Raw genomic sequence first — 72089 nt, 5'->3', positions numbered from 1 at the left:
ATTTCAATGGGGGATTTCAACCCCTGGTAACCCGCCATTCAATTCAATGGGGGATTTCAACCCCTGGTAACCTGCCATTCATTCCTATGATGGATTTCGACCCCTGGGAGCCCACCATTCATTTAAATGGGGGATTTCGACCCCTGGTAGCCCGCCATTCATTTCATTGGGGGATTTTGACCCCTGGGAGCCCGCCATTCATTCCTATGGGGGAATCTCGATCCCTGGTAGACCGCCATTCATTTCAATGGGGGATTTCAACCCCTGGTAACCTGCCATTCATTCCTATGATGGATTTCGACCCTTGGGAGCCCACCATTCATTTAAATGGGGGATTTCGACCCCTGGTAGCCCGCCATTCATTTCATTGGGGGATTTTGACCCCTGGGAGCCCTCCATTCATTTCAATGGGGGATTATCGACCACTGGGAGCCAGCCATTCATTTCAATGGGGGATTTCTACCCCTTGGAGCCCGTCATTCATTTCTATGGGGGATTTCGACCCCTGGGAGCCCACCATTCATTTAAATGGGGGAATTCGACCCCTGGTAGCCCGCCATTCATTTCAATGGGGGATTTCGACCACTGGTAGCCCGCAATTCATTTCAATGGGGGATTTTGATTCCTTGGCGCCCGCCATTTATTTCAATAGTGGAATTCGACCCCTGGTAACCCGCCAACATTTCAATGGGGGATTTCCACCCCTGGTAGCCCGCCATTCATTTCAATGAGGGATTTCGACCCCTGGGAGCCCTCCATTCATTTCAATGGGGGATTTCGACCACTGGGAGCCAGCCATTCATTTCAATGGGGGATTTCTCCCCTTTGGAGCCCGTCATTCATTTCAATGGGGGATTTCGACCACTCGGAGCAAGCCATTCATTTCAATGGTGGATTTCGACACCTAGGTGCCCGCATTTCATTTCATTGGGAGATTTCGACCCCTAGGCGCCCGCCATTCATTTCAATGGGGGATTTCAACCCCTGGTAACCTGCCATTCATTTCAATGGGGGATTTCAACCCCTGGTAACCTGCCATTCATTCCTATGATGGATTTCGACCCCTGGGAGCCCACCATTCATTTAAATGGGGGAATTCGACCCCTGGGAGCCCGCCATTCATTTCAATGGGGGATTTTGATTCCTGAGAGCCCGCCATTCATTTCAATAGGGGAATTCAACCCCTGGTTGCCTGCCATTCATTTCAATGGGGGATTTCGACCCCTAGGCGCCCCCGCCATTCATTTCAATGGGGGATTTCGACCCCTGGTAGCCCGCCATTCATTTCATTGGGGGATTTTGATTCCTCGGCGCCCGTCATTCATTTCAATGGGGGATTTCGATCCCTGGGCGCCCGCCATTCATTTCAATGGGGGATTTTGATTCCTGGGCGCCCGCCATTCATTTCAATGAGGGAATTCGACCCCTGGTAGCCCGCCATTCATTTCAATGGGGGATTTCAACCCCTGGTAACCCGCCATTCATTCCTATGGGTGATTTTGACCCCTGGGAGCCCACCATTCATTTAAATGGGGGAATTCGACCCCTGGTAGCCCGCCATTCATTTCAATGGGGGAATCTCGATCCCTGGTAGCCCGCCATTCATTTATATGGGGGATTTCAACCCCTGGCAACCTGCCATTCATTCCTATGATGGATTTCGACCCCTGGGAGCCCACCATTCTTTTAAATGGGGGAAATTGACCCCTGGGAGCCCACCATTCATTTCTATAGGGGAATCTCGATCCCTGGTAGCCCGCCATTCATTTCAATGGGGGATTTCGTCCCCTGGTAGCCCGCCATTCATTTCAATGGGGGATTTCGAACCCGGGCAGCACGGTGGCTGACTGGTTAGCACGTCCGCCTCCCAGTGAAGAGGACGTGAGATCGAGTCCGGGCTTCGGCCTTCCTGGGTGGAGTTTGCATGTTCTCCCCGTGCTTGCGTGGGTTTTCACCGGGTACTCCGGTTTCCTCCCACATTCCAAAAACATGCATGGCAGGTTAATTGAACATTCCAAATTGTCCCTAGGTGTGAATGTGAGTATGGTTGTTTGTCTCTGTGTGCCCTGTGATTGGCTGGCAACCAGTTCAGGGTGTACCCCGCCTACTGCCCGAAGCCAGCTGGGATAGGCTCCAGCACCCCCGCGACCCTTGTGAGGAAAAAGCGGCCAAGAAAATGGATGGATGGATGGATGGATGGATTTCGAACCCTAGGTATCTGCATTTCATTTCATTGGGTGATTTCAACCCCTGGTAACCTGCCATTCATTCCTATGATGGATTTCGACCCCTGGGAGCCCACCATTCATTTAAATGGGGGAATTCGACCCCTTGTAGCCCGCCATTCATTTCAATGGGGGATTTCGACCACTGGGAGCCAGCCATTCATTTCAATGGGGGATTTCGACCCCTAGGTGCCCGCATTTCATTTCATTGGGGGATTTCGACCCCTAGGCGCACGCCATTCATTTCAATGGGGGATTTCAACCCCTGGTAACCCTCCATTCATTTCAATGGGGGATTTCAACCCCTGGTAACCTGCCATTCATTCCTATGATGGATTTCGACCCCTGGGAGCCCACCATTCATTTAAATGGGGGAATTCGACCCCTGGTAGCCCGCCATTCATTTCAATGGGGGAGTTCGACCACTGGGAGCCCACCATTCATTTCTGTGGGGGAATCTCGATCCCTGGTAGCCCGCCATTCATTTCAATGGGGGATTTCGACCCCTGGTAGCCCGCCATTCATTTCAATGGGGGATTTTGATTCCTGGGCGCCCGCCATTAATTTCAATAGGGGAATTCGACCCCTGGTTGCCTGCCATTCATTTCAATGGGGGATTTCGACCCCTAGGCGCCTCCGCCATTCATTTCAATGGGGGATTTCGACCCCTGGTAGCCCGCCATTCATTTCAATGGGCGATTTTGATTCCTCGGCGCCCGTCATTCATTTCAATGGGGGATTTCGATCCCTGGGCGCCCGCCATTCATTTCAATGGGGGATTTTGATTCCTGGGCGCCCGCCATTCATTTCAATGAGGGAATTCGACCCCTGGTAGCCCGCCATTCATTTCAATGGGGGATTTTAACCCCTGGTAACCCGCCATTCATTCCTATGGGTGATTTTGACCCCTGAGAGCCCACCATTCATTTAAATGGGGGAATTCGACTCCTGGTAGCCCGCCATTCATTTCAATGGGGGATTTCGACATCTGGGAGCCCACCATTCATTTCTATGGGGGAATCTCGATCCCTGGTAGCCCGCTATTCATTTCAATGGGGGAATTCAACCACTGGGAGCCAGCCATTCATTTCAATGGGGGATTTCGACCCCTAGGCGCCCGCCATTCATTTCAATGGGGGAATTCGACCCCTGGGAGCCCGCCATTCATTTCAATGGGGGATTTCGACCACTGGGAGCCAGCCATTCATTTCAATGGGGGATTTCGACCCCTAGGCGCACCCGCCATTCATTTCAATGGGGGATTTTGACTCCTGGTCTCCCGCCATTCATTTCAATGGGGGAATTCCACCCCTGGGAGCCCGCCGTTCATTTCAATGGGGGATTTCGACCACTGGGAGCCAGCCATTCATTTCAATGGGGGATTTCGACCCCTAGGCTCCCCCGCCATTCATTCCTATGGGGGAATCTCGATCCCTGGTGGACCGCCATTCATTACAATGGGGGATTTCAACCCCTGGTAACCTGCCATTCATTCCTATGATGGATTTCGACCCCTGGGAGCCCACCATTCATTTAAATGGGGGAATTCGACCCCTGGTAGCCCGCCATTCATTTCAATGGGGGATTTCGACCACTGGGAGCCCACCATTCATTTCTATGGGGGAATCTCGATCCCTGGTAGCCCGCCATTCATTTCAATGGGGGATTTCAACCCCTGGTAACCTGCCATTCATTCCTATGATGGATTTCAACCCCTGGTAGCCCTCCATTCATTTCAATGGGGGATTTTGATTCCTTGGCGCCCGCCATTCATTTCAATAGGAAATTTCGACCCCTGGTTGCCCCGCTATTCATTTCAATGGGGGATTTCGACCACTGGGAGCCAGCCATTCATTTCAATGAGGGATTTCGACCCCTAGGCGCCCGCCATTCTTTTCAATGGGGGATTTTGACTCCTGGTCGCCCGCCATTCATTTCAATGGGGTAATTCAACCCCTGGGAGCCCGCCATTCATTTCAATGGGGGATTTCGACTCCTAGGCGCCCCCGCCATACATTCCTATGGGGGAATCTCGATCCCTGGTAGCCCGCCATTCATTTCAATGGGGGATTTCAACCACTGGTATCCCGCCATTCATTCCTATGGGGGATTTCAACCCCTGGGAGCCCACCATTCATTTAAATGGGGGAATTCGACCCCTGGGTGCCCGCCATACATTTCAATGGGGGATTTCGACCCCTGGTAGCCCGCCATTCATTTCTTTGGGGGATTTTGACCCCTGGGCGCCCGCAATTTATTTCAATAGTGCAATTCGACCCCTGGTAACCCACCAAACATTTCAATGGGGGATTTCCACCCCTGGTAGCCCGCCATTCATTTCAATGAGGGATTTCGACCACTGGGAGCCAGCCATTCATTTCAATGGGGGATTTCTACCCTTTGGAGCCCGTCATTCATTTCAATGGGGGATTTCGACCACTTGGAGCCAGCCATTCATTTCAATGGGGGATTTCGACCCCTAGGTGCCCGCATTTCATTTCATTGGGAGATTTCGACACCTAGGCGCCCGCCATTCATTTCAATGGGGGATTTCAACCCCTGGTAACCGCCATTCATTCCTATGGGTGATTTTGACCCTTGGGAGCCCACCATTCATTTAAATGGGGGAATTCGACCCCTGGTAGCCCGCCATTCATTTCAATGGGGGATTTCGACCACTGGGAGCCCACCATTCATTTCTATGGGGGAATCTCGATCCCTGGTAGCCCGCCATTCATTTCAATGGGGGATTTCAACCCCTGGGAACCTGCCATTCATTCCTATGATGGATTTCGACCCCTGGTAGCCCGTAATTCATTTCAATGGGGGATTTCGAACCCTAGGTGCCCGCATTTCATTTCATTGGGAGATTTCGACACCTAGGCGCCCGCCATTCATTTCAATGGGGGATTTCAACCCCTGGTAGCCCGCCATTCATTTCAATGGGGGATTTCAACCCCTGGTAACCGCCATTTATTCCTATAGGTGATTTTGACCCCTGGGAGCCCACCATTAATTTAAATGGGGGAATTCGACCCCTGGTAGCCCGCCATTCATTTCAATGGGGGATTTCAACCCCTGGTAACCTGCCATTCATTCCTATGATGGATTTCGACTCCTGGGAGCCCACCATTCATTTAAATGGGGGAATTCGACCCCTGGTAACCCGCCATTCATTTCAATGGGGGATTTCGACCACTTGGATCCCACCATTCATTTCTATGGGGGAATCTCGATCCATGGTAGCCCGTCATTCATTTCAATGGGGGATTTCGACCACTGGGAGTCAGCCATTCATTTCAATGGGGGATTTTGATTCCTGGGCGCCCGCCATTCATTTCAATAGGGGAATTCGACCCCTGGTTGCCCGCCATTCATTTCATTGGGGGATTTCGACCCCTAGGCGCCCGCCATTTATTTCAATGGGGGATTTCAACCCCTGGTAACCCGCCATTTATTTCAATGGGTGATTTCAACACCTGGTAACCTGCCATTCATTCCTATGATGGATTTCGACCCCTGGGAGCCCACCATTCATTTAAATGGGGGAATTCGTCCCCTGGTAGACCGCCATTCATTTCAATGGGGGATTTCGACCACTGGGAGCCCACCATTCATTTCTATGGGGGAATCTTGATCCCTGGTAGCCAGCCATTCATTTCAATGGGGGATTTCGACCCCTGGTAGCCCGCCATTCATTTCAATGGGGGATTTTGATTCCTGGGCGCCCGCCATTCATTTCAATAGGGGAATTCGACCCCTGGTTGCCCGCCATTCATTTCAATTGGGGATTTCGACCCCTAGGCGCCCCCGCCATTCATTTCAATGGGGGATTTCGACCCCTGGTAGCCCGCCATTCAATTCATTGGGGGATTTTGATTCCTCGGCGCCCGTCATTCATTTCAATGGGGGATTTCGATCCCTCTTTGCCCGCCATTCATTTCAATGGGGGATTTCGACCCCTGGGCGCCCGCCATTCATTTCAATGGGGGATTTTGATTCCTGGGCGCCCGCCATTCATTTCAATGAGGGAATTCGACCCCTTGTAGCCCGCCATTCATTTCAATGGGGGATTTCAACCCCTGGTAACCCGCCATTCATTCCTATGGGTGATTTTGACCCCTGGGAGCCCACCATTCATTTAAATGGGGGAATTCGACCCCTGGTAGCCCGCCATTCATTTCAATGGGGGAATCTCGATCCCTGGTAGCCCGCCATTCATTTATATGGGGGATTTCAACCCCTGGCAACCTGCCATTCATTCCTATGATGGATTTCAACCCCTGGGAGCCCACCATTCATTTAAATGGGGGAATTCGACCCCTGGGAGCCCACCATTCATTTCTATAGGGGAATCTCGATCCCTGGTAGCCCGCCATTCATTTCAATGGGGGATTTCGTCCCCTGGTAGCCCGCCATTCATTTCAATGGGGGATTTCGAACCCTAGGTATCTGCATTTCATTTCATTGGGTGATTTCAACCCCTGGTAACCTGCCATTCATTCCTATGATGGATTTCGACCCCTGGGAGCCCACCATTCATTTAAATGGGGGAATTCGACCCCTGGTAGCCCGCCATTCATTTCAATTGGGGATTTCGACCACTGGGAGCCCACCATTCATTTCTATGGGGGAATCTCGATCTCTGGTAGCCCGCCATTCATTTCAATGGGGGATTTCGACCACTGGGAGCCAGCCATTCATTTCAATGGGGGATTTCGACCCCTAGGTGCCCGCATTTCATTTCATTGGGGGATTTCGACCCCTAGGCGCACGCCATTCATTTCAATGGGGGATTTCAACCCCTGGTAACCTGCCATTCATTTCAATGGGGGATTTCAACCCCTGGTAACCTGCCATTCATTCCTATGATGGATTTCGACCCCTGGGAGCCCACCATTCATTTAAATGGGGGAATTCGACCCCTGGTAGCCCGCCATTCATTTCTATGGGGGAATCTCGATCCCTGGTAGCCCGCCATTCATTTCAATGGGGGATTTCGACCCCTGGTAGCCCGTCATTCATTTCAATGGGGGATTTTGATTCCTGTGCGCCCGCCATTCATTTCAATAGGGGAATTCGACCCCTGGTTGCCTGCCATTCATTTCAATGGGGGATTTCGACCCCTAGGCGCCTACGCCATTCATTTCAATGGGGGATTTCGACCCCTGGTAGCCCGCCATTCATTTCATTGGGCGATTTTGATTCCTCGGCGCCCGTCATTCATTTCAATGGGAGATTTCGATCCCTGGGCGCCCGCCATTCATTTCAATGGGGGATTTTGATTCCTGGGCGCCCGCCATTCATTTCAATGAGGGAATTCGACCCCTGGTAGCCCGCCATTCATTTCAATGAGGGATTTCGACCCCTGGGAGCCCTCCATTCATTTCAATGGGGGATTTCGACCACTGGGAGCCAGCCATTCATTTCAATGGGGGATTTCTACCCTTTGGAGCCCGTCATTCATTTCAATGGGGGATTTCGACCACTGGGAGCCAGCCATTCATTTCAATGGGGGATTTCGACCCCTAGGTGCCCGCATTTCATTTCATTTGGAGATTTCGACACCTAGGCGCCCGCCATTCATTTCAATGGGGGATTTCAACCCCTGGTAACCGCCATTCATTCCTATGGGTGATTTTGACCCCTGGGAGCCCACCATTCATTTAAATGGGGGAATTCGACCCCTGGTAGCCCGCCATTCATTTCAATGAGGGATTTCGACCACTGGGAGCCCACCATTCATTTCTATGGGGGAATCTCGATCCCTGGTAGCCCGCCATTCATTTCAATGGGGGATTTCAACCCCTGGTAACCTGCCATTCATTCCTATGATGGATTTCGACCCCTGGTAGCCCGCCATTCATTTCAATGGGGGATTTCGAACCCTAGGTGCCCGCATTTCATTTCATTTGGAGATTTCGACACCTAGGCGCCCGCCATTCATTTCAATGGGGGATTTCAACCCCTGGTAGCCCGCCATTCATTTCAATGGGGGATTTCAACCCCTGGTAACAGCCATTTATTCCTATAGGTGATTTTGACCCCTGGGAGCCCACCATTAATTTAAATGGGGGAATTCGACCCCTGGTAGCCCGCCATTCATTTCAATGGGGGATTTCAACCCCTGGTAACCTGCCATTCATTCCTATGATGGATTTCGACTCCTGGGAGCCCACCATTCATTTAAATGGGGGAATTCGACCCCTGGTAACCCGCCATTCATTTCAATGGGGGATTTCGACCACTTGGATCCCACCATTCATTTCTATGGGGGAATCTCGATCCCTGTTAGCCCGTCATTCATTTCAATGGGGGATTTCGACCACTGGGAGTCAGCCATTCATTTCAATGGGGGATTTTGATTCCTGGGCGCCCGCCATTCATTTCAATAGGGGAATTCGACCCCTGGTTGCCCGCCATTCATTTCATTGGGGGATTTCGACCCCTAGGCGCCCGCCATTTATTTCAATGGGGGATTTCAACCCCTGGTAACCCGCCATTTATTTCAATGGGTGATTTCAACACCTGGTAACCTGCCATTCATTCCTATGATGGATTTCGACCCCTGGGAGCCCACCATTCATTTAAATGGGGGAATTCGACCCCTGGTAGAACGCCATTCATTTCAATGGGGGATTTCGACCACTGGGAGCCCACCATTCATTTCTATGGGGGAATCTTGATCCCTGGTAGCCCGCCATTCATTTCAATGGGGGATTTCGACCCCTGGTAGCCCGCCATTCATTTCAATGGGGGATTTTGATTCCTGGGCGCCCGCCATTCATTTCAATAGGGGAATTCGACCCCTGGTTGCCCGCCATTCATTTCAATTGGGGATTTCGACCCCTAGACGCCCCCGCCATTCATTTCAATGGGGGATTTCGACCCCTGGTAGCCCGCCATTCAATTCATTGGGGGATTTTGATTCCTCGGCGCCCGTCATTCATTTCAATGGGGGATTTCGATCCCTCTTTGCCCGCCATTCATTTCAATGGGGGATTTTGATTCCTGGGCGCCCGCCATTCATTTCAATGAGGGAATTCGACCCCTGGTAGCCCGCCATTCATTTCAATGAGGGATTTCGACCCCTGGGAGCCCTCCATTCATTTCAATGGGGGATTTCGACCACTGGGAGCCAGCCATTCATTTCAATGGGGGATTTCTACCCTTTGGAGCCCGTCATTCATTTCAATGGGGGATTTCGACCACTGGGAGCCAGCCATTCATTTCAATGGGGGATTTCGACCCCTAGGTGCCCGCATTTCATTTCATTGGGAGATTTCGACACCTAGGCGCCCGCCATTCATTTCAATGGGGGATTTCAACCCCTGGTAACCGCCATTCATTCCTATGGGTGATTTTGACCCCTGGGAGCCCACCATTCATTTAAATGGGGGAATTCGACCCCTGGTAGCCCGCCATTCATTTCAATGAGGGATTTCGACCACTGGGAGCCCACCATTCATTTCTATGGGGGAATCTCGATCCCTGGTAGCCCGCCATTCATTTCAATGGGGGATTTCAACCCCTGGTAACCTGCCATTCATTCCTATGATGGATTTCGACCCCTGGTAGCCCGCCATTCATTTCAATGGGGGATTTCGAACCCTAGGTGCCCGCATTTCATTTCATTGGGAGATTTCGACACCTAGGCGCCCGCCATTCATTTCAATGGGGGATTTCAACCCCTGGTAGCCCGCCATTCATTTCAATGGGGGATTTCAACCCCTGGTAACCGCCATTTATTCCTATAGGTGATTTTGACCCCTGGTAGCCCGCCATTCATTTCAATGGGGGATTTCAACCCCTGGTAACCTGCCATTCATTCCTATGATGGATTTCGACTCCTGGGAGCCCACCATTCATTTAAATGGGGGAATTCGACCCCTGGTAACCCGCCATTCATTTCAATGGGGGATTTCGACCACTTGGATCCCACCATTCATTTCTATGGGGGAATCTCGATCCCTGGTAGCCCGTCATTCATTTCAATGGGGGATTTCGACCACTGGGAGTCAGCCATTCATTTCAATGGGGGATTTTGATTCCTGGGCGCCCGCCATTCATTTCAATAGGGGAATTCGACCCCTGGTTGCCCGCCATTCATTTCATTGGGGGATTTCGACCCCTAGGCGCCCGCCATTTATTTCAATGGGGGATTTCAACCCCTGGTAACCCGCCATTTATTTCAATGGGTGATTTCAACACCTGGTAACCTGCCATTCATTCCTATGATGGATTTCGACCCCTGGGAGCCCACCATTCATTTAAATGGGGGAATTCGACCCCTGGTAGAACGCCATTCATTTCAATGGGGGATTTCGACCACTGGGAGCCCACCATTCATTTCTATGGGGGAATCTTGATCCCTGGTAGCCCGCCATTCATTTCAATGGGGGATTTCGACCCCTGGTAGCCCGCCATTCATTTCAATGGGGGATTTTGATTCCTGGGCGCCCGCCATTCATTTCAATAGGGGAATTCGACCCCTGGTTGCCCGCCATTCATTTCAATTGGGGATTTCGACCCCTAGGCGCCCCCGCCATTCATTTCAATGGGGGATTTCGACCCCTGGTAGCCCGCCATTCAATTCATTGGGGGATTTTGATTCCTCGGCGCCCGTCATTCATTTCAATGGGGGATTTCGATCCCTCTTTGCCCGCCATTCATTTCAATGGGGGATTTTGATTCCTGGGCGCCCGCCATTCATTTCAATGAGGGAATTCGACCCCTGGTAGCCCGCCATTCATTTCAATGAGGGATTTCGACCCCTGGGAGCCCTCCATTCATTTCAATGGGGGATTTCGACCACTGGGAGCCAGCCATTCATTTCAATGGGGGATTTCTACCCTTTGGAGCCCGTCATTCATTTCAATGGGGGATTTCGACCACTGGGAGCCAGCCATTCATTTCAATGGGGGATTTCGACCCCTAGGTGCCCGCATTTCATTTCATTGGGAGATTTCGACACCTAGGCGCCCGCCATTCATTTCAATGGGGGATTTCAACCCCTGGTAACCGCCATTCATTCCTATGGGTGATTTTGACCCCTGGGAGCCCACCATTCATTTAAATGGGGGAATTCGACCCCTGGTAGCCCGCCATTCATTTCAATGAGGGATTTCGACCACTGGGAGCCCACCATTCATTTCTATGGGGGAATCTCGATCCCTGGTAGCCCGCCATTCATTTCAATGGGGGATTTCAACCCCTGGTAACCTGCCATTCATTCCTATGATGGATTTCGACCCCTGGTAGCCCGCCATTCATTTCAATGGGGGATTTCGAACCCTAGGTGCCCGCATTTCATTTCATTGGGAGATTTCGACACCTAGGCGCCCGCCATTCATTTCAATGGGGGATTTCAACCCCTGGTAGCCCGCCATTCATTTCAATGGGGGATTTCAACCCCTGGTAACCGCCATTTATTCCTATAGGTGATTTTGACCCCTGGTAGCCCGCCATTCATTTCAATGGGGGATTTTAACCCCTGGTAACCTGCCATTCATTCCTATGATGGATTTCGACTCCTGGGAGCCCACCATTCATTTAAATGGGGGAATTCGACCCCTGGTAACCCGCCATTCATTTCAATGGGGGATTTCGACCACTTGGATCCCACCATTCATTTCTATGGGGGAATCTCGATCCCTGGTAGCCCGTCATTCATTTCAATGGGGGATTTCGACCACTGGGAGTCAGCCATTCATTTCAATGGGGGATTTTGATTCCTGGGCGCCCGCCATTCATTTCAATAGGGGAATTCGACCCCTGGTTGCCCGCCATTCATTTCATTGGGGGATTTCGACCCCTAGGCGCCCGCCATTTATTTCAATGGGGGATTTCAACCCCTGGTAACCCGCCATTTATTTCAATGGGTGATTTCAACACCTGGTAACCTGCCATTCATTCCTATGATGGATTTCGACCCCTGGGAGCCCACCATTCATTTAAATGGGGGAATTCGACCCCTGGTAGAACGCCATTCATTTCAATGGGGGATTTCGACCACTGGGAGCCCACCATTCATTTCTATGGGGGAATCTTGATCCCTGGTAGCCCGCCATTCATTTCAATGGGGGATTTCGACCCCTGGTAGCCCGCCATTCATTTCAATGGGGGATTTTGATTCCTGGGCGCCCGCCATTCATTTCAATAGGGGAATTCGACCCCTGGTTGCCCGCCATTCATTTCAATTGGGGATTTCGACCCCTAGGCGCCCCCGCCATTCATTTCAATGGGGGATTTCGACCCCTGGTAGCCCGCCATTTAATTCATTGGGGGATTTTGATTCCTCGGCGCCCGTCATTCATTTCAATGGGGGATTTCGATCCCTCTTTGCCCGCCATTCATTTCAATGGGGGATTTCGACCCCTGGTAGCCCGCCATTCATTTCATTGGGGGATTTTGATTCCTGGGCGCCCGCCATTCATTTCAATGAGGGAATTCGATCCCTGGTAGCCCACCATTCATTTCAATGGGGGATTTCGACCACTGGGAGCCAGCCATTCATTTCAATGGGGGATTTCGACCCCTAGGTGCCCGCATTTCATTTCATTGGGGGATTTCGACCCCTAGGCGCACGCTATTCATTTCAATGGGGGATTTCAACCCCTAGGCGCACGCCATTCATTTCAATGGGGGATTTCAACCCCTGGTAACCCGCCATACATTTCAATGGGGGATTTCAACCACTGGGAGCCAGCCATTCATTTCACTGGGGGATTTCGACCCCTAGGCGCCCGCCATTCATTTCAATGGGGGATTTTGACTCCTGGTCGCCCGCCATTCATTTCAATGGGGGAATTCGACCCCTGGGAGCCCGCCATTCATTTCAATGGGGGATTTCGACCACTGGGAGCCCACCATTCATTTCTATGGGGGAATCTCGATCCCTGGTAGCCCGCCATTCATTTCAATGGGGGATTTTGACTCCTGGTCGCCCGCCATTCATTTCAATGGGGGATTTCCACCCCTGGTAGCCCGCCATTCATTTCAATGAGGGATTTCGACCACTGGGAGCCCTCCATTCATTTCAATGGGGGATTTCGACCACTGGGAGCCAGCCATTCATTTCAATGGGGGATTTCTCCCCTTTGGAGCCCGTCATTCATTTCAATGGGGGATTTCGACCACTCGGAGCAAGCCATTCATTTCAATGGTGGATTTCGACACCTAGGTGCCCGCATTTCATTTCATTGGGAGATTTCGACCCCTAGGCGCCCGCCATTCATTTCAATGGGGGATTTCAACCCCTGGTAACCTGCCATTCATTTCAATGGGGGATTTCAACCCCTGGTAACCTGCCATTCATTCCTATGATGGATTTCGACCCCTGGGAGCCCACCATTCATTTAAATGGGGGAATTCGACCCCTGGGAGCCCGCCATTCATTTCAATGGGGGATTTTGATTCCTGGGCGCCCGCCATTCATTTCAATAGGGGAATTCAACCCCTGGTTGCCTGCCATTCATTTCAATGGGGGATTTCGACCCCTAGGCGCCCCCGCTATTCATTTCAATGGGGAATTTCGACCCCTGGTAGCCCGCCATTCATTTCATTGGGGGATTTTGATTCCTCGGCGCCCGTCATTCATTTCAATGGGGGATTTCGATCCCTGGGCGCCCGCCATTCATTTCAATGGGGGATTTTGATTCCTGGGCGCCCGCCATTCATTTCAATGAGGGAATTCGACCCCTGGTAGCCCGCCATTCATTTCAATGGGGGATTTCAACCCCTGGTAACCCGCCATTCATTCCTATGGGTGATTTTGACCCCTGGGAGCCCACCATTCATTTAAATGGGGGAATTCGACCCCTGGTAGCCCGCCATTCATTTCAATGGGGGAATCTCGATCCCTGGTAGCCCGCCATTCATTTATATGGGGGATTTCAACCCCTGGCAACCTGCCATTCATTCCTATGATGGATTTCGACCCCTGGGAGCCCACCATTCATTTAAATGGGGGAATTCGACCCCTGGGAGCCCACCATTCATTTCTATAGGGGAATCTCGATCCCTGGTAGCCCGCCATTCATTTCAATGGGGGATTTCGTCCCCTGGTAGCCCGCCATTCATTTCAATGGGGGATTTCGAACCCTAGGTATCTGCATTTCATTTCATTGGGTGATTTCAACCCCTGGTAACCTGCCATTCATTCCTATGATGGATTTCGACCCCTGGGAGCCCACCATTCATTTAAATGGGGGAATTCGACCCCTGGTAGCCCGCCATTCATTTCAATTGGGGATTTCGACCACTGGGAGCCCACCATTCATTTCTATGGGGGAATCTCGATCTCTGGTAGCCCGCCATTAATTTCAATGGGGGATTTCGACCACTGGGAGCCAGCCATTCATTTCAATGGGGGATTTCGACCCCTAGGTGCCCGCATTTCATTTCATTGGGGGATTTCGACCCCTAGGCGCACGCCATTCATTTCAATGGGGGATTTCAACCCCTGGTAACCCGCCATTCATTTCAATGGGGGATTTCAACCCCTGGTAACCTGCCATTCATTCCTATGATGGATTTCGACCCCTGGGAGCCCACCATTCATTTAAATGGGGGAATTCGACCCCTGGTAGCCCGCCATTCATTTCTATGGGGGAATCTCGATCCCTGGTAGCCCGCCATTCATTTCAATGGGGGATTTCGACCCCTGGTAGCCCGTCATTCATTTCAATGGGGGATTTTGATTCCTGTGCGCCCGCCATTCATTTCAATAGGGGAATTCGACCCCTGGTTGCCTGCCATTCATTTCAATGGGGGATTTCGACCCCTAGGCGCCTACGCCATTCATTTCAATGGGGGATTTCGACCCCTGGTAGCCCGCCATTCATTTCATTGGGCGATTTTGATTCCTCGGCGCCCGTCATTCATTTCAATGGGGGATTTCGATCCCTGGGCGCCCGCCATTCATTTCAATGGGGGATTTTGATTCCTGGGCGCCCGCCATTCATTTCAATGAGGGAATTCGACCCCTGGTAGCCCGCCATTCATTTCAATGGGGGATTTCAACCCCTGGTAACCCGCCATTCATTCCTGTGGGTGATTTTGACCCCTGGGAGCCCACCATTCATTTAAATGGGGGAATTCGACCCCTGGTAGCCCGCCATTTATTTCAATGGGGGAATCTCGATCCCTGGTAGCCCGCCATTCATTTATATGGGGGATTTCAACCCCTGGCAACCTGCCATTCATTCCTATGATGGATTTCGACCCCTGGGAGCCCACCATTCATTTAAATGGGGGAATTCGACCCCTGGGAGCCCACCATTCATTTCTATAGGGGAATCTCGATCCCTGGTAGCCCGCCATTCATTTCAATGGGGGATTTCGTCCCCTGGTAGCCCGCCATTCATTTAAATGGGGGAATTCGACCCCTGGTAGCCCGCCATTCATTTCAATTGGGGATTTCGACCACTGGGAGCCCACCATTCATTTCTATGGGGGAATCTCGATCTCTGGTAGCCCGCCATTCATTTCAATGGGGGATTTCGACCACTGGGAGCCAGCCATTCATTTCAATGGGGGATTTCGACCCCTAGGTGCCCGCATTTCATTTCATTGGGGGATTTCGACCCCTAGGCGCACGCCATTCATTTCAATGGGGGATTTCAACCCCTGGTAACCCGCCATTCATTTCAATGGGGGATTTCAACCCCTGGTAACCTGCCATTCATTCCTATGATGGATTTCGACCCCTGGGAGCCCACCATTCATTTAAATGGGGGAATTCGACCCCTGGTAGCCCGCCATTCATTTCTATGGGGGAATCTCGATCCCTGGTAGCCCGCCATTCATTTCAATGGGGGATTTCGACCCCTGGTAGCCCGTCATTCATTTCAATGGGGGATTTTGATTCCTGTGCGCCCGCCATTCATTTCAATAGGGGAATTCGACCCCTGGTTGCCTGCCATTCATTTCAATGGGGGATTTCGACCCCTAGGCGCCTACGCCATTCATTTCAATGGGGGATTTCGACCCCTGGTAGCCCGCCATTCATTTCATTGGGCGATTTTGATTCCTCGGCGCCCGTCATTCATTTCAATGGGGGATTTCGATCCCTGGGCGCCCGCCATTCATTTCAATGGGGGATTTTGATTCCTGGGCGCCCGCCATTCATTTCAATGAGGGAATTCGACCCCTGGTAGCCCGCCATTCATTTCAATGGGGGATTTCAACCCCTGGTAACCCGCCATTCATTCCTGTGGGTGATTTTGACTCCTGGGAGCCCACCATTCATTTAAATGGGGGAATTCGACCCCTGGTAGCCCGCCATTCATTTCAATGGGGGAATCTCGATCCCTGGTAGCCCGCCATTCATTTATATGGGGGATTTCAACCCCTGGCAACCTGCCATTCATTCCTATGATGGATTTCGACCCCTGGGAGCCCACCATTCATTTAAATGGGGGAATTCGACCCCTGGGAGCCCACCATTCATTTCTATAGGGGAATCTCGATCCCTGGTAGCCCGCCATTCATTTCAATGGGGGATTTCGTCCCCTGGTAGCCAGCCATTCATTTCAATGGGGGATTTCGAACCCTAGGTATCTGCATTTCATTTCATTGGGTGATTTCAACCCCTGGTAACCTGCCATTCATTCCTATGATGGATTTCGACCCCTGGGAGCCCACCATTCATTTAAATGGGGGAATTCAACCCCTGGTAGCCCGCCATTCATTTCAATTGGGGATTTCGACCACTGGGAGCCCACCATTCATTTCTATGGGGGAATCTCGATCTCTGGTAGCCCGCCATTCATTTCAATGGGGGATTTCGACCACTGGGAGCCAGCCATTCATTTCAATGGGGGATTTCGACCCCTAGGTGCCCGCATTTCATTTCATTGGGGGATTTCGACCCCTAGGCGCACGCCATTCATTTCAATGGGGGATTTCAACCCCTGGTAACCCGCCATTCATTTCAATGGGGGATTTCAACCCCTGGTAACCTGCCATTCATTCCTATGATGGATTTCGACCCCTGGGAGCCCACCATTCATTTAAATGGGGGAATTCGACCCCTGGTAGCCCGCCATTCATTTCAATGGGGGAGTTCGACCACTGGGAGCCCACCATTCATTTCTATGGGGGAATCTCGATCCCTGGTAGCCCGCCATTCATTTCAATGGGGGATTTCGACCCCTGGTAGCCCGCCATTCATTTCAATGGGGGATTTTGATTCCTGTGCGCCCGCCATTCATTTCAATAGGGGAATTCGACCCCTGGTTGCCTGCCATTCATTTCAATGGGGGATTTCGACCCCTAGGCGCCTCCGCCATTCATTTCAATGGGGGATTTCGACCCCTGGTAGCCCGCCATTCATTTCATTGGGCGATTTTGATTCCTCGGCGCCCGTCATTCATTTCAATGGGGGATTTCGATCCCTGGGCGCACGCCATTCATTTCAATGGGGGATTTTGATTCCTGGGCGCCCGCCATTCATTTCAATGAGGGAATTCGACCCCTGGTAGCCCGCCATTCATTTCAATGGGGGATTTTAACCCCTGGTAACCCGCCATTCATTCCTATGGGTGATTTTGACCCCTGAGAGCCCACCATTCATTTAAATGGGGGAATTCGACTCCTGGTAGCCCGCCATTCATTTCAATGGGGGATTTCGACATCTGGGAGCCCACCATTCATTTCTATGGGGGAATCTCGATCCCTGGTAGCCCGCTATTCATTTCAATGGGGGATTTCAACCACTGGGAGCCAGCCATTCATTTCAATGGGGGATTTCGACCCCTAGGCGCCCGCCATTCATTTCAATGGGGGATTTTGACTCCTGGTCGCCCGCCATTCATTTCAATGGGGGAATTCGACCCCTGGGAGCCCGCCATTCATTTCAATGGGGGATTTCGACCACTGGGAGCCAGCCATTCATTTCAATGGGGGATTTCGACCCCTAGGCGCACCCGCCATTCATTTCAATGGGGGATTTTGACTCCTGGTCTCCCGCCAGTCATTTCAATGGGGGAATTCGACCCCTGGGAGCCCGCCGTTCATTTCAATGGGGGATTTCGACCACTGGGAGCCAGCCATTCATTTCAATGGGGGATTTCGACCCCTAGGCTCCCCCGCCATTCATTCCTATGGGGGAATCTCGATCCCTGGTGGACCGCCATTCATTACAATGGAGGATTTCAACTCCTGGTAACCTGCCATTCATTCCTATGATGGATTTCGACCACTGGGAGCCCACCATTCATTTCTATGGGGGAATCTCGATCCCTGGTAGCCCGCCATTCATTTCAATGGGGGATTTCAACCCCTGGTAACCTGCCATTCATTCCTATGATGGATTTCGACCCCTGGTAGCCCGCTATTCATTTCAATGGGGGATTTCGAACCCTAGGTGCCCGCATTTCATTTCATTGGGAGATTTCGACACCTAGGCGCCCGCCATTCATTTCAATGGGGGATTTCAACCCCTGGTAGCCCGCCATTCATTTCAATGGGGGATTTCAACCCCTGGTAACCGCCATTTATTCCTATGGGTGATTTTGACCCCTGGGAGCCCACCATTAATTTAAATGGGGGAATTCGACCCCTGGTAGCCCGCCATTCATTTCAATGGGGGATTTCAACCCCTGGTAACCTGCCATTCATTCCTATGATGGATTTCGACTCCTGGGAGCCCACCATTCATTTAAATGGGGGAATTCGACCCCTGGTAACCCGCCATTCATTTCAATGGGGGATTTCGACCACTTGGATCCCACCATTCATTTCTATGGGGGAATCTCGATCCCTGGTAGCCCGTCATTCATTTCAATGGGGGATTTCGACCACTGGGAGTCAGCCATTCATTTCAATGGGGGATTTTGATTCCTGGGCGCCCGCCATTCATTTCAATGGGGGATTTCAACCCCTGGTAACCTGCCATTTATTTCAATGGGGGATTTCAACCCCTGGTAACCTGCCATTCATTCCTATGATGGATTTCGACCCCTGGGAGCCCACCATTCATTTAAATGGGGGAATTCGACCTCTGGGAGCCCGCATTTCATTTCATTGGGAGATTTCGACACCTAGGCGCCCGCCATTCATTTCAATGGGGGATTTCAACCCCTGGTAGCCCGCCATTCATTTCAATGGGGGATTTCAACCCCTGGTAACCGCCATTTATTCCTATAGGTGATTTTGACCCCTGGTAGCCCGCCATTCATTTCAATGGGGGATTTCAACCCCTGGTAACCTGCCATTCATTCCTATGATGGATTTCGACTCCTGGGAGCCCACCATTCATTTAAATGGGGGAATTCGACCCCTGGTAACCCGCCATTCATTTCAATGGGGGATTTCGACCACTTGGATCCCACCATTCATTTCTATGGGGGAATCTCGATCCCTGGTAGCCCGTCATTCATTTCAATGGGGGATTTCGACCACTGGGAGTCAGCCATTCATTTCAATGGGGGATTTTGATTCCTGGGCGCCCGCCATTCATTTCAATAGGGGAATTCGACCCCTGGTTGCCCGCCATTCATTTCATTGGGGGATTTCGACCCCTAGGCGCCCGCCATTTATTTCAATGGGGGATTTCAACCCCTGGTAACCCGCCATTTATTTCAATGGGTGATTTCAACACCTGGTAACCTGCCATTCATTCCTATGATGGATTTCGACCCCTGGGAGCCCACCATTCATTTAAATGGGGGAATTCGACCCCTGGTAGAACGCCATTCATTTCAATGGGGGATTTCGACCACTGGGAGCCCACCATTCATTTCTATGGGGGAATCTTGATCCCTGGTAGCCCGCCATTCATTTCAATGGGGGATTTCGACCCCTGGTAGCCCGCCATTCATTTCAATGGGGGATTTTGATTCCTGGGCGCCCGCCATTCATTTCAATAGGGGAATTCGACCCCTGGTTGCCCGCCATTCATTTCAATTGGGGATTTCGACCCCTAGGCGCCCCCGCCATTCATTTCAATGGGGGATTTCGACCCCTGGTAGCCCGCCATTCAATTCATTGGGGGATTTTGATTCCTCGGCGCCCGTCATTCATTTCAATGGGGGATTTCGATCCCTCTTTGCCCGCCATTCATTTCAATGGGGGATTTTGATTCCTGGGCGCCCGCCATTCATTTCAATGAGGGAATTCGACCCCTGGTAGCCCGCCATTCATTTCAATGAGGGATTTCGACCCCTGGGAGCCCTCCATTCATTTCAATGGGGGATTTCGACCACTGGGAGCCAGCCATTCATTTCAATGGGGGATTTCTACCCTTTGGAGCCCGTCATTCATTTCAATGGGGGATTTCGACCACTGGGAGCCAGCCATTCATTTCAATGGGGGATTTCGACCCCTAGGTGCCCGCATTTCATTTCATTGGGAGATTTCGACACCTAGGCGCCCGCCATTCATTTCAATGGGGGATTTCAACCCCTGGTAACCGCCATTCATTCCTATGGGTGATTTTGACCCCTGGGAGCCCACCATTCATTTAAATGGGGGAATTCGACCCCTGGTAGCCCGCCATTCATTTCAATGAGGGATTTCGACCACTGGGAGCCCACCATTCATTTCTATGGGGGAATCTCGATCCCTGGTAGCCCGCCATTCATTTCAATGGGGGATTTCAACCCCTGGTAACCTGCCATTCATTCCTATGATGGATTTCGACCCCTGGTAGCCCGCCATTCATTTCAATGGGGGATTTCGAACCCTAGGTGCCCGCATTTCATTTCATTGGGAGATTTCGACACCTAGGCGCCCGCCATTCATTTCAATGGGGGATTTCAACCCCTGGTAGCCCGCCATTCATTTCAATGGGGGATTTCAACCCCTGGTAACCGCCATTTATTCCTATAGGTGATTTTGACCCCTGGTAGCCCGCCATTCATTTCAATGGGGGATTTTAACCCCTGGTAACCTGCCATTCATTCCTATGATGGATTTCGACTCCTGGGAGCCCACCATTCATTTAAATGGGGGAATTCGACCCCTGGTAACCCGCCATTCATTTCAATGGGGGATTTCGACCACTTGGATCCCACCATTCATTTCTATGGGGGAATCTCGATCCCTGGTAGCCCGTCATTCATTTCAATGGGGGATTTCGACCACTGGGAGTCAGCCATTCATTTCAATGGGGGATTTTGATTCCTGGGCGCCCGCCATTCATTTCAATAGGGGAATTCGACCCCTGGTTGCCCGCCATTCATTTCATTGGGGGATTTCGACCCCTAGGCGCCCGCCATTTATTTCAATGGGGGATTTCAACCCCTGGTAACCCGCCATTTATTTCAATGGGTGATTTCAACACCTGGTAACCTGCCATTCATTCCTATGATGGATTTCGACCCCTGGGAGCCCACCATTCATTTAAATGGGGGAATTCGACCCCTGGTAGAACGCCATTCATTTCAATGGGGGATTTCGACCACTGGGAGCCCACCATTCATTTCTATGGGGGAATCTTGATCCCTGGTAGCCCGCCATTCATTTCAATGGGGGATTTCGACCCCTGGTAGCCCGCCATTCATTTCAATGGGGGATTTTGATTCCTGGGCGCCCGCCATTCATTTCAATAGGGGAATTCGACCCCTGGTTGCCCGCCATTCATTTCAATTGGGGATTTCGACCCCTAGGCGCCCCCGCCATTCATTTCAATGGGGGATTTCGACCCCTGGTAGCCCGCCATTTAATTCATTGGGGGATTTTGATTCCTCGGCGCCCGTCATTCATTTCAATGGGGGATTTCGATCCCTCTTTGCCCGCCATTCATTTCAATGGGGGATTTCGACCCCTGGTAGCCCGCCATTCATTTCATTGGGGGATTTTGATTCCTGGGCGCCCGCCATTCATTTCAATGAGGGAATTCGATCCCTGGTAGCCCACCATTCATTTCAATGGGGGATTTCGACCACTGGGAGCCAGCCATTCATTTCAATGGGGGATTTCGACCCCTAGGTGCCCGCATTTCATTTCATTGGGGGATTTCGACCCCTAGGCGCACGCTATTCATTTCAATGGGGGATTTCAACCCCTAGGCGCACGCCATTCATTTCAATGGGGGATTTCAACCCCTGGTAACCCGCCATACATTTCAATGGGGGATTTCAACCACTGGGAGCCAGCCATTCATTTCACTGGGGGATTTCGACCCCTAGGCGCCCGCCATTCATTTCAATGGGGGATTTTGACTCCTGGTCGCCCGCCATTCATTTCAATGGGGGAATTCGACCCCTGGGAGCCCGCCATTCATTTCAATGGGGGATTTCGACCACTGGGAGCCCACCATTCATTTCTATGGGGGAATCTCGATCCCTGGTAGCCCGCCATTCATTTCAATGGGGGATTTTGACTCCTGGTCGCCCGCCATTCATTTCAATGGGGGATTTCCACCCCTGGTAGCCCGCCATTCATTTCAATGAGGGATTTCGACCACTGGGAGCCCTCCATTCATTTCAATGGGGGATTTCGACCACTGGGAGCCAGCCATTCATTTCAATGGGGGATTTCTCCCCTTTGGAGCCCGTCATTCATTTCAATGGGGGATTTCGACCACTCGGAGCAAGCCATTCATTTCAATGGTGGATTTCGACACCTAGGTGCCCGCATTTCATTTCATTGGGAGATTTCGACCCCTAGGCGCCCGCCATTCATTTCAATGGGGGATTTCAACCCCTGGTAACCTGCCATTCATTTCAATGGGGGATTTCAACCCCTGGTAACCTGCCATTCATTCCTATGATGGATTTCGACCCCTGGGAGCCCACCATTCATTTAAATGGGGGAATTCGACCCCTGGGAGCCCGCCATTCATTTCAATGGGGGATTTTGATTCCTGGGCGCCCGCCATTCATTTCAATAGGGGAATTCAACCCCTGGTTGCCTGCCATTCATTTCAATGGGGGATTTCGACCCCTAGGCGCCCCCGCTATTCATTTCAATGGGGAATTTCGACCCCTGGTAGCCCGCCATTCATTTCATTGGGGGATTTTGATTCCTCGGCGCCCGTCATTCATTTCAATGGGGGATTTCGATCCCTGGGCGCCCGCCATTCATTTCAATGGGGGATTTTGATTCCTGGGCGCCCGCCATTCATTTCAATGAGGGAATTCGACCCCTGGTAGCCCGCCATTCATTTCAATGGGGGATTTCAACCCCTGGTAACCCGCCATTCATTCCTATGGGTGATTTTGACCCCTGGGAGCCCACCATTCATTTAAATGGGGGAATTCGACCCCTGGTAGCCCGCCATTCATTTCAATGGGGGAATCTCGATCCCTGGTAGCCCGCCATTCATTTATATGGGGGATTTCAACCCCTGGCAACCTGCCATTCATTCCTATGATGGATTTCGACCCCTGGGAGCCCACCATTCATTTAAATGGGGGAATTCGACCCCTGGGAGCCCACCATTCATTTCTATAGGGGAATCTCGATCCCTGGTAGCCCGCCATTCATTTCAATGGGGGATTTCGTCCCCTGGTAGCCCGCCATTCATTTCAATGGGGGATTTCGAACCCTAGGTATCTGCATTTCATTTCATTGGGTGATTTCAACCCCTGGTAACCTGCCATTCATTCCTATGATGGATTTCGACCCCTGGGAGCCCACCATTCATTTAAATGGGGGAATTCGACCCCTGGTAGCCCGCCATTCATTTCAATTGGGGATTTCGACCACTGGGAGCCCACCATTCATTTCTATGGGGGAATCTCGATCTCTGGTAGCCCGCCATTAATTTCAATGGGGGATTTCGACCACTGGGAGCCAGCCATTCATTTCAATGGGGGATTTCGACCCCTAGGTGCCCGCATTTCATTTCATTGGGGGATTTCGACCCCTAGGCGCACGCCATTCATTTCAATGGGGGATTTCAACCCCTGGTAACCCGCCATTCATTTCAATGGGGGATTTCAACCCCTGGTAACCTGCCATTCATTCCTATGATGGATTTCGACCCCTGGGAGCCCACCATTCATTTAAATGGGGGAATTCGACCCCTGGTAGCCCGCCATTCATTTCTATGGGGGAATCTCGATCCCTGGTAGCCCGCCATTCATTTCAATGGGGGATTTCGACCCCTGGTAGCCCGTCATTCATTTCAATGGGGGATTTTGATTCCTGTGCGCCCGCCATTCATTTCAATAGGGGAATTCGACCCCTGGTTGCCTGCCATTCATTTCAATGGGGGATTTCGACCCCTAGGCGCCTACGCCATTCATTTCAATGGGGGATTTCGACCCCTGGTAGCCCGCCATTCATTTCATTGGGCGATTTTGATTCCTCGGCGCCCGTCATTCATTTCAATGGGGGATTTCGATCCCTGGGCGCCCGCCATTCATTTCAATGGGGGATTTTGATTCCTGGGCGCCCGCCATTCATTTCAATGAGGGAATTCGACCCCTGGTAGCCCGCCATTCATTTCAATGGGGGATTTCAACCCCTGGTAACCCGCCATTCATTCCTGTGGGTGATTTTGACCCCTGGGAGCCCACCATTCATTTAAATGGGGGAATTCGACCCCTGGTAGCCCGCCATTTATTTCAATGGGGGAATCTCGATCCCTGGTAGCCCGCCATTCATTTATATGGGGGATTTCAACCCCTGGCAACCTGCCATTCATTCCTATGATGGATTTCGACCCCTGGGAGCCCACCATTCATTTAAATGGGGGAATTCGACCCCTGGGAGCCCACCATTCATTTCTATAGGGGAATCTCGATCCCTGGTAGCCCGCCATTCATTTCAATGGGGGATTTCGTCCCCTGGTAGCCCGCCATTCATTTAAATGGGGGAATTCGACCCCTGGTAGCCCGCCATTCATTTCAATTGGGGATTTCGACCACTGGGAGCCCACCATTCATTTCTATGGGGGAATCTCGATCTCTGGTAGCCCGCCATTCATTTCAATGGGGGATTTCGACCACTGGGAGCCAGCCATTCATTTCAATGGGGGATTTCGACCCCTAGGTGCCCGCATTTCATTTCATTGGGGGATTTCGACCCCTAGGCGCACGCCATTCATTTCAATGGGGGATTTCAACCCCTGGTAACCCGCCATTCATTTCAATGGGGGATTTCAACCCCTGGTAACCTGCCATTCATTCCTATGATGGATTTCGACCCCTGGGAGCCCACCATTCATTTAAATGGGGGAATTCGACCCCTGGTAGCCCGCCATTCATTTCTATGGGGGAATCTCGATCCCTGGTAGCCCGCCATTCATTTCAATGGGGGATTTCGACCCCTGGTAGCCCGTCATTCATTTCAATGGGGGATTTTGATTCCTGTGCGCCCGCCATTCATTTCAATAGGGGAATTCGACCCCTGGTTGCCTGCCATTCATTTCAATGGGGGATTTCGACCCCTAGGCGCCTACGCCATTCATTTCAATGGGGGATTTCGACCCCTGGTAGCCCGCCATTCATTTCATTGGGCGATTTTGATTCCTCGGCGCCCGTCATTCATTTCAATGGGGGATTTCGATCCCTGGGCGCCCGCCATTCATTTCAATGGGGGATTTTGATTCCTGGGCGCCCGCCATTCATTTCAATGAGGGAATTCGACCCCTGGTAGCCCGCCATTCATTTCAATGGGGGATTTCAACCCCTGGTAACCCGCCATTCATTCCTGTGGGTGATTTTGACTCCTGGGAGCCCACCATTCATTTAAATGGGGGAATTCGACCCCTGGTAGCCCGCCATTCATTTCAATGGGGGAATCTCGATCCCTGGTAGCCCGCCATTCATTTATATGGGGGATTTCAACCCCTGGCAACCTGCCATTCATTCCTATGATGGATTTCGACCCCTGGGAGCCCACCATTCATTTAAATGGGGGAATTCGACCCCTGGGAGCCCACCATTCATTTCTATAGGGGAATCTCGATCCCTGGTAGCCCGCCATTCATTTCAATGGGGGATTTCGTCCCCTGGTAGCCAGCCATTCATTTCAATGGGGGATTTCGAACCCTAGGTATCTGCATTTCATTTCATTGGGTGATTTCAACCCCTGGTAACCTGCCATTCATTCCTATGATGGATTTCGACCCCTGGGAGCCCACCATTCATTTAAATGGGGGAATTCAACCCCTGGTAGCCCGCCATTCATTTCAATTGGGGATTTCGACCACTGGGAGCCCACCATTCATTTCTATGGGGGAATCTCGATCTCTGGTAGCCCGCCATTCATTTCAATGGGGGATTTCGACCACTGGGAGCCAGCCATTCATTTCAATGGGGGATTTCGACCCCTAGGTGCCCGCATTTCATTTCATTGGGGGATTTCGACCCCTAGGCGCACGCCATTCATTTCAATGGGGGATTTCAACCCCTGGTAACCCGCCATTCATTTCAATGGGGGATTTCAACCCCTGGTAACCTGCCATTCATTCCTATGATGGATTTCGACCCCTGGGAGCCCACCATTCATTTAAATGGGGGAATTCGACCCCTGGTAGCCCGCCATTCATTTCAATGGGGGAGTTCGACCACTGGGAGCCCACCATTCATTTCTATGGGGGAATCTCGATCCCTGGTAGCCCGCCATTCATTTCAATGGGGGATTTCGACCCCTGGTAGCCCGCCATTCATTTCAATGGGGGATTTTGATTCCTGTGCGCCCGCCATTCATTTCAATAGGGGAATTCGACCCCTGGTTGCCTGCCATTCATTTCAATGGGGGATTTCGACCCCTAGGCGCCTCCGCCATTCATTTCAATGGGGGATTTCGACCCCTGGTAGCCCGCCATTCATTTCATTGGGCGATTTTGATTCCTCGGCGCCCGTCATTCATTTCAATGGGGGATTTCGATCCCTGGGCGCACGCCATTCATTTCAATGGGGGATTTTGATTCCTGGGCGCCCGCCATTCATTTCAATGAGGGAATTCGACCCCTGGTAGCCCGCCATTCATTTCAATGGGGGATTTTAACCCCTGGTAACCCGCCATTCATTCCTATGGGTGATTTTGACCCCTGAGAGCCCACCATTCATTTAAATGGGGGAATTCGACTCCTGGTAGCCCGCCATTCATTTCAATGGGGGATTTCGACATCTGGGAGCCCACCATTCATTTCTATGGGGGAATCTCGATCCCTGGTAGCCCGCTATTCATTTCAATGGGGGATTTCAACCACTGGGAGCCAGCCATTCATTTCAATGGGGGATTTCGACCCCTAGGCGCCCGCCATTCATTTCAATGGGGGATTTTGACTCCTGGTCGCCCGCCATTCATTTCAATGGGGGAATTCGACCCCTGGGAGCCCGCCATTCATTTCAATGGGGGATTTCGACCACTGGGAGCCAGCCATTCATTTCAATGGGGGATTTCGACCCCTAGGCGCACCCGCCATTCATTTCAATGGGGGATTTTGACTCCTGGTCTCCCGCCAGTCATTTCAATGGGGGAATTCGACCCCTGGGAGCCCGCCGTTCATTTCAATGGGGGATTTCGACCACTGGGAGCCAGCCATTCATTTCAATGGGGGATTTCGACCCCTAGGCTCCCCCGCCATTCATTCCTATGGGGGAATCTCGATCCCTGGTGGACCGCCATTCATTACAATGGAGGATTTCAACTCCTGGTAACCTGCCATTCATTCCTATGATGGATTTCGACCACTGGGAGCCCACCATTCATTTCTATGGGGGAATCTCGATCCCTGGTAGCCCGCCATTCATTTCAATGGGGGATTTCAACCCCTGGTAACCTGCCATTCATTCCTATGATGGATTTCGACCCCTGGTAGCCCGCTATTCATTTCAATGGGGGATTTCGAACCCTAGGTGCCCGCATTTCATTTCATTGGGAGATTTCGACACCTAGGCGCCCGCCATTCATTTCAATGGGGGATTTCAACCCCTGGTAGCCCGCCATTCATTTCAATGGGGGATTTCAACCCCTGGTAACCGCCATTTATTCCTATGGGTGATTTTGACCCCTGGGAGCCCACCATTAATTTAAATGGGGGAATTCGACCCCTGGTAGCCCGCCATTCATTTCAATGGGGGATTTCAACCCCTGGTAACCTGCCATTCATTCCTATGATGGATTTCGACTCCTGGGAGCCCACCATTCATTTAAATGGGGGAATTCGACCCCTGGTAACCCGCCATTCATTTCAATGGGGGATTTCGACCACTTGGATCCCACCATTCATTTCTATGGGGGAATCTCGATCCCTGGTAGCCCGTCATTCATTTCAATGGGGGATTTCGACCACTGGGAGTCAGCCATTCATTTCAATGGGGGATTTTGATTCCTGGGCGCCCGCCATTCATTTCAATGGGGGATTTCAACCCCTGGTAACCTGCCATTTATTTCAATGGGGGATTTCAACCCCTGGTAACCTGCCATTCATTCCTATGATGGATTTCGACCCCTGGGAGCCCACCATTCATTTAAATGGGGGAATTCGACCTCTGGGAGCCCGACATTCATTTCAATGGGGGATTTTGATTCCTGGGCGCCCGCCATTCATTTCAATAGGGGAATTCGACCCCTGGTTGCCTGCCATTCATTTCAATGGGGGATTTCGACCCCTCGGCGCCCCCGCCATTCATTTCAATGAGGGATTTCGACCCCTGGTAGCCCGCCATTCATTTCATTGGGGGATTTTGATTCCTCGGCGCCCGTCATTCATTTCAATGGGGGATTTTGATTTCTGGGCGCCCGCCATTCATTTCAATGAGGGAATTCGACCCCTGGGAGCCCACCATTCATTTAAATGGGGGAATTCGACCCCTGGTAGCCCGCAATTCATTTCAATGGGGGAATCTCGATCCCTGGTCGCCCGACATTCATTTATATGGGGGATTTCAACCCCTGGTAACCTGCCATTCATTCCTATGATGGATTTCGACCCCTGGGAGCCCACCATTCATTTAAATGGTGGAATTCGACCCCTGGGAGCCCACAATTCATTTCTATGGGGGAATCTCGATCCCTGGTAGCCCGCCATTCATTTCAATGGGGGATTTCGACCCCTGGTAGCCCGCCATTCATTTCAATGGGGGATTTCGAACCCTAGGTGCCTGCATTTCATTTCATTGGGGGATTTCGACCCCTAAGCGCCCGCCATTCATTTCAATGGGGGATTTCAACCCCTGGTAACCCGCCATTCATTTCAATGGGTGATTTCAACCCCTGGTAACCTGCCATTCATTCCTATGATGGATTTCGACCCCTGGGAGCCCACCATTCATTTTAATGGGGGAATTCGACCCCTGGTAGCCCGCCATTCATTTCAATTGGGGATTTCGACCACTGGGAGCCCACCATTCATTTCTATGGGGGAATCTCGATCCCTGGTAGCCCGCCATTCATTTCAATGGGGGATTTCGACCACTGGGAGCCAGCCATTCATTTCAATGGGGGATTTCGACCCCTAGGTGCCAGCATTTAATTTCATTGGGGGATTTCGACCCCTAGGCGCACGCCATTCATTTCAATGGGGGATTTCAACCCCTGGTAACCCGCCATTCAATTCAATGGGGGATTTCAACCCCTGGTAACCTGCCATTCATTCCTATGATGGATTTCGACCCCTGGGAGCCCACCATTCATTTAAATGGGGGATTTCGACCCCTGGTAGCCCGCCATTCATTTCAATTGGGGATTTCGACCACTGGGAGCCCACCATTCATTTCTATGGGGGAATCTCGATCTCTGGTAGCCCGCCATTCATTTCAATGGGGGATTTCGACCACTGGGAGCCAGCCATTCATTTCAATGGGGGATTTCGACCCCTAGGTGCCCACATTTCATTTCATTGGGGGATTTCGACCCCTAGGCGCACGCCATTCATTTCAATGGGGGATTTCAACCCCTGGTAACCCGCCATTCATTTCAATGGGGGATTTCAACCCCTGGTAACCTGCCATTCATTCCTATGATGGATTTCGACCCCTGGGAGCCCACCATTCATTTAAATGGGGGAATTCGACCCCTGGTAGCCCGCCATTCATTTCAATGGGGGAGTTCGACCACTGGGAGCCCACCATTCATTTCTGTGGGGGAATCTCGATCCCTGGTAGCCCGCCATTCATTTCAATGGGGGATTTCGACCCCTGGTAGCCCGCCATTCATTTCAATGGGGGATTTTGATTCCTGGGCGCCCGCCATTAATTTCAATAGGGGAATTCGACCCCTGGTTGCCTGCCATTCATTTCAATGGGGGATTTCGACCCCTAGGCGCCTCCGCCATTCATTTCAATGGGGGATTTCGACCCCTGGTAGCCCGCCATTCATTTCATTGGGCGATTTTGATTCCTCGGCGCCCGTCATTCATTTCAATGGGGGATTTCGATCCCTGGGCGCCCGGCATTCATTTCAATGGGGGATTTTGATTCCTGGGCGCCCGCCATTCATTTCAATGAGGGAATTCGACCCCTGGTAGCCCGCCATTCATTTCAATGGGGGATTTTAACCACTGGTAACCCGCCATTCATTCCTATGGGTGATTTTGACCCCTGAGAGCCCACCATTCATTTAAATGGGGGAATTCGACTCCTGGTAGCCCGCCATTCATTTCAATGGGGGATTTCGACATCTGGGAGCCCACCATTCATTTCTATGGGGGAATCTCGATCCCTGGTAGCCCGCTATTCATTTCAATGGGGGATTTCAACCACTGGGAGCCAGCCATTCATTTCAATGGGGGATTTCGACCCCTGGTAGCCCGCCATTCATTTCAATGGGGGAGTTCGACCACTGGGAGCCCACCATTCATTTCTGTGGGGGAATCTCGATCCCTGGTAGCCCGCCATTCATTTCAATGGGGGATTTCGACCCCTGGTAGCCCGCCATTCATTTCAATGGGGGATTTTGATTCCTGGGCGCCCGCCATTAATTTCAATAGGGGAATTCGACCCCTGGTTGCCTGCCATTCATTTCAATGGGGGATTTCGACCCCTAGGCGCCTCCGCCATTCATTTCAATGGGGGATTTCGACCCCTGGTAGCCCGCCATTCATTTCATTGGGCGATTTTGATTCCTCGGCGCCCGTCATTCATTTCAATGGGGGATTTCGATCCCTGGGCGCCCGCCATTCATTTCAATGGGGGAATTCGACCCCTGGGAGCCCGCCATTCATTTCAATGGGGGATTTCGACCACTGGGAGCCAGCCATTCATTTCAATGGGGGATTTCGACCCCTAGGCGAACCCGCCGTTCATTTCAATGGGGGATTTTGACTCCTGGTCTCCCGCCATTCATTTCAATGGGGGAATTCGACCCCTGGGAGCCCGCCGTTCATTTCAATGGGGGATTTCGACCACTGGGAGCCAGCCATTCATTTCAATGGGGGATTTCGACCCCTAGGCTCCCCCGCCATTCATTCCTATGGGGGAATCTCGATCCCTGGTGGACCGCCATTCATTACAATGGGGGATTTCAACCCCTGGTAACCTGCCATTCATTCCTATGATGGATTTCGACCCCTGGGAGCCCACCATTCATTTAAATGGGGGAATTCGACCCCTGGTAGCCCGCCATTCATTTCAATGGGGGATTTCGACCACTGGGAGCCCATCATTCATTTCTATGGGGGAATCTCGATCCCTGGTAGCCCGCCATTCATTTCAATGGTGGATTTCAACCCCTGGTAACCTGCCATTCATTCCTATGATGGATTTCAACCCCTGGTAGCCCTCCATTCATTTCAATGGGGGATTTTGATTCCTTGGCGCCCGCCATTCATTTCAATAGGGAATTTCGACCCCTGGTTGCCCCGCTATTCATTTCAATGGGGGATTTCGACCACTGGGAGCCAGCCATTCATTTCAATGAGGGATTTCGACCCCTAGGCGCCCGCCATTCTTTTCAATGGGGGATTTCGACTCCTAGGCGCCCCCGCCATACATTCCTATGGGGGAATCTCGATCCCTGGTAGCCCGCCATTCATTTCAATGGGGGATTTCAACCACTGGTATCCCGCCATTCATTCCTATGGGGGATTTCAACCCCTGGGAGCCCACCATTCATTTAAATGGGGGAATTCGACCCCTGGGTGCCCGCCATACATTTCAATGGGGGATTTCGACCCTGGTAGCCCGCCATTCATTTCTTTGGGGGATTTTGACCCCTGGGCGCCCGCAATTTATTTCAATAGTGCAATTCGACCCCTGGTAACCCGCCAAACATTTCAATGGGGGATTTCCACCCCTAATAGCCCGCCATTCATTTCAATGAGGGATTTCGACCCCTGGGAGCCCTCCATTCATTTCAATGGGGGATTTCGACCACTGGGAGCCAGCCATTCATTTCAATGGGGGATTTCTACCCTTTGGAGCCCGTCATTCATTTCAATGGGGGATTTCGACCACTGGGAGCCAGCCATTCATTTCAATGGGGGATTTCGACCCCTAGGTGCCCGCATTTCATTTCATTGGGAGATTTCGACACCTAGGCGCCCGCCATTCATTTCAATGGGGGATTTCAACCCCTGGTAACCGCCATTCATTCCTATGGGTGATTTTGACCCCTGGGAGCCCACAATTCATTTAAATGGGGGAATTCGACCCCTGGTAGCCCGCCATTCATTTCAATGGGGGATTTCGACCACTGGGAGCCCACCATTCATTTCTATGGGGGAATCTCGATCCCTGGTAGCCCGCCATTCATTTCAATGGGGGATTTCAACCCCTGGTAACCTGCCATTCATTCCTATGATGGATTTCGACCCCTGGTAGCCCGCCATTCATTTCAATGGGGGATTTCGAACCCTAGGTGCCCGCATTTCATTTCATTGGGAGATTTCTACACCTAGGCGCCCGCCATTCATTTCAATGGGGGATTTCAACCCCTGGTAGCCCGCCATTCATTTCAATGGGGGATTTCAACCCCTGGTAACCGCCATTTATTCCTATGGGTGATATTGACCCCTGGGAGCCCACCATTAATTTAAATGGGGGAATTCGATCCCTGGTAGCCCGCCATTCATTTCAATGGGGGATTTCAACCCCTGGTAACCTGCCATTCATTCCTATGATGGATTTCGACTCCTGGGAGCCCACCATTCATTTAAATGGGGGAATTCGACCCCTGGTAACCCGCCATTCATTTCAATGGGGGATTTCGACCACTTGGAGCCCACCATTCATTTCTGTGGGGGAATCTCGATCCCTGGTAGCCCGCCATTCATTTCAATGGGGGATTTCGACCCCTGGTAGCCCGCCATTCATTTCAATGGGGGATTTTGATTCCTGGGCGCCCGCCATTAATTTCAATAGGGGAATTCGACCCCTGGTTGCCTGCCATTCATTTCAATGGGGGATTTCGACCCCTAGGCGCCTCCGCCATTCATTTCAATGGGGGATTTCGACCCCTGGTAGCCCGCCATTCATTTCATTGGGCGATTTTGATTCCTCGGCGCCCGTCATTCATTTCAATGGGGGATTTCGATCCCTGGGCGCCCGCCATTCATTTCAATGGGGGAATTCGACCCCTGGGAGCCCGCCATTCATTTCAATGGGGGATTTCGACCACTGGGAGCCAGCCATTCATTTCAATGGGGGATTTCGACCCCTAGGCGAACCCGCCGTTCATTTCAATGGGGGATTTTGACTCCTGGTCTCCCGCCATTCATTTCAATGGGGGAATTCGACCCCTGGGAGCCCGCCGTTCATTTCAATGGGGGATTTCGACCACTGGGAGCCAGCCATTCATTTCAATGGGGGATTTCGACCCCTAGGCTCCCCCGCCATTCATTCCTATGGGGGAATCTCGATCCCTGGTGGACCGCCATTCATTACAATGGGGGATTTCAACCCCTGGTAACCTGCCATTCATTCCTATGATGGATTTCGACCCCTGGGAGCCCACCATTCATTTAAATGGGGGAATTCGACCCCTGGTAGCCCGCCATTCATTTCAATGGGGGATTTCGACCACTGGGAGCCCATCATTCATTTCTATGGGGGAATCTCGATCCCTGGTAGCCCGCCATTCATTTCAATGGTGGATTTCAACCCCTGGTAACCTGCCATTCATTCCTATGATGGATTTCAACCCCTGGTAGCCCTCCATTCATTTCAATGGGGGATTTTGATTCCTTGGCGCCCGCCATTCATTTCAATAGGGAATTTCGACCCCTGGTTGCCCCGCTATTCATTTCAATGGGGGATTTCGACCACTGGGAGCCAGCCATTCATTTCAATGAGGGATTTCGACCCCTAGGCGCCCGCCATTCTTTTCAATGGGGGATTTTGACTCCTGGTCGCCCGCCATTCATTTCAATGGGGTAATTCAACCCCTGGGAGCCCGCCATTCATTTCAATGGGGGATTTCGACTCCTAGGCGCCCCCGCCATACATTCCTATGGGGGAATCTCGATCCCTGGTAGCCCGCCATTCATTTCAATGGGGGATTTCAACCACTGATATCCCGCCATTCATTCCTATGGGGGATTTCAACCCCTGGGAGCCCACCATTCATTTAAATGGGGGAATTCGACCCCTGGGTGCCCGCCATACATTTCAATGGGGGATTTCGACCCTGGTAGCCCGCCATTCATTTCTTTGGGGGATTTTGACCCCTGGGCGCCCGCAATTTATTTCAATAGTGCAATTCGACCCCTGGTAACCCGCCAAACATTTCAATGGGGGATTTCCACCCCTAATAGCCCGCCATTCATTTCAATGAGGGATTTCGACCCCTGGGAGCCCTCCATTCATTTCAATGGGGGATTTCGACCACTGGGAGCCAGCCATTCATTTCAATGGGGGATTTCTACCCTTTGGAGCCCGTCATTCATTTCAATGGGGGATTTCGACCACTGGGAGCCAGCCATTCATTTCAATGGGGGATTTCGACCCCTAGGTGCCCGCATTTCATTTCATTGGGAGATTTCGACACCTAGGCGCCCGCCATTCATTTCAATGGGGGATTTCAACCCCTGGTAACCGCCATTCATTCCTATGGGTGATTTTGACCCCTGGGAGCCCACAATTCATTTAAATGGGGGAATTCGACCCCTGGTAGCCCGCCATTCATTTCAATGGGGGATTTCGACCACTGGGAGCCCACCATTCATTTCTATGGGGGAATCTCGATCCCTGGTAGCCCGCCATTCATTTCAATGGGGGATTTCAACCCCTGGTAACCTGCCATTCATTCCTATGATGGATTTCGACCCCTGGTAGCCCGCCATTCATTTCAATGGGGGATTTCGAACCCTAGGTGCCCGCATTTCATTTCATTGGGAGATTTCTACACCTAGGCGCCCGCCATTCATTTCAATGGGGGATTTCAACCCCTGGTAGCCCGCCATTCATTTCAATGGGGGATTTCAACCCCTGGTAACCGCCATTTATTCCTATGGGTGATATTGACCCCTGGGAGCCCACCATTAATTTAAATGGGGGAATTCGACCCCTGGTAGCCCGCCATTCATTTCAATGGGGGATTTCAACCCCTGGTAACCTGCCATTCATTCCTATGATGGATTTCGACTCCTGGGAGCCCACCATTCATTTAAATGGGGGAATTCGACCCCTGGTAACCCGCCATTCATTTCAATGGGGGATTTCGACCACTTGGATCCCACCATTCATTTCTATGGGGGAATCTTGATCCCTGGTAGCCCGCCATTCATTTCAATGGGGGATTTCGACCCCTGGTAGCCCGCCATTCATTTCAATGGGGGATTTTGATTCCTGGGCGCCCGCCATTCATTTCAATAGGGGAATTCGACCCCTGGTTGCCCGCCATTCATTTCAATTGGGGATTTTGATTCCTGGGCGCCCGCCATTCATTTCAATGAGGGAATTCGACCCCTGGTAGCCCGCCATTCATTTCAATGGGGGATTTTAACCCCTGGTAACCCGCCATTCATTCCTATGGGTGATTTTGACCCCTGAGAGCCCACCATTCATTTAAATGGGGGAATTCGACTCCTGGTAGCCCGCCATTCATTTCAATGGGGGATTTCGACATCTGGGAGCCCACCATTCATTTCTATGGGGAAATCTCGATCCCTGGTAGCCCGCTATTCATTTCAATGGGGGATTTCAACCACTGGGAGCCAGCCATTCATTTCAATGGGGGATTTCGACCCCTAGGCGCCCGCCATTCATTTCAATGGGGGAATTCGACCCCTGGGAGCCCGCCATTCATTTCAATGGGGGATTTTGACCACTGGGAGCCAGCCATTCATTTCAATGGGGGATTTCGACCCCTAGGCGAACCCGCCGTTCATTTCAATGGGGGATTTTGACTCCTGGTCTCCCGCCATTCATTTCAATGGGGGAATTCGACCCCTGGGAGCCCGCCGTTCATTTCAATGGGGGATTTCGACCACTGGGAGCCAGCCATTCATTTCAATGGGGGATTTCGACCCCTAGGCTCCCCCGCCATTCATTCCTATGGGGGAATCTCGATCCCTGGTGGACCGCCATTCATTACAATGGGGGATTTCAACCCCTGGTAACCTGCCATTCATTCCTATGATGGATTTCGACCCCTGGGAGCCCACCATTCATTTAAATGGGGGAATTCGACCCCTGGTAGCCCGCCATTCATTTCAATGGGGGATTTCGACCACTGGGAGCCCATCATTCATTTCTATGGGGGAATCTCGATCCCTGGTAGCCCGCCATTCATTTCAATGGTGGATTTCAACCCCTGGTAACCTGCCATTCATTCCTATGATGGATTTCAACCCCTGGTAGCCCTCCATTCATTTCAATGGGGGATTTTGATTCCTTGGCGCCCGCCATTCATTTCAATAGGGAATTTCGACCCCTGGTTGCCCCGCTATTCATTTCAATGGGGGATTTCGACCACTGGGAGCCAGCCATTCATTTCAATGAGGGATTTCGACCCATAGGCGCCCGCCATTCTTTTCAATGGGGGATTTTGACTCCTGGTCGCCCGCCATTCATTTCAATGGGGTAATTCAACCCCTGGGAGCCCGCCATTCATTTCAATGGGGGATTTCGACTCCTAGGCGCCCCCGCCATACATTCCTATGGGGGAATCTCGATCCCTGGTAGCCCGCCATTCATTTCAATGGGGGATTTCAACCACTGGTATCCCGCCATTCATTCCTATGGGGGATTTCAACCCCTGGGAGCCCACCATTCATTTAAATGGGGGAATTCGACCCCTGGGTGCCCGCCATACATTTCAATGGGGGATTTCGACCCTGGTAGCCCGCCATTCATTTCTTTGGGGGATTTTGACCCCTGGGCGCCCGCAATTTATTTCAATAGTGCAATTCGACCCCTGGTAACCCGCCAAACATTTCAATGGGGGATTTCCACCCCTAATAGCCCGCCATTCATTTCAATGAGGGATTTCGACCCCTGGGAGCCCTCCATTCATTTCAATGGGGGATTTCGACCACTGGGAGCCAGCCATTCATTTCAATGGGGGATTTCTACCCTTTGGAGCCCGTCATTCATTTCAATGGGGGATTTCGACCACTGGGAGCCAGCCATTCATTTCAATGGGGGATTTCGACCCCTAGGTGCCCGCATTTCATTTCATTGGGAGATTTCGACACCTAGGCGCCCGCCATTCATTTCAATGGGGGATTTCAACCCCTGGTAACCGCCATTCATTCCTATGGGTGATTTTGACCCCTGGGAGCCCACAATTCATTTAAATGGGGGAATTCGACCCCTGGTAGCCCGCCATTCATTTCAATGGGGGATTTCGACCACTGGGAGCCCACCATTCATTTCTATGGGGGAATCTCGATCCCTGGTAGCCCGCCATTCATTTCAATGGGGGATTTCAACCCCTGGTAACCTGCCATTCATTCCTATGATGGATTTCGACCCCTGGTAGCCCGCCATTCATTTCAATGGGGGATTTCGAACCCTAGGTGCCCGCATTTCATTTCATTGGGAGATTTCTACACCTAGGCGCCCGCCATTCATTTCAATGGGGGATTTCAACCCCTGGTAGCCCGCCATTCATTTCAATGGGGGATTTCAACCCCTGGTAACCGCCATTTATTCCTATGGGTGATATTGACCCCTGGGAGCCCACCATTAATTTAAATGGGGGAATTCGACCCCTGGTAGCCCGCCATTCATTTCAATGGGGGATTTCAACCCCTGGTAACCTGCCATTCATTCCTATGATGGATTTCGACTCCTGGGAGCCCACCATTCATTTAAATGGGGGAATTCGACCCCTGGTAACCCGCCATTCATTTCAATGGGGGATTTCGACCACTTGGATCCCACCATTCATTTCTATGGGGGAATCTTGATCCCTGGTAGCCCGCCATTCATTTCAATGGGGGATTTCGACCCCTGGTAGCCCGCCATTCATTTCAATGGGGGATTTTGATTCCTGGGCGCCCGCCATTCATTTCAATAGGGGAATTCGACCCCTGGTTGCCCGCCATTCATTTCAATTGGGGATTTCGACCCCTAGGCGCCCCCGCCATTCATTTCAATGGGGGATTTCGACCCCTGGTAGCCCGCCATTCAATTCATTGGGGGATTTTGATTCCTCGGCGCCCGTCATTCATTTCAATGGGGGATTTCGATCCCTCTTCGCCCGACATTCATTTCAATGGGGGATTTCGACCCCTGGTAGCCCGCCATTCATTTCATTGGGGGATTTTGATTCCTGGGCGCCCGCCATTCATTTCAATGAGGGAATTCGATCCCTTGTAGCCCACCATTCATTTCAATGGGGGATTTCGACCCCTAGGTGCCCGCATTTCATTTCATTGGGGGATTTCGACCCCTAGGCGCACGCTATTCATTTCAATGGGGGATTTCAACCCCTAGGCGCACGCCATTCATTTCAATGGGGGATTTCAACCCCTGGTAACCCGCCATACATTTCAATGGGGGATTTCAACCACTGGGAGCCAGCCATTCATTTCACTGGGGGATTTCGACCCCTAGGCGCCCGCCATTCATTTCAATGGGGGATTTTGACTCCTGGTCGCCCGCCATTCATTTCAATGGGGGAATTCGACCCCTGGGAGCCCGCCATTCATTTAATGGGGGATTTCGACCACTGGGAGCCCACCATTCATTTCTATGGGGGAATCTCGATCCCTGGTAACCTGCCATTCATTCCTATGATGGATTTCGACCCCTGGGAGCCCACCATTCATTTAAATGGGGGAATTCGACCCCTGGGAGCCGGCCATTCATTTCAATGGGGGATTTTGATTCCTGGGCGCCCGCCATTCATTTCAATAGGGGAATTCAACCCCTGGTTGCCTGCCATTCATTTCAATGGGGGATTTCGACCCCTAGGCGCCCCCGCTATTCATTTCAATGGGGGATTTCGACCCCTGGTAGCCCGCCATTCATTTCATTGGGGGATTTTGATTCCTCGGCGCCCGTCATTCATTTCAATGGGGGATTTCGATCCCTGGGCGCCCGCCATTCATTTCAATGGGGGATTTTGATTCCTGGGCGCCCGCCATTCATTTCAATGAGGGAATTCGACCCCTGGTAGCCCGCCATTCATTTCAATGGGGGATTTCAACCCCTGGTAACCCGCCATTCATTCCTATGGGTGATTTTGACCCCTGGGAGCCCACCATTCATTTAAATGGGGGAATTCGACCCCTGGTAGCCCGCCATTCATTTCAATGGGGGAATCTCGATCCCTGGTAGCCCGCCATTCATTTATATGGGGGATTTCAACCCCTGGCAACCTGCCATTCATTCCTATGATGGATTTCGACCCCTGGGAGCCCACCATTCATTTAAATGGGGGAATTCGACCCCTGGGAGCCCACCATTCATTTCTATAGGGGAATCTCGATCCCTGGTAGCCCGCCATTCATTTCAATGGGGGATTTCGTCCCCTGGTAGCCCGCCATTCATTTCAATGGGGGATTTCGAACCCTAGGTATCTGCATTTCATTTCATTGGGTGATTTCAACCCCTGGTAACCTGCCATTCATTCCTATGATGGATTTCGACCCCTGGGAGCCCACCATTCATTTAAATGGGGGAATTCGACCCCTGGTAGCCCGCCATTCATTTCAATTGGGGATTTCGACCACTGGGAGCCCACCATTCATTTCTATGGGGGAATCTCGATCTCTGGTAGCCCGCCATTCATTTCAGTGGGGGATTTCGACCACTGGGAGCCAGCCATTCATTTCAATGGGGGATTTCGACCCCTAGGTGCCCGCATTTCATTTCATTGGGGGATTTCGACCCCTAGGCGCACGCCATTCATTTCAATGGGGGATTTCAACCCCTGGTAACCCGCCATTCATTTCAATGGGGGATTTCAACCCCTGGTAACCTGCCATTCATTCCTATGATGGATTTCGACCCCTGGGAGCCCACCATTCATTTAAATGGGGGAATTCGACCCCTGGTAGCCCGCCATTCATTTCAATGGGGGAGTTCGACCACTGGGAGCCCACCATTCATTTCTATGGGGGAATCTCGATCCCTGGTAGCCCGCCATTCATTTCAATGGGGGATTTCGACCCCTGGTAGCCCGCCATTCATTTCAATGGGGGATTTTGATTCCTGTGCGCCCGCCATTCATTTCAATAGGGGAATTCGACCCCTGGTTGCCCGCCATTCATTTCATTGGGCGATTTTGATTCCTCGGCGCCCGTCATTCATTTCAATGGGGGATTTCGATCCCTGGGCGCCCGCCATTCATTTCAATGGGGGATTTTGATTCCTGGGCGCCCGCCATTCATTTCAATGAGGGAATTCGACCCCTGGTAGCCCGCCATTCATTTCAATGGGGGATTTTAACCCCTGGTAACCCGCCATTCATTCCTATGGGTGATTTTGACCCCTGAGAGCCCACCATTCATTTAAATGGGGGAATTCGACTCCTGGTAGCCCGCCATTCATTTCAATGGGGGATTTCGACATCTGGGAGCCCACCATTCATTTCTATGGGGGAATCTCGATCCCTGGTAGCCCGCTATTCATTTCAATGGGGGATTTCAACCACTGGGAGCCAGCCATTCATTTCAATGGGGGATTTCGACCCCTAGGCGCCCGCCATTCATTTCAATGGGGGATTTTGACTCCTGGTCGCCCGCCATTCATTTCAATGGGGGAATTCGACCCCTGGGAGCCCGCCATTCATTTCAATGGGGGATTTCGACCACTGGGAGCCAGCCATTCATTTCAATGGGGGATTTCGACCCCTAGGCGCACCCGCCATTCATTTCAATGGGGGATTTTGACTCCTGGTCTCCCGCCATTCATTTCAATGGGGGAATTCGACCCCTGGGAGCCCGCCGTTCATTTCAATGGGGGATTTCGACCCCTGGGAGCCAGCCATTCATTTCAATGGGGGATTTCGACCCCTAGGCTCCCCCCCCATTCATTCCTATGGGGGAATCTCGATCCCTGGTGGACCGCCATTCATTACAATGGAGGATTTCAACCCCTGGTAACCTGCCATTCATTCCTATGATGGATTTCGACCCCTGGGAGCCCACCATTCATTTAAATTGGGGAATTCGACCCCTGGTAGCCCGCCATTCATTTCAATGGGGGATTTCGACCACTGGGAGCCCACCATTCATTTCTATGGGGGAATCTCGATCCCTGGTAGCCCGCCATTCATTTCAATGGGGGATTTCAACCCCTGGTAACCTGCCATTCATTCCTATAAAGGATTTCAACCCCTGGTAGCCCTCCATTCATTTCAATGGGGGATTTTGATTCCTTGGCGCCCGCCATTCATTTCAATAGGGAATTTCGACCCCTGGTTGCCCCGCTATTCATTTCAATGGGGGATTTCGACCACTGGGAGCCAGCCATTCATTTCAATGAGGTATTTCGACCCCTAGGCGCCCGCCATTCTTTTCAATGGGGGATTTTGACTCCTGGTCGCCCGCCATTCATTTCAATGGGGTAATTCAACCCCTGGGAGCCCGCCATTCATTTCAATGGGGGATTTCGACTCCTAGGCGCCCCCGCCATACATTCCTATGGGGGAATCTCGATCCCTGGGAGCCCGCCATTCATTTCAATGGGGGATTTCAACCACTGGTATCCCGCCATTCATTCCTATGGGGGATTTCAACCCCTGGGAGCCCACCATTCATTTAAATGGGGGAATTCGACCCCTGGGTGCCCGCCATACATTTCAATGGGGGATTTCGACCCCTGGTAGCCCGCCATTCATTTCTTTGGGGGATTTTGACCCCTGGGCGCCCGCAATTTATTTCAATAGTGCAATTCGACCCCTGGTAACCCGCCAAACATTTCAATGGTGGATTTCCACCCCTGGTAGCCCGCCATTCATTTCAATGGGGGATTTCAACCCCTGGTAACCTGCCATTCATTCCTATGATGGATTTCGACCCCTGGTAGCCCGCCATTCATTTCAATGGGGGATTTCGAACCCTAGGTGCCCGCATTTCATTTCATTGGGAGATTTCGACACCTAGGCGCCCGCCATTCATTTCAATGGGGGATTTCAACCCCTGGTAGCCCGCCATTCATTTCAATGGGGGATTTCAACCCCTGGTAACCGCCATTTATTCCTATGGGTGATTTTGACCCCTGGGAGCCCACCATTAATTTAAATGGGGGAATTCGACCCCTGGTAGCCCGCCATTCATTTCAATGGGGGATTTCAACCCCTGGTAACCTGCCATTCATTCCTATGATGGATTTCGACTCCTGGGAGCCCACCATTCATTTAAATGGGGGAATTCGACCCCTGGTAACCCGCCATTCATTTCAATGGGGGATTTCGACCACTTGGATCCCACCATTCATTTCTATGGGGGAATCTCGATCCCTGGTAGCCCGTCATTCATTTCAATGGGGGATTTCGACCACTGGGAGTCAGCCATTCATTTCAATGGGGGATTTTGATTCCTGGGCGCCCGCCATTCATTTCAATAGGGGAATTCGACCCCTGGTTGCCCGCCATTCATTTCATTGGGGGATTTCGACCCCTAGGCGCCCGCCATTTATTTCAATGGGAAATTTCAACCCCTGGTAACCCGCCATTCATTTCAATGGGTGATTTCAACACCTGGTAACCTGCCATTCATTCCTATGATGGATTTCGACCCCTGGGAGCCCACCATTCATTTAAATGGGGGAATTCGACCCCTGGTAGACCGCCATTCATTTCAATGGGGGATTTCGACCACTGGGAGCCCACCATTCATTTCTATGGGGGAATCTTCATCCCTGGTAGCCCGCCATTCATTTCAATGGGGGATTTCGACCCCTGGTAGCCCGCCATTCATTTCAATGGGGGATTTTGATTCCTGGGCGCCCGCCATTCATTTCAATAGGGGAATTCGACCCCTGGTTGCCCGCCATTCATTTCAATTGGGGATTTCGACCCCTAGGCGCCCCCGCCATTCATTTCAATGGGGGATTTCGACCCCTGGTAGCCCGCCATTCAATTCATTGGGGGATTTTGATTCCTCGGCGCCCGTCATTCATTTCAATGGGGGATTTCGATCCCTCTTCGCCCGACATTCATTTCAATGGGGGATTTCGACCCCTGGTAGCCCGCCATTCATTTCATTGGGGGATTTTGATTCCTGGGCGCCCGCCATTCATTTCAATGAGGGAATTCGATCCCTGGTAGCCCACCATTCATTTCAATGGGGGATTTCGACCACTGGGAGCCAGCCATTCATTTCAATGGGGGATTTCGACCCCTAGGTGCCCGCATTTCATTTCATTGGGGGATTTCGACCCCTAGGCGCACGCTATTCATTTCAATGGGGGATTTCAACCCCTAGGCGCACGCCATTCATTTCAATGGGGGATTTCAACCCCTGGTAACCCGCCATACATTTCAATGGGGGATTTCAACCACTGGGAGCCAGCCATTCATTTCACTGGGGGATTTCGACCCCTAGGCGCCCGCCATTCATTTCATTGGGCGATTTTGATTCCTCGGCGCCCGTCATTCATTTCAATGGGGGATTTCGATCCCTGGGCGCCCGCCATTCATTTCAATGGGGGATTTTGATTCCTGGGCGCCCGCCATTCATTTCAATGAGGGAATTCGACCCCTGGTAGCCCGCCATTCATTTCAATGGGGGATTTTAACCCCTGGTAACCCGCCATTCATTCCTATGGGTGATTTTGACCCCTGAGAGCCCACCATTCATTTAAATGGGGGAATTCGACTCCTGGTAGCCCGCCATTCATTTCAATGGGGGATTTCGACATCTGGGAGCCCACCATTCATTTCTATGGGGGAATCTCGATCCCTGGTAGCCCGCTATTCATTTCAATGGGGGATTTCAACCACTGGGAGCCAGCCATTCATTTCAATTGGGGATTTCGACCCCTAGGCGCCCGCCATTCATTTCAATGGGGGATTTTGACTCCTGGTCGCCCGCCATTCATTTCAATGGGGGAATTCGACCCCTGGGAGCCCGCCATTCATTTCAATGGGGGATTTCGACCACTGGGAGCCAGCCATTCATTTCAATGGGGGATTTCGACCCCTAGGCGCACCCGCCATTCATTTCAATGGGGGATTTTGACTCCTGGTCTCCCGCCATTCATTTCAATGGGGGAATTCGACCCCTGGGAGCCCGCCGTTCATTTCAATGGGGGATTTCGACCCCTGGGAGCCAGCCATTCATTTCAATGGGGGATTTCGACCCCTAGGCTCCCCCCCCATTCATTCCTATGGGGGAATCTCGATCCCTGGTGGACCGCCATTCATTACAATGGAGGATTTCAACCCCTGGTAACCTGCCATTCATTCCTATGATGGATTTCGACCCCTGGGAGCCCACCATTCATTTAAATGGGGGAATTCGACCCCTGGTAGCCCGCCATTCATTTCAATGGGGGATTTCGACCACTGGGAGCCCACCATTCATTTCTATGGGGGAATCTCGATCCCTGGTAGCCCGCCATTCATTTCAATGGGGGATTTCAACCCCTGGTAACCTGCCATTCATTCCTATGATGGATTTCAACCCCTGGTAGCCCTCCATTCATTTCAATGGGGGATTTTGATTCCTTGGCGCCCGCCATTCATTTCAATAGGGAATTTCGACCCCTGGTTGCCCCGCTATTCATTTCAATGGGGGATTTCGACCACTGGGAGCCAGCCATTCATTTCAATGAGGTATTTCGACCCCTAGGCGCCCGCCATTCTTTTCAATGGGGGATTTTGACTCCTGGTCGCCCGCCATTCATTTCAATGGGGTAATTCAACCCCTGGGAGCCCGCCATTCATTTCAATGGGGGATTTCGACTCCTAGGCGCCCCCGCCATACATTCCTATGGGGGAATCTCGATCCCTGGGAGCCCGCCATTCATTTCAATGGGGGATTTCAACCACTGGTATCCCGCCATTCATTCCTATGGGGGATTTCAACCCCTGGGAGCCCACCATTCATTTAAATGGGGGAATTCGACCCCTGGGTGCCCGCCATACATTTCAATGGGGGATTTTGACCCCTGGTAGCCCGCCATTCATTTCTTTGGGGGATTTTGACCCCTGGGCGCCCGCAATTTATTTCAATAGTGCAATTCGACCCCTGGTAACCCGCCAAACATTTCAATGGTGGATTTCCACCCCTGGTAGCCCGCCATTCATTTCAATGGGGGATTTCAACCCCTGGTAACCTGCCATTCATTCCTATGATGGATTTCGACCCCTGGTAGCCCGCCATTCATTTCAATGGGATATTTTGAACCCTAGGTGCCCGCATTTCATTTCATTGGGAGATTTCGACACCTAGGCGCCCGCCATTCATTTCAATGGGGGATTTCAACCCCTGGTAGCCCGCCATTCATTTCAATGGGGGATTTCAACCCCTGGTAACCGCCATTCATTCCTATGGGTGATTTTGACCCCTGGGAGCCCACCATTAATTTAAATGGGGGAATTCGACCCCTGGTAGCCCGCCATTCATTTCAATGGGGGATTTCAACCCCTGGTAACCTGCCATTCATTCCTATGATGGATTTCGACTCCTGGGAGCCCACCATTCATTTAAATGGGGGAATTCGACCCCTGGTAACCCGCCATTCATTTCAATGGGGGATTTCGACCACTTGGATCCCACCATTCATTTCTATGGGGGAATCTCGATCCCTGGTAGCCCGTCATTCATTTCAATGGGGGATTTCGACCACTGGGAGTCAGCCATTCATTTCAATGGGGGATTTTGATTCCTGGGCGCCCGCCATTCATTTCAATAGGGGAATTCGACCCCTGGTTGCCCGCCATTCATTTCATTGGGGGATTTCGACCCCTAGGCGCCCGCCATTTATTTCAATGGGGGATTTCAACCCCTGGTAACCCGCCATTCATTTCAATGGGTGATTTCAACACCTGGTAACCTGCCATTCATTCCTATGATGGATTTCGACCCCTGGGAGCCCACCATTCATTTAAATGGGGGAATTCGACCCCTGGTAGACCGCCATTCATTTCAATGGGGGATTTCGACCACTGGGAGCCCACCATTCATTTCTATGGGGGAATCTTCATCCCTGGTAGCCCGCCATTCATTTCAATGGGGGATTTCGACCCCTGGTAGCCCGCCATTCATTTCAATGGGGGATTTTGATTCCTGGGCGCCCGCCATTCATTTCAATAGGGGAATTCGACCCCTGGTTGCCCGCCATTCATTTCAATTGGGGATTTCGACCCCTAGGCGCCCCCGCCATTCATTTCAATGGGGGATTTCGACCCCTGGTAGCCCGCCATTCAATTCATTGGGGGATTTTGATTCCTCGGCGCCCGTCATTCATTTCAATGGGGGATTTCGATCCCTCTTCGCCCGACATTCATTTCAATGGGGGATTTCGACCCCTGGTAGCCCGCCATTCATTTCATTGGGGGATTTTGATTCCTGGGCGCCCGCCATTCATTTCAATGAGGGAATTCGATCCCTGGTAGCCCACCATTCATTTCAATGGGGGATTTCGACCACTGGGAGCCAGCCATTCATTTCAATGGGGGATTTCGACCCCTAGGTGCCCGCATTTCATTTCATTGGGGGATTTCGACCCCTAGGCGCACGCTATTCATTTCAATGGGGGATTTCAACCCCTAGGCACACGCCATTCATTTCAATGGGGGATTTCAACCCCTGGTAACCCGCCATACATTTCAATGGGGGATTTCAACCACTGGGAGCCAGCCATTCATTTCACTGGGGGATTTCGACCCCTAGGCGCCCGCCATTCATTTCAATGGGGGATTTTGACTCCTGGTCGCCCGCCATTCATTTCAATGGGGGAATTCGACCCCTGGGAGCCCGCCATTCATTTAATGGGGGATTTCGACCACTGGGAGCCCACCATTCATTTCTATGGGGGAATCTCGATCCCTGGTAACCTGCCATTCATTCCTATGATGGATTTCGACCCCTGGGAGCCCACCATTCATTTAAATGGGGGAATTCGACCCCTGGGAGCCGGCCATTCATTTCAATGGGGGATTTTGATTCCTGGGCGCCCGCCATTCATTTCAATAGGGGAATTCAACCCCTGGTTGCCTGCCATTCATTTCAATGGGGGATTTCGACCCCTAGGCGCCCCCGCTATTCATTTCAATGGGGGATTTCGACCCCTGGTAGCCCGCCATTCATTTCATTGGGGGATTTTGATTCCTCGGCGCCCGTCATTCATTTCAAAGGGGGATTTCGATCCCTGGGCGCCCGCCATTCATTTCAATGGGGGATTTTGATTCCTGGGCGCCCGCCATTCATTTCAATGAGGGAATTCGACCCCTGGTAGCCCGCCATTCATTTCAATGGGGGATTTCAACCCCTGGTAACCCGCCATTCATTCCTATGGGTGATTTTGACCCCTGGGAGCCACCATTCATTTAAATGGGGGAATTCGACCCCTGGTAGCCCGCCATTCATTTCAATGGGGGAATCTCGATCCCTGGTAGCCCGCCATTCATTTATATGGGGGATTTCAACCCCTGGCAACCTGCCATTCATTCCTATGATGGATTTCGACCCCTGGGAGCCCACCATTCATTTAAATGGGGGAATTCGACCCCTGGGAGCCCACCATTCATTTCTATAGGGGAATCTCGATCCCTGGTAGCCCGCCATTCATTTCAATGGGGGATTTCGTCCCCTGGTAGCCCGCCATTCATTTCAATGGGGGATTTCGAACCCTAGGTATCTGCATTTCATTTCATTGGGTGATTTCAACCCCTGGTAACCTGCCATTCATTCCTATGATGGATTTCGACCCCTGGGAGCCCACCATTCATTTAAATGGGGGAATTCGACCCCTGGTAGCCCGCCATTCATTTCAATTGGGGATTTCGACCACTGGGAGCCCACCATTCATTTCTATGGGGGAATCTCGATCTCTGGTAGCCCGCCATTCATTTCAGTGGGGGATTTCGACCACTGGGAGCCAGCCATTCATTTCAATGGGGGATTTCGACCCCTAGGTGCCCGCATTTCATTTCATTGGGGGATTTCGACCCCTAGGCGCACGCCATTCATTTCAATGGGGGATTTCAACCCCTGGTAACCCGCCATTCATTTCAATGGGGGATTTCAACCCCTGGTAACCTGCCATTCATTCCTATGATGGATTTCGACCCCTGGGAGCCCACCATTCATTTAAATGGGGGAATTCGACCCCTGGTAGCCCGCCATTCATTTCAATGGGGGAGTTCGACCACTGGGAGCCCACCATTCATTTCTATGGGGGAATCTCGATCCCTGGTAGCCCGCCATTCATTTCAATGGGGGATTTCGACCCCTAGTAGCCCGCCATTCATTTCAATGGGGGATTTTGATTCCTGTGCGCCCGCCATTCATTTCAATAGGGGAATTCGACCCCTGGTTGCCCGCCATTCATTTCATTGGGCGATTTTGATTCCTCGGCGCCCGTCATTCATTTCAATGGGGGATTTCGATCCCTGGGCGCCCGCCATTCATTTCAATGGGGGATTTTGATTCCTGGGCGCCCGCCATTCATTTCAATGAGGGAATTCGACCCCTGGTAGCCCGCCATTCATTTCAATGGGGGATTTTAACCCCTGGTAACCCGCCATTCATTCCTATGGGTGATTTTGACCCCTGAGAGCCCACCATTCATTTAAATGGGGGAATTCGACTCCTGGTAGCCCGCCATTCATTTCAATGGGGGATTTCGACATCTGGGAGCCCACCATTCATTTCTATGGGGGAATCTCGATCCCTGGTAGCCCGCTATTCATTTCAATGGGGGATTTCAACCACTGGGAGCCAGCCATTCATTTCAATGGGGGATTTCGACCCCTAGGCGCCCGCCATTCATTTCAATGGGGGATTTTGACTCCTGGTCGCCCGCCATTCATTTCAATGGGGGAATTCGACCCCTGGGTGCCCGCCGTTCATTTCAATGGGGGATTTCGACCACTGGGAGCCAGCCATTCATTTCAATGGGGGATTTCGACCCCTAGGCGCACCCGCCATTCATTTCAATGGGGGATTTTGACTCCTGGTCTCCCGCCATTCATTTCAATGGGGGAATTCGACCCCTGGGAGCCCGCCGTTCATTTCAATGGGGGATTTCGACCCCTGGGAGCCAGCCATTCATTTCAATGGGGGATTTCGACCCCTAGGCTCCCCCGCCATTCATTCCTATGGGGGAATCTCGATCCCTGGTGGACCGCCATTCATTACAATGGAGGATTTCAACCCCTGGTAACCTGCCATTCATTCCTATGATGGATTTCGACCCCTGGGAGCCCACCATTCATTTAAATGGGGGAATTCGACCCCTGGTAGCCCGCCATTCATTTCAATGGGGGATTTCGACCACTGGGAGCCCACCATTCATTTCTATGGGGGAATCTCGATCCCTGGTAGCCCGCCATTCATTTCAATGGGGGATTTCAACCCCTGGTAACCTGCCATTCATTCCTATGATGGATTTCAACCCCTGGTAGCCCTCCATTCATTTCAATGGGGGATTTTGATTCCTTGGCGCCCGCCATTCATTTCAATAGGGAATTTCGACCCCTGGTTGCCCCGCTATTCATTTCAATGGGGGATTTTGACCACTGGGAGCCAGCCATTCATTTCAATGAGGTATTTCGACCCCTAGGCGCCCGCCATTCTTTTCAATGGGGGATTTTGACTCCTGGTCGCCCGCCATTCATTTCAATGGGGTAATTCAACCCCTGGGAGCCCGCCATTCATTTCAATGGGGGATTTCGACTCCTAGGCGCCCCCGCCATACATTCCTATGGGGGAATCTCGATCCCTGGGAGCCCGCCATTCATTTCAATGGGGGATTTCAACCACTGGTATCCCGCCATTCATTCCTATGGGGGATTTCAACCCCTGGGAGCCCACCATTCATTTAAATGGGGGAATTCGACCCCTGGGTGCCCGCCATACATTTCAATGGGGGATTTCGACCCCTGGTAGCCCGCCATTCATTTCTTTGGGGGATTTTGACCCCTGGGCGCCCGCAATTTATTTCAATAGTGCAATTCGACCCCTGGTAACCTGCCAAACATTTCAATGGTGGATTTCCACCCCTGGTAGCCCGCCATTCATTTCAATGAGGGATTTCGACCCCTGGGAGCCCTCCATTCATTTCAATGGGGGATTTCGACCACTGGGAGCCAGCCATTCATTTCAATGGGGGATTTCTACCCTTTGGAGCCCGTCATTCATTTCAATGGGGGATTTCGACCACTGGGAGCCAGCCATTCATTTCAATGGGGGATTTCGACCCCTAGGTGCCCGCATTTCATTTCATTGGGAGATTTCGACACCTAGGCGCCCGCCATTCATTTCAATGGGGGATTTCAACCCCTGGTAACCGCCATTCATTCCTATGGGTGATTTTGACCCCTGGGAGCCCACCATTCATTTAAATGGGGGAATTCGACCCCTGGTAGCCCGCCATTCATTTCAATGGGGGATTTCGACCACTGGGAGCCCACCATTCATTTCTATGGGGGAATCTCGATCCCTGGTAGCCCGCCATTCATTTCAACGGGGGATTTCAACCCCTGGTAACCTGCCATTCATTCCTATGATGGATTTCGACCCCTGGTAGCCCGCCATTCATTTCATTGGGGGATTTCGAACCCTAGGTGCCCGCATTTCATTTCATTGGGAGATTTCGACACCTAGGCGCCCGCCATTCATTTCAATGGGGGATTTCAACCCCTGGTAGCCCGCCATTCATTTCAATGGGGGATTTCAACCCCTGGTAATCGCCATTTATTCCTATGGGTGATTTTGACCCCTGGGAGCCCACCATTAATTTAAATGGGGGAATTCGACCCCTGGTAGCCCGCCATTCATTTAAATGGGGGAATTCGACCCCTGGTAGCCCGCCATTCATTCCTATGATGGATTTCGACCCCTGGGAGCCCACCATTCATTTAAATGGGGGAATTCGACCCCTGGTAGCCCGCCATTCATTTCAATGGGGGAGTTCGACCACTGGGAGCCCACCATTCATTTCTATGGGGGAATCTCGATCCCTGGTAGCCCGCCATTCATTTCAATGGGGGATTTCGACCCCTGGTAGCCCGCCATTCATTTCAATGGGGGATTTTGATTCCTGTGCGCCCGCCATTCATTTCAATAGGGGAATTCGACCCCTGGTTGCCCGCCATTCATTTCATTGGGCGATTTTGATTCCTCGGCGCCCGTCATTCATTTCAATGGGGGATTTCGATCCCTGGGCGCCCGCCATTCATTTCAATGGGGGATTTTGATTCCTGGGCGCCCGCCATTCATTTCAATGAGGGAATTCGACCCCTGGTAGCCCGCCATTCATTTCAATGGGGGATTTTAACCCCTGGTAACCCGCCATTCATTCCTATGGGTGATTTTGACCCCTGAGAGCCCGCCGTTCATTTAAATGGGGGAATTCGACCCCTGGGAGCCAGCCATTCATTTCAATGGGGGATTTCGACCCCTAGGCTCCCCCGCCATTCATTCCTATGGGGGAATCTCGATCCCTGGTGGACCGCCATTCATTACAATGGAGGATTTCAACCCCTGGTAACCTGCCATTCATTCCTATGATGGATTTCGACCCCTGGGAGCCCACCATTCATTTAAATGGGGGAATTCGACCCCTGGTAGCCCGCCATTCATTTCAATGGGGGATTTCGACCACTGGGAGCCCACCATTCATTTCTATGGGGGAATCTCGATCCCTGGTAGCCCGCCATTCATTTCAATGGGGGATTTCAACCCCTGGTAACCTGCCATTCATTCCTATGATGGATTTCAACCCCTGGTAGCCCTCCATTCATTTCAATGGGGGATTTTGATTCCTTGGCGCCCGCCATTCATTTCAATAGGGAATTTCGACCCCTGGTTGCCCCGCTATTCATTTCAATGGGGGATTTTGACCACTGGGAGCCAGCCATTCATTTCAATGAGGTATTTCGACCCCTAGGCGCCCGCCATTCTTTTCAATGGGGGATTTTGACTCCTGGTCGCCCGCCATTCATTTCAATGGGGTAATTCAACCCCTGGGAGCCCGCCATTCATTTCAATGGGGGATTTCGACTCCTAGGCGCCCCCGCCATACATTCCTATGGGGGAATCTCGATCCCTGGGAGCCCGCCATTCATTTCAATGGGGGATTTCAACCACTGGTATCCCGCCATTCATTCCTATGGGGGATTTCAACCCCTGGGAGCCCACCATTCATTTAAATGGGGGAATTCGACCCCTGGGTGCCCGCCATACATTTCAATGGGGGATTTCGACCCCTGGTAGCCCGCCATTCATTTCTTTGGGGGATTTTGACCCCTGGGCGCCCGCAATTTATTTCAATAGTGCAATTCGACCCCTGGTAACCTGCCAAACATTTCAATGGTGGATTTCCACCCCTGGTAGCCCGCCATTCATTTCAATGAGGGATTTCGACCCCTGGGAGCCCTCCATTCATTTCAATGGGGGATTTCGACCACTGGGAGCCAGCCATTCATTTCAATGGGGGATTTCTACCCTTTGGAGCCCGTCATTCATTTCAATGGGGGATTTCGACCACTGGGAGCCAGCCATTCATTTCAATGGGGGATTTCGACCCCTAGGTGCCCGCATTTCATTTCATTGGGAGATTTCGACACCTAGGCGCCCGCCATTCATTTCAATGGGGGATTTCAACCCCTGGTAACCGCCATTCATTCCTATGGGTGATTTTGACCCCTGGGAGCCCACCATTCATTTAAATGGGGGAATTCGACCCCTGGTAGCCCGCCATTCATTTCAATGGGGGATTTCGACCACTGGGAGCCCACCATTCATTTCTATGGGGGAATCTCGATCCCTGGTAGCCCGCCATTCATTTCAACGGGGGATTTCAACCCCTGGTAACCTGCCATTCATTCCTATGATGGATTTCGACCCCTGGTAGCCCGCCATTCATTTCATTGGGGGATTTCGAACCCTAGGTGCCCGCATTTCATTTCATTGGGAGATTTCGACACCTAGGCGCCCGCCATTCATTTCAATGGGGGATTTCAACCCCTGGTAGCCCGCCATTCATTTCAATGGGGGATTTCAACCCCTGGTAATCGCCATTTATTCCTATGGGTGATTTTGACCCCTGGGAGCCCACCATTAATTTAAATGGGGGAATTCGACCCCTGGTAGCCCGCCATTCATTTAAATGGGGGAATTCGACCCCTGGTAGCCCGCCATTCATTCCTATGATGGATTTCGACCCCTGGGAGCCCACCATTCATTTAAATGGGGGAATTCGACCCCTGGTAGCCCGCCATTCATTTCAATGGGGGAGTTCGACCACTGGGAGCCCACCATTCATTTCTATGGGGGAATCTCGATCCCTGGTAGCCCGCCATTCATTTCAATGGGGGATTTCGACCCTGGTAGCCCGCCATTCCATTTCAATGGGGATTTTGATTCCTGTGCGCCCGCCATTCATTTCAATAGGGGGATTTCGACCCCTGGTTGCCCGCCATTCATTTCATTGGGCGATTTTGATTCCTCGGCGCCCGTCATTCATTTCAATGGGGGATTTCGATCCCTGGGCGCCCGCCATTCATTTCAATGGGGGATTTTGATTCCTGGGCGCCCGCCATTCATTTCAATGAGGGAATTCGACCCCTGGTAGCCCCGCCATTCATTTCAATGGGGGATTTTAACCCCTGGTAACCCGCCATTCATTCCTATGGGTGATTTTGACCCCTGAGAGCCCACCATTCATTTAAATGGGGGAATTCGACTCCTGGTAGCCCGCCATTCATTTCAATGGGGGATTTCGACATCTGGGAGCCCACCATTCATTTCTATGGGGGAATCTCGATCCCTGGTAGCCCGCTATTCATTTCAATGGGGGATTTCAACCACTGGGAGCCAGCCATTCATTTCAATGGGGGATTTCGACCCCTAGGCGCCCGCCATTCATTTCAATGGGGGATTTTGACTCCTGGTCGCCCGCCATTCATTTCAATGGGGGAATTCGACCCCTGGGTGCCCGCCGTTCATTTCAATGGGGGATTTCGACCACTGGGAGCCAGCCATTCATTTCAATGGGGGATTTCGACCCCTAGGCGCACCCGCCATTCATTTCAATGGGGGATTTTGACTCCTAATCTCCCGCCATTCATTTCAATGGGGGAATTCGACCCCTGGGAGCCCGCCGTTCATTTCAATGGGGGATTTCGACCCCTGGGAGCCAGCCATTCATTTCAATGGGGGATTTCGACCCCTAGGCTCCCCCGCCATTCATTCCTATGGGGGAATCTCGATCCCTGGTGGACCGCCATTCATTACAATGGAGGATTTCAACCCCTGGTAACCTGCCATTCATTCCTATGATGGATTTCGACCCCTGGGAGCCCACCATTCATTTAAATGGGGAATTCGACCCCTGGTAGCCCGCCATTCATTTCAATGGGGGATTTCGACCACTGGGAGCCCACCATTCATTTCTATGGGGAATCTCGATCCCTGGTAGCACGCCATTCATTTCAATGGGGGATTTCAACCCCTGGTAACCTGCCATTCATTCCTATGATGGATTTCAACCCCTGGTAGCCCTCCATTCATTTCAATGGGGGATTTTGATTCCTTGGCGCCCGCCATTCATTTCAATAGGGAATTTCGACCCCTGGTTGCCCCGCTATTCATTTCAATGGGGGATTTCGAACCCTAGGTATCTGCATTTCATTTCATTGGGTGATTTCAACCCCTGGTAACCTGCCATTCATTCCTATGATGGATTTCGACCCCTGGGAGCCCACCATTCATTTAAATGGGGGAATTCGACCCCTGGTAGCCCGCCATTCATTTCAATTGGGGATTTCGACCACTGGGAGCCCACCATTCATTTCTATGGGGGAATCTCGATCTCTGGTAGCCCGCCATTCATTTCAGTGGGGGATTTCGACCACTGGGAGCCAGCCATTCATTTCAATGGGGGATTTCGACCCCTAGGTGCCCGCATTTCATTTCATTGGGGGATTTCGACCCCTAGGCGCACGCCATTCATTTCAATGGGGGATTTCAACCCCTGGTAACCCGCCATTCATTTCAATGGGGGATTTCAACCCCTGGTAACCTGCCATTCATTCCTATGATGGATTTCGACCCCTGGGAGCCCACCATTCATTTAAATGGGGGAATTCGACCCCTGGTAGCCCGCCATTCATTTCAATGGGGGAGTTCGACCACTGGGAGCCCACCATTCATTTCTATGGGGGAATCTCGATCCCTGGTAGCCCGCCATTCATTTCAATGGGGGATTTCGACCCCTGGTAGCCCGCCATTCATTTCAATGGGGGATTTTGATTCCTGTGCGCCCGCCATTCATTTCAATAGGGGAATTCGACCCCTGGTTGCCTGCCATTCATTTCAATGGGGGATTTCGACCCCTAGGCGCCTCCGCCATTCATTTCAATGGGGGATTTCGACCCTGGTAGCCCGCCATTCATTTCATTGGGCGATTTTGATTCCTCGGCGCCCGTCATTCATTTCAATGGGGGATTTCGATCCCTGGGCGCCCGCCATTCATTTCAATGGGGGATTTTGATTCCTGGGCGCCCGCCATTCATTTCAATGAGGGAATTCGACCCCTGGTAGCCCGCCATTCATTTCAATGGGGGATTTTAACCCCTGGTAACCCGCCATTCATTCCTATGGGTGATTTTGACCCCTGAGAGCCCACCATTCATTTAAATGGGGGAATTCGACTCCTGGTAGCCCGCCATTCATTTCAATGGGGGATTTCGACATCTGGGAGCCAACCATTCATTTCTATGGGGGAATCTCGATCCCTGGTAGCCCGCTATTCATTTCAATGGGGGATTTCAACCACTGGGAGCCAGCCATTCATTTCAATGGGGGATTTCGACCCCTAGGCGCCCGCCATTCATTTCAATGGGGGATTTTGACTCCTGGTCGCCCGCCATTCATTTCAATGGGGGAATTCGACCCCTGGGAGCCCGCCATTCATTTCAATGGGGGATTACGACCACTGGGAGCCAGCCATTCATTTCAATGGGGGATTTCGACCCCTAGGCGCACCCGCCATTCATTTCAATGGGGGATTTTGACTCCTGGTCTCCCGCCATTCATTTCAATGGGGGAATTCGACCCCTGGGAGCCCGCCGTTCATTTCAATGGGGGATTTCGACCACTGGGAGCCAGCCATTCATTTCAATGGGGGATTTCGACCCCTAGGCTCCCCCGCCATTCATTCCTATGGGGGAATCTCGATCCCTGGTGGACCGCCATTCATTACAATGGAGGATTTCAACCCCTGGTAACCTGCCATTCATTCCTATGATGGATTTCGACCCCTGGGAGCCCACCATTCATTTAAATGGGGGAATTCGACCCCTGGTAGCCCGCCATTCATTTCAATGGGGGATTTCGACCACTGGGAGCCCACCATTCATTTCTATGGGGGAATCTCGATCCCTGGTAGCCCGCCATTCATTTCAATGGGGGATTTCAACCCCTGGTAACCTGCCATTCATTCCTATGATGGATTTCAACCCCTGGTAGCCCTCCATTCATTTCAATGGGGGATTTTGATTCCTTGGCGCCCGCCATTCATTTCAATAGGGAATTTCGACCCCTGGTTGCCCCGCTATTCATTTCAATGGGGGATTTCGACCACTGGGAGCCAGCCATTCATTTCAATGAGGTATTTCGACCCCTAGGCGCCCGCCATTCTTTTCAATGGGGGATTTTGACGCCTGGTCGCCCGCCATTCATTTCAATGGGGTAATTCAACCCCTGGGAGCCCGCCATTCATTTCAATGGGGGATTTCGACTCCTAGGCGCCCCCGCCATACATTCCTATGGGGAATCTCGATCCCTGGGAGCCCGCCATTCATTTCAATGGGGGATTTCAACCACTGGTATCCCGCCAATTATTCCTATGGGGGATTTCAACCCCTGGGAGCCCACCATTCATTTAAATGGGGGAATTCGACCCCTGGGTGCCCGCCATACATTTCAATGGGGGATTTCGACCCCTGGTAGCCCGCCATTCATTTCTTTGGGGGATTTTGACCCCTGGGCGCCCGCAATTTATTTCAATAGTGCAATTCGACCCCTAATAACCCGCCAAACATTTCAATGGTGGATTTCCACCCCTGGTAGCCCGCCATTCATTTCAATGAGGGATTTCGACCCCTGGGAGCCCTCCATTCATTTCAATGGGGGATTTCGACCACTGGGAGCCAGCCATTCATTTCAATGGGGGATTTCTACCCTTTGGAGCCCGTCATTCATTTCAATGGGGGATTTCGACCACTGGGAGCCAGCCATTCATTTCAATGGGGGATTTCGACCCCTAGGTGCCCGCATTTCATTTCATTGGGAGATTTCGACACCTAGGCGCCCGCCATTCATTTCAATGGGGGATTTCAACCCCTGGTAACCGCCATTCATTCCTATGGGTGATTTTGACCCCTGGGAGCCCACCATTCATTTAAATGGGGGAATTCGACCCCTGGTAGCCCGCCATTCATTTCAATGGGGGATTTCGACCACTGGGAGCCCACCATTCATTTCTATGGGGGAATCTCGATCCCTGGTAGCCCGCCATTCATTTCAACGGGGGATTTCAACCCCTGGTAACCTGCCATTCATTCCTATGATGGATTTCGACCCCTGGTAGCCCGCCATTCATTTCATTGGGGGATTTCGAACCCTAGGTGCCCGCATTTCATTTCATTGGGAGATTTCGACACCTAGGCGCCCGCCATTCATTTCAATGGGGGATTTTAACCCCTGGTAGCCCGCCATTCATTTCAATGGGGGATTTCAACCCCTGGTAATCGCCATTTATTCCTATGGGTGATTTTGACCCCTGGGAGCCCACCATTAATTTAAATGGGGGAATTCGACCCCTGGTAGCCCGCCATTCATTTCAATGGGGGATTTCAACCCCTGGTAACCTGCCATTCATTCCTATGATGGATTTCGACCCCTGGGAGCCCACCATTCATTTAAATGGGGGAATTCGACCCCTGGTAACCCGCCATTCATTTCAATGGGGGATTTCGACCACTTGGATCCCACCATTCATTTCTATGGGGGAATCTCGATTCCTGGTAGCCCGTCATTCATTTCAATGGGGGATTTCGACCACTGGGAGTCAGCCATTCATTTCAATGGGGGAATTCGACCCCTGGTTGCCCGCCATTCATTTCATTGGGGGATTTCGACCCCTAGGCGCCCGCCATTTATTTCAATGGGGGATTTCAACCCCTGGTAACCCGCCATTCATTTCAATGGGTGATTTCAACACCTGGTAACCTGCCATTCATTCCTATGATGGATTTCGACCCCTGGGAGCCCACCATTCATTTAAATGGGGGAATTCGACCCCTGGTAGACCGCCATTCATTTCAATGGGGGATTTCGACCACTGGGAGCCCACCATTCATTTCTATGGGGGAATCTCGATCCCTGGTAGCCCGCCATTCATTTCAATAGGGGAATTCGACCCCTGGTTAGCCGCCATTCATTTCAATTGGGGATTTCGACCCCTAGGCGCCCCCGCCATTCATTTCAATGGGGGATTTCGACCCCTGGTAGCCCGCCATTCAATTCATTGGGGGATTTTGATTCCTCGGCGCCCGTCATTCATTTCAATGGGGGATTTCGATCCCTCTTCGCCCGCCATTCATTTCAATGGGGGATTTCGACCCCTGGTAGCCCGCCATTCATTTCATTGGGGGATTTTGATTCCTGGGCGCCCGCCATTCATTTCAATGAGGGAATTCGATCCCTGGTAGCCCGCCATTCATTTCAATGGGGGATTTCGACCACTGGGAGCCAGCCATTCATTTCAATGGGGGATTTCGACCCCTAGGTGCCCGCATTTCATTTCATTGGGGGATTTCGACCCCTAGGCGCACGCCATTCATTTCAATGGGGGATTTCAACCCCTAGGCGCACGCCATTCATTTCAATGGGGGATTTCAACCCCTGGTAACCCGCCATACATTTCAATGGGGGATTTCAACCACTGGGAGCCAGCCATTCTTTTCACTGGGGGATTTCGACCCCTAGGCGCCCGCCATTCATTTCAATGGGGGATTTTGACTCCTGGTCGCCCGCCATTCATTTCAATGGGGGAATTCGACCCCTGGGAGCCCGCCATTCATTTCAATGGGGGATTTCGACCACTGGGAGCCCACCATTCATTTCTATGGGGGAATCTCGATCCCTGGTAGCCCGCCATTCATTTCAATGGGGGATTTTGACTCCTGGTCGCCCGCCATTCATTTCAATGGGGGATTTCCACCCCTGGTAGCCCGCCATTCATTTCAATGAGGGATTTCGACCACTGGGAGCCCTCCATTCATTTCAATGGGGGATTTCGACCACTGGGAGCCAGCCATTCATTTCAATGGGGGATTTCTCCCCTTTGGAGCCCGTCATTCATTTCAATGGGGGATTTCGACCACTCGGAGCAAGCCATTCATTTCAATGGTGGATTTCGACACCTAGGTGCCCGCATTTTATTTCATTGGGAGATTTCGACCCCTAGGCGCCCGCCATTCATTTCAATGGGGGATTTCAACCCCTGGTAACCTGCCATTCATTTCAATGGGGGATTTCAACCCCTGGTAACCTGCCATTCATTCCTATGATGGATTTCGACCCCTGGGAGCCCACCATTCATTTAAATGGGGGAATTCGACCCCTGGGAGCCCGCCATTCATTTCAATGGGGGATTTTGATTCCTGGGCGCCCGCCATTCATTTCAATAGGGGAATTCAACCCCTGGTTGCCTGCCATTCATTTCAATGGGGGATTTCGACCCCTAGGCGCCCCCGCTATTCATTTCAATGGGGGATTTCGACCCCTGGTAGCCCGCCATTCATTTCATTGGGGGATTTTGATTCCTCGGCGCCCGTCATTCATTTCAATGGGGGATTTCGATCCCTGGGCGCCCGCCATTCATTTCAATGGGGGATTTTGATTCCTGGGCGCCCGCCATTCATTTCAATGAGGGAATTCGACCCCTGGTAGCCCGCCATTCATTTCAATGGGGGATTTCAACCCCTGGTAACCCGCCATTCATTCCTATGGGTGATTTTGACCCCTGGGAGCCCACCATTCATTTAAATGGGGGAATTCGACCCCTGGTAGCCCGCCATTCATTTCAATGGGGGAATCTCGATCCCTGGTAGCCCGCCATTCATTTATATGGGGGATTTCAACCCCTGGCAACCTGCCATTCATTCCTATGATGGATTTCGACCCCTGGGAGCCCACCATTCATTTAAATGGGGGAATTCGACCCCTGGGAGCCCACCATTCATTTCTATAGGGGAATCTCGATCCCTGGTAGCCCGCCATTCATTTCAATGGGGGATTTCGTCCCCTGGTAGCCCGCCATTCATTTCAATGGGGGATTTCGAACCCTAGGTATCTGCATTTCATTTCATTGGGTGATTTCAACCCCTGGTAACCTGCCATTCATTCCTATGATGGATTTCGACCCCTGGGAGCCCACCATTCATTTAAATGGGGGAATTCGACCCCTGGTAGCCCGCCATTCATTTCAATTGGGGATTTCGACCACTGGGAGCCCACCATTCATTTCTATGGGGGAATCTCGATCTCTGGTAGCCCGCCATTCATTTCAATGGGGGATTTCGACCACTGGGAGCCAGCCATTCATTTCAATGGGGGATTTCGACCCCTAGGTGCCCGCATTTCATTTCATTGGGGGATTTCGACCCCTAGGCGCACGCCATTCATTTCAATGGGGGATTTCAACCCCTGGTAACCCGCCATTCATTTCAATGGGGGATTTCAACCCCTGGTAACCTGCCATTCATTCCTATGATGGATTTCGACCCCTGGGAGCCCACCATTCATTTAAATGGGGGAATTCGACCCCTGGTAGCCCGCCATTCATTTCAATGGGGGAGTTCGACCACTGGGAGCCCACCATTCATTTCTATGGGGGAATCTCGATCCCTGGTAGCCCGTCATTCATTTCAATGGGGGATTTCGACCCCTGGTAGCCCGCCATTCATTTCAATGGGGGATTTTGATTCCTGTGCGCCCGCCATTCATTTCAATGGGGGATTTCAACCCCTGGTAGCCCGCCATTCATTTCAATGGGGGATTTCAACCCCTGGTAACCGCCATTTATTCCTATGGGTGATTTTGACCCCTGGGAGCCCACCATTAATTTAAATGGGGGAATTCGACCCCTGGTAGCCCGCCATTCATTTCAATGGGGGATTTCAACCCCTGGTAACCTGCCATTCATTCCTATGATGGATTTCGACTCCTGGGAGCCCACCATTCATTTAAATGGGGGAATTCAACCCCTGGTAACCCGCCATTCATTTCAATGGGGGATTTCGACCACTTGGATCCCACCATTCATTTCTATGGGGGAATCTCGATCCCTGGTAGCCCGTCATTCATTTCAATGGGGGATTTCGACCACTGGGAGTCAGCCATTCATTTCAATGGGGGATTTTGATTCCTGGGCGCCCGCCATTCATTTCAATGGGGGATTTCAACCCCTGGTAACCTGCCATTCATTTCAATGGGGGATTTCAACCCCTGGTAACCTGCCATTCATTCCTATGATGGATTTCGACCCCTGGGAGCCGACCATTCATTTAAATGGGGGAATTCGACCCCTGGGAGCCCGCCATTCATTTCAATGGGGGATTTTGATTCCTGGGCGCCCGCCATTCATTTCAATAGGGGAATTCGACCCCTGGTTGCCTGCCATTCATTTCAATGGGGGATTTCGACCCCTCGGCGCCCCCGCCATTCATTTCAATGAGGGATTTCGACCCCTGGTAGCCCGCCATTCATTTCATTGGGGGATTTTGATTCCTCGGCGCCCGTCATTCATTTCAATGGGGGATTTTGATTTCTGGGCGCCCGCCATTCATTTCAATGAGGGAATTCGACCCCTGGTAGCCCGCCATTAATTTCAATGGGGATTTCAACCCCTGGTAACCCGCCATTCATTCCTATGGGTGATTTTGACCCCTGGGAGCCCACCATTCATTTAAATGGGGGAATTCGACCCCTGGTAGCCCGCAATTCATTTCAATGGGGGAATCTCGATCCCTGGTAGCCCGACATTCATTTAAATGGGGGATTTCAACCCCTGGTAACCTGCCATTCATTCCTATGATGGATTTCGACCCCTGGGAGCCCACCATTCATTTAAATGGTGGAATTCGACCCCTGGGAGCCCACCATTCATTTCTATGGGGGAATCTCGATCCCTGGTAGCCCGCCATTCATTTCAATGGGGGATTTCGACCCCTGGTAGCCCGCCATTCATTTCAATGGGGGATTTCGAACCCTAGGTGCCTGCATTTCATTTCATTGGGGGATTTCGACCCCTAAGCGCCCGCCATTCATTTCAATGGGGGATTTCAACCCCTGGTAACCCGCCATTCATTTCAATGGGTGATTTCAACCCCTGGTAACCTGCCATTCATTCCTATGATGGATTTCGACCCCTGGGAGCCAACCATTCATTTTAATGGGGGAATTCGACCCCTGGTAGCCCGCCATTCATTTCAATTGGGGATTTCGACCACTGGGAGCCCACCATTCATTTCTATGGGGGAATCTCGATCCCTGGTAGCCCGCCATTCATTTCAATGGGGGATTTCGACCACTGGGAGCCAGCCATTCATTTCAATGGGGGATTTCGACCCCTAGGTGCCAGCATTTAATTTCATTGGGGGATTTTGACCCCTAGGCGCACGCCATTCATTTCAATGGGGGATTTCAACCCCTGGTAACCCGCCATTCAATTCAATAGGGGATTTCAACCCCTGGTAACCTGCCATTCATTCCTATGATGGATTTCGACCCCTGGGAGCCCACCATTCATTTAAATGGGGGATTTCGACCCCTGGTAGCCCGCCATTCATTTCATTGGGGGATTTTGACCCCTGGGAGCCCGCCATTCATTCCTATGGGGGAATCTCGATCCCTGGTAGACCGCCATTCATTTCAATGGGGGATTTCAACCCGTGGTAACCTGCCATTCATTCCTATGATGGATTTCGACCCTTGGGAGCCCACCATTCATTTAAATGGGGGATTTCGACCCCTGGTAGCCCGCAATTCATTTCATTGGGGGATTTTGACCCCTGGGAGCCCTCCATTCATTTCAATGGGGGATTATCGACCACTGGGAGCCAGCCATTCATTTCAATGGGGGATTTCAACCCCTGGTAACCTGCCATTCATTCCTATGATGGATTTCGACCCTTGGGAGCCCACCATTCATTTAAATGGGGGATTTCGACCCCTGGTAGCCCGCAATTCATTTCATTGGGGGATTTTGACCCCTGGGAGCCCTCCATTCATTTCAATGGGGGATTATCGACCACTGGGAGCCAGCCATTCATTTCAATGGGGGATTTCTACCCCTTGGAGCCCGTCATTCATTTCTATGGGGGATTTCGACCCCTGGGAGCCCACCATTCATTTAAATGGGGGAATTCGACCCCTGGTAGCCCGCCATTCATTTCAATGGGGGATTTCGACCACTGGTAGCCCGCAATTCATTTCAATGGGGGATTTTGATTCCTTGGCGCCCGCCATTTATTTCAATAGTGGAATTCGACCCCTGGTAACCCGCCAACATTTCAATGGGGGATTTCCACCCCTGGTAGCCCGCCATTCATTTCAATGAGGGATTTCGAACCCTGGGAGCCCTCCATTCATTTCAATGGGGGATTTCGACCACTGGGAGCCAGCCATTCATTTCAATGGGGGATTTCTCCCCTTTGGAGCCCGTCATTCATTTCAATGGGGGATTTCGACCACTCGGAGCAAGCCATTCATTTCAATGGTGGATTTCGACACCTAGGTGCCCGCATTTCATTTCATTGGGAGATTTCGACCCCTAGGCGCCCGCCATTCATTTCAATGGGGGATTTCAACCCCTGGTAACCTGCCATTCATTTCAATGGGGGATTTCAACCCCTGGTAACCGCCATTCATTCCTATGGGTGATTTTGACCCCTGGGAGCCCACCATTCATTTAAATGGGGGAATTCGACCCCTGGTAGCCCGCCATTCATTTCAATGGGGGATTTCGACCACTGGGAGCCCACCATTCATTTCTATGGGGGAATCTCGATCCCTGGTAGCCCGCCATTCATTTCAATGGGGGATTTCAACCCCTGGTAACCTGCCATTCATTCCTATGATGGATTTCGACCCCTGGTAACCCGCCATTCATTTCAATGGGGGATTTCGAACCCTAGGTGCCCGCATTTCATTTCATTGGGAGATTTCGACACCTCGGCGCCCGCCATTCATTTCAATGGGGGATTTCAACCCCTGGTAGCCCGCCATTCATTTCAATGGGGGATTTCAACCCCTGGTAACCGCCATTTATTCCTATGGGTGATTTTGAACCCTGGGAGCCCACCATTAATTTAAATGGGGGAATTCGACCCCTGGTAGCCCGCCATTCATTTCAATGGGGGATTTCAACCCCTGGTAACCTGCCATTCATTCCTATGATGGATTTCGACTCCTGGGAGCCCACCATTCATTTAAATGGGGGAATTCGACCCCTGGTAACCCGCCATTCATTTCAATGGGGGATTTCGACCACTTGGATCCCACCATTCATTTCTATGGGGGAATCTCGATCCCTGGTAGCCCGTCATTCATTTCAATGGGGGATTTCGACCACTGGGAGTCAGCCATTCATTTCAATGGGGGATTTTGATTCCTGGGCGCCCGCCATTCATTTCAATAGGGGAATTCGACCCCTGGTTGCCCGCCATTCATTTCATTGGGGGATTTCGACCCCTAGGCGCCCGCCATTTATTTCAATGGGGGATTTCAACCCCTGGTAACCCGCCATTCATTTCAATGGGTGATTTCAACACCTGGTAACCTGCCATTCATTCCTATGATGGATTTCGACCCCTGGGAGCCCACCATTCATTTAAATGGGGGAATTCGACCCCTGGTAGACCGCCATTCATTTCAATGGGGGATTTCGACCACTGGGAGCCCACCATTCATTTCTATGGGGGAATCTTGATCCCTGGTAGCCCGCCAATTATTTCAATGGGGGATTTCGACCCCTGGTAGCCCGCCATTCATTTCAATGGGGGATTTTGATTCCTGGGCGCCCGCCATTCATTTCAATAGGGGAATTCGACCCCTGGTTGCCCGCCATTCATTTCAATTGGGGATTTCGACCCCTAGGCGCCCCCGCCATTCATTTCAATGGGGGATTTCGACCCCTGGTAGCCCGCCATTCAATTCATTGGGGGATTTTGATTCCTCGGCGCCCGTCATTCATTTCAATGGGGGATTTCGATCCCTCTTCGCCCGCCATTCATTTCAATGGGGGATTTCGACCCCTGGTAGCCCGCCATTCATTTCATTGGGGGATTTTGATTCCTGGGCGCCCGCCATTCATTTCAATGAGGGAATTCGATCACTGGTAGCCCACCATTCATTTCAATGGGGGATTTCGACCACTGGGAGCCAGCCATTCATTTCAATGGGGGATTTCGACCCCTAGGTGCCCGCATTTCATTTCATTGGGGGATTTCGACCCCTAGGCGCACGCTATTCATTTCAATGGGGGATTTCAACCCCTAGGCGCACGCCATTCATTTCAATGGGGGATTTCAACCCCTGGTAACCCGCCATACATTTCAATGGGGGATTTCAACCACTGGGAGCCAGCCATTCATTTCACTGGGGGATTTCGACCCCTAGGCGCCCGCCATTCATTTCAATGGGGGATTTTGACTCCTGGTCGCCCGCCATTCATTTCAATGGGGGAATTCGACCCCTGGGAGCCCGCCATTCATTTCAATGGGGGATTTCGACCACTGGGAGCCCACCATTCATTTCTATGGGGGAATCTCGATCCCTGGTAACCTGCCATTCATTCCTATGATGGATTTCGACCCCTGGGAGCCCACCATTCATTTAAATGGGGGAATTTGACCCCTGGGCGCCCGCCATTCATTTCAATAGGGGAATTCAACCCCTGGTTGCCTGCCATTCATTTCAATGGGGGATTTCGACCCCTAGGCGCCCCCGCTATTCATTTCAATGGGGGATTTCGACCCCTGGTAGCCCGCCATTCATTTCATTGGGGGATTTTGATTCCTCGGCGCCCGTCATTCATTTCAATGGGGGATTTCGATCCCTGGGCGCCCGCCATTCATTTCAATGGGGGATTTTGATTCCTGGGCGCCCGCCATTCATTTCAATGAGGGAATTCGACCCCTGGTAGCCCGCCATTCATTTCAATGGGGAATTTCAACCCCTGGTAACCCGCCATTCATTCCTATGGGTGATTTTGACCCCTGGGAGCCCACCATTCATTTAAATGGGGGAATTCGACCCCTGGTAGCCCGCCATTCATTTCAATGGGGGAATCTCGATCCCTGGTAGCCCGCCATTCATTTATATGGGGGATTTCAACCCCTGGCAACCTGCCATTCATTCCTATGATGGATTTCGACCCCTGGGAGCCCACCATTCATTTAAATGGGGGAATTCGACCCCTGGGAGCCCACCATTCATTTCTATAGGGGAATCTCGATCCCTGGTAGCCCGCCATTCATTTCAATGGGGGATTTCGTCCCCTGGTAGCCCGCCATTCATTTCAATGGGGGATTTCGAACCCTAGGTATCTGCATTTCATTTCATTGGGTGATTTCAACCCCTGGTAACCTGCCATTCATTCCTATGATGGATTTCGACCCCTGGGAGCCCACCATTCATTTAAATGGGGGAATTCGACCCCTGGTAGCCCGCCATTCATTTCAATTGGGGATTTCGACCACTGGGAGCCCACCATTCATTTCTATGGGGGAATCTCGATCTCTGGTAGCCCGCCATTCATTTCAATGGGGGATTTCGACCACTGGGAGCCAGCCATTCATTTCAATGGGGGATTTCGACCCCTAGGTGCCCGCATTTCATTTCATTGGGGGATTTCGACCCCTAGGCGCACGCCATTCATTTCAATGGGGGATTTCAACCCCTGGTAACCCGCCATTCATTTCAATGGGGGATTTCAACCCCTGGTAACCTGCCATTCATTCCTATGATGGATTTCGACCCCTGGGAGCCCACCATTCATTTAAATGGGGGAATTCGACCCCTGGTAGCCCGCCATTCATTTCAATGGGGGAGTTCGACCACTGGGAGCCCACCATTCATTTCTATGGGGGAATCTCGATCCCTGGTAGCCCGCCATTCATTTCAATGGGGGATTTCGACCCCTGGTAGCCCGCCATTCATTTCAATGGGGGATTTTGATTCCTGTGCGCCCGCCATTCATTTCAATAGGGGAATTCGACCCCTGGTTGCCTGCCATTCATTTCAATGGGGGATTTCGACCCCTAGGCGCCTCCGCCATTCATTTCAATGGGGGATTTCGACCCCTGGTAGCCCGCCATTCATTTCATTGGGCGATTTTGATTCCTCGGCGCCCGTCATTCATTTCAATGGGGGATTTCGATCCCTGGGCGCCCGCCATTCATTTCAATGGGGGATTTTGATTCCTGGGCGCCCGCCATTCATTTCAATGAGGGAATTCGACCCCTGGTAGCCCGCCATTCATTTCAATGGGGGATTTTAACCCCTGGTAACCCGCCATTCATTCCTATGGGTGATTTTGACCCCTGAGAGCCCACCATTCATTTAAATGGGGGAATTCGACTCCTGGTAGCCCGCCATTCATTTCAATGGGGGATTTCGACATCTGGGAGCCCACCATTCATTTCTATAGGGGAATCTCGATCCCTGGTAGCCCGCTATTCATTTCAATGGGGGATTTCAACCACTGGGAGCCAGCCATTCATTTCAATGGGGGATTTCGACCCCTAGGCGCCCGCCATTCATTTCAATGGGGGATTTTGACTCCTGGTCGCCCGCCATTCATTTCAATGGGGGAATTCGACCCCTGGGAGCCCGCCATTCATTTCAATGGGGGATTTCGCCCACTGGGAGCCAGCCATTCATTTCAATGGGGGATTTCGACCCCTAGGTGCCCGCATTTCATTTCATTGGGAGATTTCGACACCTAGGCGCCCGCCATTCATTTCAATGGGGGATTTCAACCCCTGGTAACCGCCATTCATTCCTATGGGTGATTTTGACCCCTGGGAGCCCACCATTCATTTAAATGGGGGAATTCGACCCCTGGTAGCCCGCCATTCATTTCAATGGGGGATTTCGACCACTGGGAGCCCACCATTCATTTCTATGGGGGAATCTCGATCCCTGGTAGCCCGCCATTCATTTCAATGGGGGATTTCAACCCCTGGTAACCTGCCATTCATTCCTATGATGGATTTCGACCCCTGGTAGCCCGCTATTCATTTCAATGGGGGATTTCGAACCCTAGGTGCCCGCATTTCATTTCATTGGGAGATTTCGACACCTAGGCGCCCGCCATTCATTTCAATGGGGGATTTCAACCCCTGGTAGCCCGCCATTCATTTCAATGGGGGATTTCAACCCCTGGTAACCGCCATTTATTCCTATGGGTGATTTTGACCCCTGGGAGCCCACCATTAATTTAAATGGGGGAATTCGACCCCTGGTAGCCCGCAATTCATTTCAATGGGGGATTTCAACCCCTGGTAACCTGCCATTCATTCCTATGATGGATTTCGACTCCTGGGAGCCCACCATTCATTTAAATGGGGGAATTCGACCCCTGGTAACCCGCCATTCATTTCAATGGCGGATTTCGACCACTTGGATCCCACCATTCATTTCTATGGGGGAATCTCGATCCCTGGTAGCCCGTCATTCATTTCAATGGGGGATTTCGACCACTGGGAGTCAGCCATTCATTTCAATGGGGGATTTTGATTCCTGGGCGCCCGCCATTCATTTCAATAGGGGAATTCGACCCCTGGTTGCCCGCCATTCATTTCATTGGGGGATTTCGACCCCTAGGCGCCCGCCATTTATTTCAATGGGGGATTTCAACCCCTGGTAACCCGCCATTCATTTCAATGGGTGATTTCAACACCTGGTAACCTGCCATTCATTCCTATGATGGATTTCGACCCCTGGGAGCCCACCATTCATTTAAATGGGGGAATTCGACCCCTGGTAGACCGCCATTCATTTCAATGGGGGATTTCGACCACTGGGAGCCCACCATTCATTTCTATGGGGGAATCTTGATCCCTGGTAGCCCGCCATTCATTTCAATGGGGGATTTCGACCCCTGGTAGCCCGCCATTCATTTCAATGGGGGATTTTGATTCCTGGGCGCCCGCCATTCATTTCAATAGGGGAATTCGACCCCTGGTTGCCCGCCATTCATTTCAATTGGGGATTTCGACCCCTAGGCGCCCCCGCCATTCATTTCAATGGGGGATTTCGACCCCTGGTAGCCCGCCATTCAATTCATTGGGGGATTTTGATTCCTCGGCGCCCGTCATTCATTTCAATGGGGGATTTCGATCCCTCTTCGCCCGCCATTCATTTCAATGGGGGATTTCGACCCCTGGTAGCCCGCCATTCATTTCATTGGGGGATTTTGATTCCTGGGCGCCCGCCATTCATTTCAATGAGGGAATTCGATCCCTGGTAGCCCACCATTCATTTCAATGGGGGATTTCGACCACTGGGAGCCAGCCATTCATTTCAATGGGGGATTTCGACCCCTAGGTGCCCGCATTTCATTTCATTGGGGGATTTCGACCCCTAGGCGCACGCTATTCATTTCAATGGGGGATTTCAACCCCTAGGCGCACGCCATTCATTTCAATGGGGGATTTCAACCCCTGGTAACCCGCCATACATTTCAATGGGGGATTTCAACCACTGGGAGCCAGCCATTCATTTCACTGGGGGATTTCGACCCCTAGGCGCCCGCCATTCATTTCAATGGGGGATTTTGACTCCTGGTCGCCCGCCATTCATTTCAATGGGGGAATTCGACCCCTGGGAGCCCGCCATTCATTTCAATGGGGGATTTCGACCACTGGGAGCCCACCATTCATTTCTATGGGGGAATCTCGATCCCTGGTAACCTGCCATTCATTCCTATGATGGATTTCGACCCCTGGGAGCCCACCATTCATTTAAATGGGGGAATTCGACCCCTGGGAGCCCGCCATTCATTTCAATGGGGGATTTTGATTCCTGGGCGCCCGCCATTCATTTCAATAGGGGAATTCAACCCCTGGTTGCCTGCCATTCATTTCAATGGAGGATTTCGACCCCTAGGCGCCCCCGCTATTCATTTCAATGGGGGATTTCGACCCCTGGTAGCCCGCCATTCATTTCATTGGGGGATTTTGATTCCTCGGCGCCCGTCATTCATTTCAATGGGGGATTTCGTTTCCTGGGCGCCCGCCATTCATTTCAATGGGGGATTTTGATTCCTGGGCGCCCGCCATTCATTTCAATGAGGGAATTCGACCCCTGGTAGCCCGCCATTCATTTCAATGGGGGATTTCAACCCCTGGTAACCCGCCATTCATTCCTATGGGTGATTTTGACCCCTGGGAGCCCACCACTCATTTAAATGGGGGAATTCGACCCCTGGTAGCCCGCCATTCATTTCAATGGGGGAATCTCGATCCCTGGTAGCCCGCCATTCATTTATATGGGGGATTTCAACCCCTGGCAACCTGCCATTCATTCCTATGATGGATTTCGACCCCTGGGAGCCCACCATTCATTTAAATGGGGGAATTCGACCCCTGGGAGCCCACCATTCATTTCTATAGGGGAATCTCGATCCCTGGTAGCCCGCCATTCATTTCAATGGGGGATTTCGTCCCCTGGTAGCCCGCCATTCATTTCAATGGGGGATTTTGACTCCTGGTCGCCCGCCATTCATTTCAATGGGGGAATTCGACCCCTGGGAGCCCGCCATTCATTTCAATGGGGGATTTCGCCCACTGGGAGCCAGCCATTCATTTCAATGGGGGATTTCGACCCCTAGGCGCACCCGCCATTCATTTCAATGGGGGATTTTGACTCCTGGTGTCCCGCCATTCATTTCAATGGGGGAATTCGACCCCTGGGAGCCCGCCATTCATTTCAATGGGGGATTTCGACCCCTAGGCTCCCCCGCCATTCATTCCTATGGGGGAATCTCGATCCCTGGTGGACCGCCATTCATTACAATGGAGGTTTTCAACCCCTGGTAACCTGCCATTCATTCCTATGATGGATTTCGACCACTGGGAGCCCACCATTCATTTCTATGGGGGAATCTCGATCCCTGGTAGCCCGCCATTCATTTCAATGGGGGATTTCAACCCCTGGTAACCTGCCATTCATTCCTATGATGGATTTCGACCCCTGGTAGCCCGCTATTCATTTCAATGGGGGATTTCGAACCCTAGGTGCCCGCATTTCATTTCATTGGGAGATTTCGACACCTAGGCGCCCGCCATTCATTTCAATGGGGGATTTCAACCCCTGGTAGCCCGCCATTCATTTCAATGGGGGATTTCAACCCCTGGTAACCGCCATTTATT

The sequence above is a fragment of the Vanacampus margaritifer genome, chromosome 9, assembly GCF_051991255.1.
Source record: "Vanacampus margaritifer isolate UIUO_Vmar chromosome 9, RoL_Vmar_1.0, whole genome shotgun sequence".
Lineage (NCBI taxonomy): Eukaryota > Metazoa > Chordata > Actinopteri > Syngnathiformes > Syngnathidae > Vanacampus > Vanacampus margaritifer.
This window is presented reverse-complemented; position numbering follows the sequence as displayed.